This window comes from Phocoena sinus, chromosome 20 (genome assembly GCF_008692025.1).
Source record: "Phocoena sinus isolate mPhoSin1 chromosome 20, mPhoSin1.pri, whole genome shotgun sequence".
Lineage (NCBI taxonomy): Eukaryota > Metazoa > Chordata > Mammalia > Artiodactyla > Phocoenidae > Phocoena > Phocoena sinus.
In genome coordinates, this window is record NC_045782.1 from 35,542,377 (window position 1) to 35,610,784 (window position 68,408).

The window sequence follows — 68,408 nt, forward strand, 5'->3', positions numbered from 1 at the left end:
TATAAAGTTGTGTTAATGGGGTTTATAATATCTAAAGGGAAATTTGTATGATAATAATAGTACAAAGGAGGGGGAGGGAATTAGGCTATACTGGAGTAAAGTTTTTGTATGTTATTGAAATTAGGTCAGTATTAATCTGAACTACATTATTTTAAGCTAAGATGTTAATTGTAATCTCCAGGACAACCATTAAGAAAATAACCTTAAAAAATACTGTAAAAGAGACAAGAGAATTCAGATGACATACTAGAAATATCTATATGATGCAAAAGAAGAAATTCACAAATATGTGGAAATTAGAAAATAAACTCCTAAAAAACCAGTGGGTCAAAGAAGAAACCACAATGGAAATTAGAAACTACTTTGAGATGAATGAAAATGAAAACACAATGTACCAAACTTTATAGGATGCAGCTAAAGCTGTGCTTAGAGGTAAATTTATAGCTGTAAGCACCTATATTAAAAAATAAGGAAGATCTCAAATCAATAACCCAATCTTCCACCTTAAGAAACTAGAAAAAGAAGGGAAAACTAAATCCAGAGCAAGCAGAAGAAAGGAAATAATAAAGATAGTATGGAAATAAAGGAAATAGAGAATAGATAAAAATATCAACAAAACTAAAGATTGATTCTTTGGAAAGATTAACAAACCTTCAGGTAGGCTAACCAAGAAAAACAGAAGATAAATTGCTAAAATCAGGGGTGAAAAAGGAAATGTCAGCACTGACCTTACAGAAATAAAATGGATTATAAGGGAATACTGTGAACAATTATATGCCAACACATTAGATAACTTAGATGACATGGACAAATTCTTAGACACAAACTATTATAACTGACTCAAGAAGAAACAGAAAATCTGAGCAGACTTATAACAAGTAAAGGGACTGAATTAGTAATAAAAAAAAAATCCCCAAAGGAAAGCTGAGTGCCAGATGGCTTCACTAGTGAATTCTACCAAACATTTTTAAAGTTTTTATTTATTTGTTTGTTTGTTTGTTTGTTTAGGCTGCATTGGGTCTTCGTTGCTGAGCGCAGGCTTTCTCTAGTTGCGGCGAGTGGGGGCTACTCTTCACTGTGCTCGCAGGCTTCTCATTGCGGTGGCTTCTCTTATTGCGGAGCATGGGATCTAGGCACGTGGGCTTCAGTAGTTGTGGCACGCAGACTCCGTAGTTGTGGCTCGCGGGCTCTAGAGTGCAGGCTCAGTAGTTGTGGCACATGGGCTTCGTTGCTCCGCGGCATGTGGGATCTTCCTGGAGCAGGGATTGAACCCGTGTCCCCTGCATTGGCAGGCGGATTCTTAACCATGGCGCCACCAGGGAAGTCCCTCTACCAAACATTTAATGAAAAACTAACATCAGTCCTTAACAAACTCTTACAAAAGATAGAAGAGAAGGGAACACTTCTCAGCTCACTCTATGAGACCTGTATTATCCTGATACCCAAACCAGATATTAACATCACAAGAAAAGAAAACTACAGACCAATATCTTTTATGAACATGATTCAAGGGCCCTCAACAAAATACTATCAAACCAAATGCAGCAACATATAAAAAGGATTATATGTCATGACTGAATGGGAATGTAAGGTTGGTTTAACATACAAAACCATTTAATGCAACACAGCATATTAATAGAATAAAGAACTACATGACCATCTCAATAGATATAGAAAAAGCATTTGACAAAATCCAACATCCTTTCATGATGAAAATATTTAGTAATCTAGGAATAGAAGGGAACTTCCTCAACTTGACAAAAGATATCTATTAAAAACCCACAACTAGGACTTCCCTGGTGGTGCAGTGGTTAAGAATCTGCCTGCCAATGCAGGGGACACGGGTTTGATCCCTGGTCTGGAAAGATCCCACATGTCATGGAGCAACTAAGCCTGTGCACCACAACTACTGAGCCTGTGCTCTAGAGCCTGCAAGCCACAACTACTGAGCCTGCGCACCTAGAGCCTATGATCCGTGACAAGAGAAGCCACTGCAGTGAGAAGCCCACGCATCGTAACGAAGAGTAGCCCCCACTTGCCGCAACTAGAGAAAGCCTGTGCAAAGCAATGAAGACCCAATGCAGCCAAATAAATAAATAAAATTTAATAAAAATTTTTTTAAAAAAGAAAGATCTTGGCCTATTTATTTTAATAAAAACCTCACAGCTAACATACTTAATAGTGAAAGACTGGATGCTTTCCCCTAAGATCAGGAACAAGACAAAGATTTCTGCTTTACTGCTTCTATTCAACATTCTATTGGAAGGTCTAGCCAATGTACAGAAATTAGAAATGAAAAAGAAAGAAAAGATATCCATATTAGAAAAGAAGTAAAACTATATTTGCAGATGACATAATCTTGTATATAGAAATTCCTAAGAAATTCCCCCAAATCTATTAGAACTAATAAGTTCAATAGTGTGGCAGAGCCCAAGATCAATACATGAAAATCAATTGTATTTCCATACACTAGCAGTGAACAACCAGAAATTAAATTAAGAAAACAATTTTAATCACCTGAAACTAACACACATTGTAAATCAACTATATTCTAATAAAAATCTTTAAAAGAAAAAAATTTTATTTACAATAGCACCAAAAAGAATAAAATGATCAGGAATAAATTTAGCAAAATAAGTATAAGACTTGTACACTAAAAAGTACAAATATTATTGAAAGAAATTAAAGAAGACATCCCAGGTTCCTGGGCTGGAAGACTTACATTTTTAAAATGACAATATTCCTCAAGTTGATCTACAGATTCAATGCAATCTCTATCAAAATCTCAGCTGGCTTTTTTTTTGCAGAAATTGAAGAGCTGATGCTAAAATTTATGTGAAAATTCAAGGTTCCCAGAACAGCATAAAGAATCTTGAAAAAGAAGAACAAAATTTGAGGACTCATATCTCCCAATTTCAAAACTTTTACAGTAAAAAAAAAAGAGAAAAGCCCAACTGCAGCAACTCAGCCAAAAAACAAAACTGCAATGAACTACAACTTTACACTCACTGTGATGGCTATACTCAAGAAGACAAATAATAAGGAGTGTTGGTGAAGATGTGGAGAAAACAGGGCCCTCATGCACTGTCGGTAGAAACAACATGGTGCAGCCACTTTGGAAAATAGTTTGGCATTTTCTGAAAACACAGAATTGTCATATGACCTAGCAATTCCAGTTTAGGTATACACCCAGAAATGAAAGAGAAATCAAAATGTATGTCCATAGAAAAACTTGTACACAAATGTTCATAGCAACTTTATAACCCCAAACTGGAAACAACCCACATTTCCATCAACTGATGAATGGATAAATGAAATGTGGCATATCCATACAATGGAATATTATTTGGTCATAAAAAGGAATGAAATACTGATAAATTTTACAACATGGATGAACCTTGAAAACATTGTTCTGGGACTTCCCTGTTGGAGTGGTTAAGAATCTGCCTTCCAATGCAGGGGACATAGGTTCGATCCCTGGTTGGGGAACTAGGATCCCACATGCCATGGGGCAGCGAACCCATGCACCACAACTAGAGAGAACCCCACGCACCGCAACTAGAGAAGACTGTGAGCTGCAATGAGGATCCCGCGTGCCGCAGCAAAGATCCCGCATGCCGCAACTAAGACCCAACACAGCCAAATAAATAAATATTAAAAAACAAAACAAAACGTTATGCTTAGTGACAGAAGCCAGGCACAAAAAGCCACATATTATGTGACTCTGTTTATATGGAATTTGTCCAGAGACAGAATCTGTAGTGGTTGCCAGGTGCTGGAGGGAAGAAGGTGTGACTGCTAAAGGGTATGAGGTTTCTTTCAGAGTGATGAAAATGTTCGAAACTTTTTGTGGTGCTGATTGCACAACTCCGTGAATAAACTAAAACCTTTGTACACTTCAAATGGGTGAATTGCATAGTAATTGAATTATGAAAAATTTTAAAGAGATTTAAAAATATATATTTTAGGTTGCACAACAATGTGAATGTACTTAATGGTACTGATTTGTACATTTTTAAATGATTAAAATGGTAAACTTTGTTATGTACATTTTATTTATTTATTTTTTTTGCGGTACGCGGGCCTCTCACGGTTGTGGCCTCTCCCGTTGCGGAGCACAGGCTCCGGACGCGCAGGCTCAGCGGCCATGGCTCACGGGCCCAGCTGCTCCGCGGCATGTGGGATCTTCCCGGACCGGGGCACGAACCCACGTCCCCTGCATCGCAGACGGACTCTCAACCACTGCGCCGCCAGGGAAGCCCTGTTATGTACATTTTACCACAATTTTTAAAATATGTGTAAAAATTAAACAAAAATTGTGTATCAAAACACACACACACTACAATATGGAGGAAAATACATCCAAGTGATATGTAAATACTATTAAAATTTTTTTTAATTGAAATATAGTTGATTTACAATGTTCTGTTAGTTTCAGGTGATGTAAATACGTTTGTTTTCTTTTTTTTTTTTTTTTTGGCTGCGAGGCATGTGGGATCTTAGTTCCCCTGCAGTGGAAGCGCTGAGTCTTAACCACTGGACCGCCAGGGAAGTCCCCAAGGTGACGTAAATACATTTTAATGGCATTTCACAACTCCTAAATAGAGAACCTAATAATCTGAAAAATACATTTGTTAACAATGGTTGCCTCTGGGTTTTTAGTTTATAAGTAACAATGCCTCAATTAATCTTTTTCTTTTTTGAATTTTTAATTGTATATAATGAATATATATTACATTTACTTTGAAAAATCAAATATATAAATTAACAATAAAAACATACCTTTCGGTTAAAGTTGAAAAAAGAATGAGTGTAGATAGAGAAGTCCAATCTTAAGAGGTCAGGGAAATGAGGGGAACTAGCAAAGGAGTCTGAGAAGGAATGGCTCAGGAAGTAGGAGGATAATTAGGCAAAGTGGTGTCTTGAAAGTAAAATGAAGAAAATGTTTCAAGGAGAGAGTGATCAACTGTCTCAACTGCTGCTGACAGGCGGATCAGTGAGAACTAGGCTTTATTTCTGGGTGGAGCAACCTGGAGGTCATTGGTCAACTTAACAAGGAAAGTTTTGTAGATTGGTGGGAGTGAAAGATGATTAGAGTGGGTTTGAGAACAGAGTTATTTGTCATAATTTTAAATGACTGTTTAACTAAAACTTACTTTGAGGGACTTCCTTGGTGGCCCACTGGTGAAGGCTCTGTGCTTCCACTGCAGGGGGTGCAGGTTTGATCCCTGGTTGGGGAACTAAGATCCTGCATGCCGTGAGGCATGGCCTAAAACAAACAAACAAACAAACAGTTACTTTGAAAATTGGTAATTAAAGGAAAATAAACAAGCATTTGTCTTGCCTTTCCAGTAGGAACTGTATTTTGGGATAATCAAACAGATTCAGTTGATAAAGAAAAACTTTCCTGGGCTTCCCTGGTGGCACAGCGGTTGAGAATCTGCCTGCCAATGCAGGGGACACGGGTTCGAGCCCTGTTCCTCTGGGAAGATCCCACATGCCGCGGAGCGCCTAAGCCCGTGCGCCACAACTACTGAGCCCATGCACGACAACTACTGAAGCCCGCGTGCCTAGAGCCTGTGCTCCTTAACAAGAGAAGCCACCGCAGTGAGAAGCCGGGGTAACACTTCTCAACAACAAAGAGTAGCTCCCACTCGCCGCAACCAGAGAAAGCCCACGGGCAGCAACGAAGACCCAACACAGCCAAAAATAAATAAAATAAATAAATAAATAAAATAAAGTGTATACATCTAATAACATGCATATAAAGTGAACATTGACATAATTATAAGGGGAAATTCAGAAATTCAGCATCATTTTGGGAGATAATGCATCTCTGTCGGTAACTGACAGATCTACAGACCAATAATGAACCAGGATATAGAAGATTTGAATGACACAATTAACTCCCTTCATTAAGTGAGCTTATATAGAACTCTGCACTCAGCAGTTAAAGAGTACACATTCTTTTCAAGCACACATGGAACACTTATTGACCACTTACTAAATAACAAAACAAACTTCAGTAAATACCAAAGAATCAATGTCACACAGACCACATTCTCCGACCACAATGTAATTAAATGAGAAATCAAAACATTACAAAACATGCATTTAGACATAAAGAAACCTTTCAAACGTGACTGTTGGAGTCCATATCAAGAAATGAAGGGCAGTAACTAGAGAAGAGGAAGCTAAGACCCCCATTAGCCAGGCAGATACCTTGGAAAGTCTCCACTACATTCTAAACCCTATCCCCCCACCACCTTTCTCCCAGTACAGCCTAAGATGAGCCCTCTAACATGACCTAACCACTTCAAGAATAACCACTACTCACCTTCTTCCCAAAGCTAAAATCATCTGTGTCCAGCTAGTAGCCAGAGGCACCATAATGAGGCAGCTATTCCCCAAGTGTATTACCTCCCACTGATGTCTATCTAATCTTCTAGTTCAGGTTCGATCTTACCTTGGTGTGGCTCCACATCATCCTGTTATTTATGGACTAAACAATAGATAGAGCCCCACCTTCTGCACACTTGGGCTTCCTTCCATGCAGCAGAGGTCTCAGATGGTGCAAGGATCAGGACAGATTCATGGACACTTGGTTCATTTATGCAGGTGCAGTGCCAAGACCTTTTGGAGCACTAGACGGATTGCATTCCATTTTGTCCATAACTTAGACCTTCAGTTTAAAGATCTCAGTCATTATCTTTGCACAAAATTCTTCCACTTTCTAGCCCAATGCCTCCCTCTCTCTTATGATTTAAAAAAGTCAAATGGTACAATTTATTTTTTAAATCAGTTTTGCATCTCCCAGCATTTTGCTGACCAAGACATGTTCATATAAATTTACTGAATTTTTTCTAACACAACGTATTCCTAAACATACACGCTCACATTAGCATCAATTATAAGGTACATTTCCCTACATATTACTGACCATACAAAATCCCAATTTTAATTCTGATTAGTAGTACCTACCAGTAACCACTACTCATATGCAATAGTGGGAAAGGGAAAAAAAAAGGAGAATCACATTAGCTATTCTTAAGAAAAGGGTTTAGTGGAGGCCTCCATGAAAGCACCATACTTGGCCACCGGCCCAGGGGCTGTGCTGTATCTTGTTGGACAAATCTGTATAGGTAAATGATGCAACAGCAAATCACATTGGCGTCATTGTATAACTCACTTCTTGAGCAGTGGAGTGACTTCCTTGGTTCCTATGATCTACCTGTTTGGAGGACTTCCTTTATATTGATATAACCAGCATCCTTCAGGACTGCTTCAAAGAGGACCAGTGGGTAGGGTCTCCTCTAGGGAAACATCTACTTCCTATTATTGCTGGTACCATTTTTATGAGGTTTGGGATCGAGTCTTCCTGTAACTTGGTTTAAGAAAATCTCAGGCCTCTATTTGCCAGCATTACTTTTTTTTTTCTGGTACTACAATTCCCATAAAATTTTGGTGACCTGAGCATTTCCTTTGGGAGTTCTCTGCTACAAAGTCCAAACTAAGAATCTTGTCTTTCTTTGATAATATCCAGGCCTGGTGAAGATTCAGAGCTGGGCCTGCCTAGGGGGTTCTGCTCAGCTATACCAATTCTCCAATTCATGCTTTAGCTTCAGGGTATGGATGGTGAATAATGAGGGTGGAGGTGTCTGACTTGCTCCTCGAATCTGCCCTCGAAGGTCAGTCATCCCTGCAACCTCGCGTTCCACTGCCATGGGGAAGGTCTTTTAAGATGGGAGGCAATTTCACATTTGTCCAGCAGAGGGGGCTCAATGAAAGATGGTTTGGAGAGATCTGAGGTTTGGTGGTGGTTTTTTTTTTTTTCCCAACAAAGCTGTTTTCTCTTACACCCTACCTTTGATCCCAGGAAACTATGCTGGTTCTGCTTTCAAAATTCGTCCAGGATCTGACCACTTAATCACACCTCCAATGGTACCGCTCTAGCTTGAACCGCCTTCATTCTCTCATCTGAGTTACTGCAGAGACCTCCGAACACTTGCCCAGCTTTTACTTGCTTCCTTATCATCTATCCTCATCCGACCCAGCAGCCAGAGAGATCCTTTAAGATATAAGTATACTGTGTCACTCCTCTGCTCAAAATCCTGCAAAGGCTTTCTCATTTCTCTCAGAGTAAAAGCCCAAACTCCATCCCACTTGGTCCCCCACTACCTGTCTGACCTGTCCTACAAGTCCCCCCACCCCATACCCCGCTCCAGCTCCCTTAGCCTTTTGGCTGTTGCTTGAACTCCCAGGCATATTCTTGCTCTTCCCCTTTTATGTCCAGGTAACTCACTCCCTAGTTTCTTCCACGTCTTCACTCAAATCTTGCCTTTTCAGTGAAGCTTGCCCTGACCTCTCTATTTAAAATTGCAACCACCATTTCCCTATTCTCTCTCCAAATTTCTTAGCCTGCTCTATTATTTCCTCCACAGTACTCAGCACCTTCTAACATACTGTTCTGTACTGACTGTTACAGACAAATGTAATTGTTATGTTTACTATTTATCATCTTTCTCCCTCCTACATGAGCTCCTTGAGGGCAGGGATGTTCATTCACTGTGCTTAGAATAGTACCTGGCCCAGAGTAGGTGCTCAACAAACATCTGTTGACTGAATGAATCGATCAATACCTTCATTCCAACAGCTAAGATCTTACAGTTTCTCTAATCAATGCTCTAACTTCATTCCTGGGTGTGGGGAGGTATAGAGAATCAGAAAATCTGACACAGCAATTCAGCAGGATTCAAGGCTAATTTGTTTGTTTTTTAATTTTCTGTATTTATTTTCTTTAATTTATTTTTTTGGCTGTGTTGGGTCTTCTCTTTGCTGCATGCGGGCTTTCTCTAGTTGCGGCGAGTGTGGGGGAGCGCTGCTCTTCGTTGCAGTGCGCGGGCTTGGCATTCTGGTGGCTTCTCTTGTTGCGGAGCACGGGCTCTAGACGTGCGGGCTTCAGTAGTTGTGGCGCACGGGCTCAGTAGCTGTGGCTCACAGGCTGTAGAGCCCAGGCTCAGTAGTTGTGGCGCACGGGCTTAGCTGCTCCGCGGCATGTGGGATCTTCCTGGACCAAGGCTCGAACCCGTGGCGCCTGCATTGGCAGGTGGATTCTTAACCACTGCGCCACCAGGGAAGCCCAAGGCTAATTTCTTAAAAAATTTTTATTGAAGTATAGATGATTTACAAAGTTGTGTTAATTTCTTCTGAACAGCAAAGTGACTCAGTTATACATATATTCTTTTTCATATTCTTTTGCATTATGGTTTGTCACAGAATATTGAATATAGTTCCCTGTGTTATAGAGAATGACCTTGTTGTTTATCCATTCTATATACAATAGTTTGCCTCTGCTAATCCCAAACTCCCATTCCAAGGCTAATTTTTTTTTTTTTTTTTTGGCCGTTCCATGGAGCTTGTGGGATCTTAGTTCCCTGACCAGGGATCAAACCAGGGCCCTCAGCAGTGAAAGTACAGATTCCTAACTACTGTGCCGCCAGGGAATTCCCCCAAGGCTAAGTCGTTTTTTTTTTTTTTTTAACATCTTGATTGGAGTGTAATTGCTTTACAATGTTGTGTTAGTTTCTGCTGTATAACAAAGTGAATCAGCTATATGCATACATATATCCCCATATCCCCTCCCTCTTGCGGCTCCCTCCCCCGCTCCCTATCCCACCCCTCTAGGTGGACACAAAGCACCGAGCTGATCTCTCTGTGCTATGCGGCTGCTTCCCACTAGCTAGCTATTTTATATTCCCCAAGGCTAATTCTTGATCTTGACTGCAACGTCAGGTCGCCTGGGGTTTTACCATCTTTGGTCAGCTGGGCCATTGCTGGATAACAGCTTGTCTCTGGCTGCACCTTACTGAAGTCCACAAACAATGGCCAACACACTGTGTCTTGCTATCAGGTCATCTGAAGCCTTGGTCTTAGTGGACACATGGACTGAGCACCAAAAGACACCAGGGAAGGGGTGGGGGAGATAAATTAGGAGTTTGGGATTAACATATACACACTACTATATATAAAATAGGTAACCAACAAGGACCTACTGTATAGCACAGGGAACTACTCAATATCTTGTAATAACCTATAATGGAAAAGAATCTGAAAAAGAATATATATATATTCATATATATATATATCTGAACCATTTTGCTGTACACTTGAAATTAACACAGCATTGTAAATTAACTATACTTCAATAATAAAAAAAGAGAAACTATCAAAAAAAAAAAAAGACACCAGGGAAGAGCTTAACCAACCACTTCACTACCACGTAGCAAGGACTGCCAGCTCCCCTTTCTGTGGTCACATATTCTTTCTCGCACCCCTCTGCCCAACTCAGCCAAGTGCACGGTATCTCTCAAGTTTTGTGAAATGAACCCTACTCTGGATGCTCCTTTCTATGTCACCTAGGACTCTTTGGTTGCAAATTAGTTTGTTTTTAAAATAAGAGGACTTATTATAAAGATATAGAGGTGTTTCACAGGGAGTAAAAGCTTAAATTTCATAAAACCCAAACTTTGCTCCTTATACAATGTGTAGCCCAAGATGTAAGCGGATTACTTCCATTCTTTCCCAAGAGTTTGACTTGCTAGGGCGCCCCTGTTGGTTTGATTGCCTGACTAATAACCATGTCTTCCTTTTCTTCCTTCTGAAGGGCAGTTTGTACTGGTGTTTTTTCTCCACGGTGTTACATGTGTCAGTGGAAGGGGACCTTATCCCAACTCCAGTGGCAGAACCTGAAGTGAACCATGGCAATTCCATTGCCCTTGTCGTTGACTGGCTTAGCAATGGTTGAGTGTCTTCTGTTGGGTTCACTAGAGCACAGCCTAAGACAGGGATGCTTGACTGTTAGACGGACTGCCCTCGGGACAAGGGAAATGAGGGAATCTGGGAAGCAAGGACATGGTCTCATTTGGAGATTAGCTTCAATCTGAGTCCATGGGGAGTTCTGGAGTGCACCACACAGTTCCTCCCATCTTGGAACCAGGGGCCAACCTTTTGTACCCCTCATCAGTTAATCACTGGCTACAGGCTCCCCTGAGGAGGGGCTGTGGTGGTGATGGTGTAACCTCCACAGCAAGGTGGCTCTGGTTCAGCTGAAGGCAATTCTTTGGAGTTGGAGACAATCTGTGGGTCATTAGTAGTCAACCCTCAGGGGAATCCCCAGCCCAGCAAAGGGAATTTGAGCAGGACACCAAAGACATGTATTATAGCATGGAGCTAGGGTGATCAACTGTCCCAGTTTGCATGGGACTGTCTTGGATTTTTTCTTTTCCTTTTTTTTTAATGTGGTTGACATGCAATATTATGTTAGTTTCCAGGTGTAGCACATTGTGATTTGACATTATGAAACAATCACCATGGTTAGTCTAGTAACCATCTGTCCCCAGACAAAGTTGTTGGAATATTATTGACTATATTCCTCCTACTGCCTATTACATTCCTGCGGCTTATTTATTTCGTAACTGGGGGTTTGTACCTCTTAATCCCCTGCACCTATATCACTCAACCCCTACCCCCTCCCGTCTGGCAACCACCTGCTTGTTCTTTGTATCTATGAGTCTGTTTCCGTTTTGTTTTTTAGATTGCACATATAAGTGAGATCGTACATTATTTATCTTTCTCTCTCTGATTTATTTCACTTAGCATAATAGTCTCTAGATCCATCCATGTTGTCACAAATGGCAAGATTTCATTTTTTATGGCTGAATAATATTCCATTACATGTATGTATATATGTATGTATATGTGTGTATATGGCCCTACATCTTCTTTGTCCATTCATTTATCAATGGACACTTAGGTTGAACATAAGGGTGCATATATCTTTTCAAATTAGAAGTTTTGTTTTCTTCAGGTAAATGCCTGGAAGTGAAATTTCTGGATCATATGGCAATTTTATTTTTAACTTTTTGGAGAACCGCCATATTGTTTTCCATAGTGCTTGCACCAGTTTACATTCTCATCGACAGTGCATGAGGGTTCCCTTTTCTCCATATCCTCACCAACTCTTTTTTTGTTTGTGTTTTTTTTAAAATTTAATTTAATTTATTTTTTTATACAGCAGGTTCTTATTAGTCATCCTTTTTTTTTTTGCGGTACGCGGGCCTCTCACTGTTGTGGCCTCTCCCGTTGCGGAGCACAGGCTCCGGACACGCAGGCTCAGCGACGATGGCTCACGGGCCCAGCCGCTCCGCGGCATGTGGGATCTTCCCGGACCGGGGCACGAGCCCGTGTCCCCTGCATCGGCAGGCAGACTCTCAACCACTGCGCCACCAGGGAAGCCCAGTCATCCATTTTATACACATCAGTGTATACATGTCAATCCCAATCTCCCAATTCATCACAGCACCACCACCACCCCACCGCTTTCCCCCCTCGGTGTCCAGACGTTTGTTCTCTACCTCGCCAACTCTTGTTATTTGATGTCTTTTGAATGATAGCCATTCTGACAGGTGTGAGGTGATATCTCATTGTGGTTTTAATTTGCATTTCCCTGATGATTAGCAATGTTGAACATCTTTTCACGTGTCTGTTGGTCATCTGTATGTCTTTTTTTAAAAAATATCTATTTTTCAATAGGTCCTCTGCCCATTTTTAAATCATTTTTTTGTTTGTTTGCTTTTGTTTTTATGTTGAGGGCACTATCTTGGTTTTAGCATGAAAGACCCACAGCCCAGAAAACCCTCAGTCCTAGGCAAACCAGGATGGTTGGTTCCTCTACATCAAACTCAAGTTTGGCCAATGATATATGAGGGGAAGTCTGCCAGGGGATTTCTAAGAAAGAGATACAAGAAGGATAACTAATCGTTTTTCTTACTCGGGACGTTGTCGTCTGGATTTATGCCTGGAACTGCTGTACTTGCCTGGCGGCTGTGACAGAAGAGTCTTTAGGCAAAGCTGACACCATCAGGGGGTGACTAACAGTTACTCCACCTAGAAATCTGGGCTAGCTCGACAGAAGACCCCTGTAAAGTGATGTCCTGTCTTCCCTTCATGAAACACACACCAGGCAACAATGACTAAAGGAGCTGAAAAGACCAGTAGAATATGGGAAAAAAGAGCATTAACTTTGTTACGTGTTCCCTCGCACCATAAAAGGGAAGGGTCTTCCCATCCTAAGCCTTGGAAACGAGGGTGTTTAATGTGGGCGTCCCTCTCGCTCAGCTTTCTCCGTCCCCTCAGCTCTCCCCCCTTTCCCCTCTTATAGGACGCACGGTACAGTGCATCCCAGCCCCTTCTTGAGAAGCTTCACCCCTGGCCAAAAGAAAAGCAGAAAAAAAAAAAAAAAAAGAAAAGCAGACAACGCCAGTGTCCCTCCCGTATCCCTTCCACATTCCTTCCACGTCCGCTCTCCCCTCATGTACCTTCCCTTCCACACACATGGTTCTCGACATCACGCTCCTGCAGCTTCCCACTTGAGGCTCTGCTGTTAAAGTGAGGAGGAAACGGGGCAGCTGGTGGGAGTTAACAGCTCTGGGGGTGGCCCTCAACCAATGGTGGGTAGGAGTTGGTGGATAAATATCCCAGCTTTCTCACTCGTGGTTGGGACAGCTCTGAGGTGGGTTCTGTAAGGACTGAGCCCCAGCTGCCCACAGCAATCATCTGCTGTGGAACACATCTTGTGTTGTGTTCCTCCCCTCACTCCCCCACACCCATCTCTGCCCATGCTTCCTGGGATTACCACCCAATAACACTATTTGTCCTCAAAAACAGACTCAGGGTCTGCTTCTGGGGGAACCCAAGTTAAGTCCTTTGTTCTGTTTTTAAAACCCAAACATCTCAGGATTGGGTCAGATAATTGCCAGTAATATTCCCCTGTGTGCGGTCTTTGCTGACATCAGAGGGATAGAATGTGGTTTGACCAAGTGAGAACAGAAGTGGGTTCCCCAGTTCCCTTCACGCTCTACTAGCTTTTACTGCTGGTATGGAGTCTCCTGTTCTTAACTTTTCATTTATTTTTTTTAAGTGAAAAACATGTTTTTGAAGTCAACATAATATATTTACACCATTTAAAAGCAAATGAGGACTTCCCTGGTGGCGCAGTGGTTAAGAATCTGCCTGCCACTGCAGGGGACATGGGTTCCATCCCTGGTCTGGGAAGATCCCACATGCCGCGGAGCAATGAAGCCCGTGAGCCACAACTACAGAGCCCACACGCCACAGCTACTGAAGCCTGTGCACCTAGAACCCATGCTCTGCAACAAGAGAAGCCACCGCAATGAGAAGCCTGTGCACTGCAATGAAGAGTAGCCCCTCATTCACCGCAACTAGAGAAAGCCCACGCGCAGCAACAAAGACCCAACGCAGCCAAAAATGAATGAATGAATGAATAAATAAATATAAAAATTTAAAAAAGATATTAAAAAAAAGCAAATGAGACTAAAAGGCTTATAATGGAAAATATCAATTCCCTGCCTGACCCCTCCCTACTTCTCAGACGCCACTATTTTCATCTAACATTTCTAGCTGTTTCCTCTGGTATTACCACCATATTTCTAAGTAATATGCTTATACCGTTAATGCCTAATTTCTCAACATTAGACATTACCCATTTTACTTATTATTATGGTAGATGAGCATAGAGCTCCCTTCAATTCCTGGTTTCTCCTCTTGTACACCTCCACACTTCACATATCATAATTTTTGGTTAATTCAACATTTACATTTTATGACTAAATAACTATGACTCCCAGCTAAGCCATATATTATACTATAATTACATTTCCTTTCTTATGCAGTGTTTTGGTTTGCCTGGAAGTAATTGTCTCATTCTTTCATTTGTTTAGTTTTCTTTGAAGCTAATACTAATTCTTCCCTCCCCCTTCCTTAATCCCATTTGTGACTGGGAATATTTCTTTTATACGAAAGGTAGTCTTCTATACATATACAGGTTTCCCTTGCTATCTGAAAGTAGAGTGTTCCTGTGAAATCTTTCATAAAATAAAATGGCGTGAAGTGAAGAAACAATTACCTTCGGACGCATCTTGCTAATGGGATGCACAAAATAAACTGAGATAAATCACAGATGCTCACAGACTCGTTCAAAGCTACAGTGGCTTGATGCTGAGATGCTGAGTGTAGTTCCCAGGGAAGGAGCCTGGTGGCGCCACTCCCGCTGCCCAGCTAGCTGCAAAGCTGAGCGCTTTTCTTTCTTTCTTTTGTTCTGGCCGCTCCAGGCGGCTTGTGGGATTTTATTTCCCTGACCAGGGATGAATCCATACCCTTGGCAGTGAGAGCACTAACCACTGGATCGCCAGGGAATTCCCTTTCACCCTTTTTTTTTTTTTTTTTAAATATTTATTTATTTGGCTGCTTCGGGTCTTAGTTGCAGCATGTGGCATCTTTGTCGCGGTGGGTGGGCTTCTCTCCAGTTGCAGCTCGCAGGCTTAATTGCCCTGCAGCATGTGGGATCTTAGTTCCAAGACCAGGGATCGAACCCCCGTCCCCTGCATTGGAAGGTGGATTCTTAACCACTGGACCACTAGGGAAGTCCCCCCTTTCACCTTTTTTCTTAAAGCAAAAATCCTCTTCAGATTTCTTTTGGTTAGCAAAAACAGATACTAATGTAGGTCTTCTGTAAAAGCAAAGTGTAAAGTGAACTTTTGAGAAGCAGGGGATATCCGCATACTCTTTTGTATCTTGCTTTTTCCACTTAATGATACATCCTGACCGTGACTCTGTATCAGTTCAAAGCAAACTTTCTTGTTCCTTTTTTATAGCTGCTTTAGTACTCCACTGCAGGGATGTACTAGAATTTCTTTAGCCAATCTCCTATGTTTGGGCATTTGTTTCTCATACTTTGCTATTACAAATAATGCTGAAAAACCTGTGTGTATTTTTTTAAAAAATAGTGTTGGAGAGTTATATTCAGGGTAAATTCTTGACGTGGGATTGCCAGGTCAAAGGGTCAATGCCTATTTTGTTAGATATTGCCAGATCCTCCTCCATAGGGGTTGTACCATTTTGCACTCCCACCAGCTAAAGGAAAACTGTTTCCTCTAAACACCAACAATACTTGTGACACCAAATGTGTGGGTTTTTTTCCTATACCAACCAATTCTCCAATTCTCTGCAGACATCAACTGGGTGTCCTAGAATTCAATTCACACACTAACTACCCAGAGTTAGAGCAGACCCCAAGACCCCACAGGTTAAGAGCTCAGGCCCACAAAGCTACTTCCTCACTTCAGACACCAGTCGTAAGTCCAGGCCTCACATACTTCTGACCGACCAGCTGTAAATCAGGGCTTCCCACATTTATTTGTTTTTATTTTTGGCTGTGTTGTGTCTTTGCTGCTGTGCGCGGGCTTCTCATTGTCGTGGCCTCTCCTGTTGCAGAGCACAGGCTCCAGGCGCGCGGGCTTCAGTAGTTGTGGCTGGTGGGCTCAGTAGTTGTGGCTTGCAGGCTCCAGAGTGCAGGCTCAGCAGCTGTGGTGCACAGGCTTAGTCGCTCTGCGGCATGTGGGATCCTCCCAGGCCAGGGATCGAACCTGGCACACTCCCAACCACTGCGCCACCAGGGAAGCCCTCTCAGGTTCAATAATTTCCTAGAATGGCTCGCAGAACTCAGGGAAACACTTTGCATACTCTTACTGGTGTATTATAAAGGATGTAACTCAGGAACAGCCAGACGGAAGAGGTTCACAGGGCAAGGTATGTGAGGAAGGGGTGCGAAGCTCCCCCACCCTCTCCAGGTGCACCAGCCACGCAGCACCTCTACATGCAGCTCCCTGAACCCATTCATTTAGGATTTTAGTGGAGGTTCCATTACACAGGCATGATTAATTTAATCATTGGCCATTGGTGATTAATTTGATCCTCAGACCTTCTCCCCTCCCCAGAGGTGGGCGTGGGATGGAGCTGAAAGTTCCAACCCTCTGATCTTGTGGTTGATGCCTCTGGCAACTGGCCCCTATCCCCCAAGAGTCACCTCACTAGCATACATTCAGGTAAAGTTGAAAGGGGCTTATCACCCCTGCACTCAGGAAATTCCTAGGGCTCAGTGTCAGGCAACAGTGGCAGAGACCAGATGTATTTGTCTTATGTCACAGCAGCAAAATATGAAAGTGTGTGTTTCCCATACAGCCTCGCCAACAGAGTATGTGGTCAAGCCTTTGAATTTCTGTCCATCTGATAAATGAGAAATGGGGTTATGGTGTACTTTTAATTTGCATTTCTCTTCTTCATGAGTAAAATTGAGCATACTTTCATCTATTTAAAGGCCAGTTTTAGATGCTTTACTCTGATGTATGTGAGTAAACTAACTCTTTGTGCCTCTTGCCCACTATTCTAACGGGGAAGGATTACTTTAGAAAAAGATACTGCATTCATTAAAGGTATACACTAAACTGCTGTAACAGAGGCCCCTATTACAGTGGCTTAGGTCCTAATACAGTGGCTTAGGTAAGACAGAAGATCAATTCCTTCTCATGTAGCAGTAAGAAGGGAGCAGCCTGGGGCTTTTGGAGTGCCTCTGTCACCTTCAGCATGTGCTTCCGTCTCTGTGTCTAAGCCACTTCTCATCAGCAGGAAGGGGAGACGTGAAGGGCAAGCACCTTTTCTCCTTCTAAGGACGGGATCCAGAAGTTGGGCACCTCAGTACTGCTTGCCTCCTATTGGCCAGAACTCGGTCACGTGGCCATGGCCAGGGTGATGAAATCTGGTCTCTGACTGGACTACCACTTATCCTTGAGGGTGGGGTTTCCATTACCAACCAGAAGACAGGGAGACTAGGTAGTGGAGAGTAGTACTTCAGGGGATACTTCGGCCTCTCTGCCCCAAGGCCTGTATGAATCATAATAGAGAATGTTAATTGAGTGGCTCCTATGTGGACATTCTATTTCAAACACAGGACACGTGTGAAACTTGTAATCTGCACAAAAATGTATGAAATGGGCACTAGTATAGAAAGGAGCCCAAGGCAGAGAGCAGTCAATTACTTAATTTCCCCAGAATCTCATAGGTAATAAGCGATGCAGCCAGGCAGCCTGGTGCCGGGACCGATACTCTTAGTCACTATTTTATTCTGCTTCTGGACCATGTTTAGGTATTTTGAGATATTTTTTTTGTTTTGCTCCCTGGGGCCAGAACTTTCTTTCCTCTAACACACGAATCTATTGTTCAGCTTTCGGACATATCACTCTCATACACTTTTGTAGGAATGTGTCATGTTTGCCAGTAAAGGACTGTCTCCCTCACAGCTGTATTGCAGCCTTCGGGATTGCTCAGTTGCCTTCCAGTCACTGCACGGCCTGGTTGTTTGGTGGCTGAGACTCCTGTCCTCCTGCCTTCCTCGTGCAGCCTCGTAATAAACCCCCATTATGTAAAGAAATTTCTCCTTGAAAGAGCCCCAAACTCACCCCCTTGTATGTGAGGCTGGGAGTCTGGCCTTTGCCCTGTGCCTGTTGATGTGCCAATGGAGAGGTTTAAGCAGGCAGAAATCAGGAGCAACCTGACTGTGATTTAGAAGCATCCTTAGGCAGTGATGTGAGGGGCAGGGGAGAAACAAGGAGGCCAATGCAAGACCTTAACCAAACCCATGGGAATGGAGAGACATTCCTCCCTCTTGTTGGGCACAGGGTCCTGGCCAGAGTAGCATGTCCCTGTTTTTCAGACGGCAGCTGCGTCACCATCTGGCGCCACCTGCCTCTCTAGGCGGGTCTTGCACTGTTCCATGCTATGCACACTCCAGCTGCAGGGCACCTCTCACTGCCCCCCAACAAGCTCACAGTTCTACAGTGCGTTGCCTTGGCTCATGCGGTTCCCTCTGCCCAGAATGTCTTCCCTGTCTAGCGCTGCCTGGAAAATGCTTACTTATCCTTCGAAGTCCAAGTAAAATGTCACCTCCCCTGTGGTGACCCTTCCCCTACTGTCCCAGACTTATTCATATCCCCCCTGTGCTCCCATGGAACTTGGTACACACATATATTACAGTAGTCATTGCACTGAATTGTAATTGTGTTTGTGTTTGTAGTCACCGCTACAAAATGGTGACCTCCCAGATGACAGGGATGAACTTTATTCCTATTACCCTTTGTTCCCAACGTGCGTACAGGACACCTGGTATAGGTAGGCGCTCAATAAATATGAGTGAGTGAATGGTGGGGTTGATCTCAGCCTGACGGCTGAGGGGACTCCCCACCTGCACCTTCCTGGAGCAACCTCTAGAGGGCAGTCTCACACCACATGCGGCTTTTCTACCCTCTGTCCAGCTGCCTTTATTACTTTAGGCAGCCTACATAGATGATGATGGATAGATAGGTAGGTAGATAGATGCTACATAGATAATAGATAGTTGGGTGGATAGATATGGTCGGGCGGTCCAGATGGGCCCAGGAATTGACAAGCACTGGGATTTGGGACTCTAACCAGGCACTGCCGGCCCATACCTTAGACATAGGCTTAGGGCCTAGGGACTATGGTTGAAAGATGGAAAAAAGTTTTTGGTTTCAAAATGAACAAAGAAAATTGCAAAATGAAAATTCGTATTTAAATAAATGGCTATAAGACAAAAACATCAACCAGTTAACTGCAGTTCCACTTGTACATAGTTTATGTATAAATGACATTTCATGTGGCATGTGAGTGCATCTTAGTTTTTGTCATTATGTGGGCAGTCCTAAAGCATCGAGTGCCCTTGGTGCCCTTGAAAAGGCCCTGGGAGGGAGTAAGCGGAATGGAATGTTACTTGGAAGCCCAGACTCCCCACCAGAGGGCTCAGGGTCCTTCTCTTTAGCTCAGCTACCCAATGAGTCTGAGGCTGAAGGCCCGCACATCCACATCTGCCTCCCCCCTTCCTGCTGGGGGCTCTGGAGCCATGCCTACCCAGGCCTGGTCAGTAACAAAGGCTGACCTCAGCCAACATCTTTCTTGGTCTCAAGGTAAGATGGCAGAGGGGTGGTTTAAGCTTCTCCACTGGGAAGATATTGAACAGGAAGAGGTTCTGTCCCCTGGGACTTCTGGCTCAGTGGGTAGAATGGGCAGGAGACAAGAACGGGACCACGTGACTCTGAATTCAAGTCAGAACCAGTCAGGGGCTCTAAAGCACTAGGTAGGGGCCCAGGAAGGCTTCTGGGAAGAGGCAGTATTTTGAGTTGGCTTTGACAGGTGAGTGAGTGTCACACAGGCAGTAGTTGGAACATCCTAAAAGAGCAGGAGAGAGTGGAGGGGAAACTAGATGGCATGTCCTTCAGGCTTCACAGAATTCATAGGGCAGTGGTGTCTCCAGGTCATACATGAAGGGGCTGAAGTTCAGAGTTAATAATAATAGTAACCAAGGCCAATCATTGAGTGCTTACTTCCATCCAGACCCTGTGCTAAGCCCCTTACATATATTGTCTCATTTAATCCTCTCAACAATCCTAATGAGAGGTAGATGTTATTAGGTTCATTTTACAAATAGGGAAACTGAGGTTCAGAGAGGTTAAATAAGTTGTTGAAAGTTAGGATTCAAGGGCAAGGTTATCTGACTTCAAACCAAGTGCTCTTAATCACGACATCATGCCCTTTTTCAAAGTGGCCTGCCCAATTTTACAGGGCTATGAATCACACGGAAGGGTGGAACATTTATTGTTCCCAATCAATGTGTCAGACCCTGTTCTAAATGCTTTGAACATTTTAACTCATTTACCACTCATAAATGGGGAAACCAAGGCCAAGAGAGGCTAAGTAACTTGCTGAAGGTTGCTGCCAGGCTGTCGTGGTTCCAGAGTCTGGGCTCTTTACCACAAGCCTGCCTACTCTATGGGGTCATAAGGTATGGGGCTGGGGCAGTGACGAGCCCAGTGGAGTAGAGAATGAGGGAGGGATGTGGTGGTCTATGTGATGTGTGAGGGAGAACCCAGCCACAGGAGCTGATCACAGTGTTTTACTCTGCTGTTTCCTCAGTTGGAATTCAATGCTGAGTTCCTACCAAAACTACTGAGAGCATAATGCCTTCCCAGGTATCTTTTCCTTATGGCATTTTGTTGAAGTAATTTTATTTATTTTATTTTATTATTATTTTTTTTTTGCGGTACGCGGGCCTCTCACTATTGTGGCCTCTCCCGTTGTGGAGCACAGGCTCCGGACGCGCAGTCTCAGCGGCCATGGCTCACGGGCCTTGCTGCTCTGCGGCATGTGGGATCTTCCCGGACCGGGGCACGAACCCGCGTCCCCTGCATCGGCAGGCAGACTCTCAACCACTGCGCCACCAGGGAAGCCCTGTTGAATTAATTTTTAATTAGCAAATACAGCTGCTCTGCAAAGAGGGGTTTATTTTCCGCTTGTGACCAGAGCTCCTGGTCTGTTGGAGCTTTCCTGAATGGCTCACAGTCCTCCAGTTAGGCTGAGGAACCACTTTGTTAAGAAGGATATTAACAAGATGGGGCCATACAGGGGAAAGGCTGGTGTGGATGTGGTCAGAGATTGAATTAGGAGATGGAATGGAAAGCTTCCATGGCCCTGGTCCCTAATCTGACTCTATTCAGGGTCTTTGGGACCAGTTCTAGGTTGCCTGCCTCAAGGGGAAATATTGTGGACAGGTATATATGCAGGTGGAACGATTCCATTTGGGGAAAGGAAAATTGTAGGGAGATACGGAGCATTAATTATTAATTAAGCACATGGGCCCTGAAGTTGGGACTATCTGAATTCAAATCCCTACTCTGTCATTGGATGATGTTGGGTAATTTACTCAACCTAAGTCTTGGTGCCCCATCTGTAAAATGGGTATATTAATGATACCTTTAATCATTAACTGTTTATACAGTAATGATTAATGGCTTTTTGTGGGAATTAAAATGACCAAGTACAAAGTGCTTAATACAATGCTTGTCATACAAACGTTCAATGCCTATTATTTTATTCACATTAAATGGGGGACAACAACAAAAACAATTCTATTGTTCAGAATATCTTAACAGGGACTGAAGTTGGCTATAGAAAGAATTTCCTAACAACAAAGGGTGTGAAGCCTAAGAAAATTGTAAAAGCCCCTCCTCAGTTTCTTTCCAAGAGTGGATTTCAACTCAGGGGTGGTCATTTCTGGAGGCAGGGCCTGGGGATGCCCTGGTGATGGGCAGGTCTGTGTGGCTTCCTGAATCCATGACAACTGATAAACAGACACTCCGTATGGCATTGCCTGGGGTTTACAACCAGGAGATGGAGCGCCTGCATTGCCAAGATGCCCTTTATAGCTGTTTCCTGAACCTGAGTAAATTTCTGTTTAAAAAGTACCTCCCGGGCCCCTACTTAAGTCTCCTTACTGCTTAACATTAGCAGTTGCTTCCCTTTGGCTGAGTGAGAGCTGAGCTGCAAAAACCCCCGGAAGGAAGGAAGGAAGGAAGGGATAGTGGGTTGGGTGGGGTGGCAGGGATGGGTCCTCCATAATGGGGGATGGGCCTGAATCCGAGCCTGGATGTCCCTAGGGCCTCTTTAAGAGAATTTGTCCTGACTTGGAGGTAGCTGGAAAGCCTGACTACTGGCAAAGGAAGAGTCACTAAGCATCAGCTGAAGGGATAGCGAGTGGTGAGTGGGGCCCTGGCCAAGCAGTTTTTATCTTCGGGAAAGTTTCAGAGTCATTGTCACTTGCAGGGGATTTCCTGGACTATGAACTTTATTGCAAAGGGCAGAATGGGTGGGCTAGAGGAAGTTGGCCTCAGGCGCCACACCCACCCCACCCATTCCCCCACAGCAGGATTCTGTGTTACAAACCTAAACCCCGGTCCAGCTTGGCCTCCTGCAGCAGCGCCACCCTCGTCCAGTCCTCATCCTCACTAAGCCCTGGCTCCCTCCTCTATAAAAGGGGATGACAAGAGCGCTTAACTGGTAGTAAACACTCAGTGTATCTTGGATTTAAATAATATGTGATGACTCCTGAGGTCAGAGATTTGCACTGAGGGGAAGGAACAGAGAAGAGAGTCTGTCCCTTTTCTTGGGAGCTAATTAGAGGAACAAGCCAGGCATAAATCAAAAGAAATGCAATTGGAAAATGCCTTTTCCAGCCAGTGGTGGGGAGCAAAACACAAACATTGGAAAGAATTTCTAGTTACCCTCTGCAGTATATTTTGTTACACCTTTGCATTGGTTTTCTCAGCCCTGTCTATCTCGACATGCTGTTCAAATAAAAGTGTGTCCTCTGGGCTCCCACACACTGACAGCAGGAAGCAGCAGTCAGGAAGCACATGGTGGTGAGCCGGACATTTGGTCAGAATGTGTTCTGGGCCCCCTGGCAGATTCTGGGGAATTGACTTGGGGAATCGACCATTTCACTACAAAAGCACAGAGGGGATGGCAGGGACTAGATTGTGCTGGCTGAAGACTAGGCAGTGGTCACCGAATTCAACAGGAGGCAACAAGCATCTACCAGGCACCTGTGTGTTCAGTAATCAGAGAAGGCTTCCAGGTGGAGGGGGCTTCTTCTTGTAACTGGCGGGAGATTATTGGCTCAGGCAAAGGGTATAGGATTCAAAAAGGAGAGGAGGATCAACACCAAGAAGCAGTAAGGTGGAGAAAGCACCTCTGCCTTGGGGGCTTGTAGAGAGACCAGGTGGTATCAGAGGTATCGGAGCAGAGAACAACACCCCAGGGACCAGATGTTGAGAAAGGATTAGCCTCTGACAACGGATGTGAAAACACTGACCCAGAGAAAAGTGCAGCAGCTTCTGCGGGAGGAGGTGCAGGAAGATGGCCCGGGTCGGGAGGCCGAGGCTCCTGCAGCTCGCCCAAGGTCTAGAACTCAGTCTCCCTACCTGGAGACAGATCCTCCAGGAGGGTTTAGAGAAGGATCCTTATGTTTGAAATCAAGGCAGGTGGCTATGCACACACAGGAGCACACACGTATAAATAATTAAATTTTTTTTTTAAGGTCACCTATGCATAGAAAGAACTGGATGGAAATGTTAATAGTGATTGCTTGATGGAACTATATTTCTTTTATTTCTATTTCATGCATTTCAAATGTTCTTTCATGAGCAAATACTGGTTTTTAAAAAGAGAGAAAAGAAGCGCATCTGCCTGTCAACGTTTAGTTCCTGAAATCAAAGGTTTCTTTCTAGCCCTGCTGATATAGCTAAAACTGACTCAATTACTTAGGCCTCCATCACCTTATACTTCACTTGCACGTCTTCTTTCCATATGTTTTTCTTTTCCTTTGTTAATGATTCCTTTGCACCTAATTTACCTGCTAGTATTTGACACTATTGAACTCATTTCCTGAAGCTGTTTCACCCCTTGGCTTTCAGGTGGCAGCTTTCTTCTGCTTCTTAGATGGCTGCCTAGCCCCTAAAGTTGATGTTATTCAGGGCCTGTCCTCAACTGACCCTCCACGTTAGCACACTCATTCCCATGGCTGCAGCTACACCGCCCTGTGTCGGTAACAACTTGCAGCTCCAACCCATCTTCTTATTTGGCTGCATCAGGTCTATAATTGTGGCACACGGGCTTTTCTCCAGTTGTGGCGCACGAGCTTGGTTGTCCCGTGGCATGTGGGATCTTAGTTCCCCCACCAGGGATCGAACCCACGTCCCCTGCATTGGAAGGCGGATTCTTAACCACTGGACCACCATGTAAGTCCCCCAACCCATCTTCTTGCAGAAACATTTCTCCAATCATCTACTGTCTATTCCTGCAAGTTCCTCAGATTCATTTTGCTTAAAACTTAAACTCTCTGCCTGAGAGCAACTCTTCCTTCTGTATCGTCTATCTTGGTGGTCTGGGTCAGAATCGTAGTTATCTATTCTTCCCTACCTCTCTGTAGCAGGTTGAAAAGAGATGTCCATGTCTTATAATTACTACCTTATATGGATAAAGTATACTGCCTTATAAGAAGAAAGATGGGATTAAGGATCCTGAGAGGTGCTCATCTTGGATTATCTAGGTGGGTACTAAATCCAATGAGGAGTGCCCTTAAGAGACACTTGGAGGAGGAGACACACTGAGAAGAGGAGGTATTGTGACCACGGAGGCAGAGACTGACATGACGCTGCAAGCCAAGGGATGCCAACAGCCACTCAAAGGACAGACTGTCCCCTCCAGCCTCGGGAGGGAGTGTGGTCCTGCCAACACCTTGGTTTTGGACTTCTGAGAGCCTCCAGAATCTGCCACTGTGAAAGAATAACTTTCTGTTGCTTTAAGGCACCCAGTTAGTGTTGTTATGGAAATTAATATAACCTCATTCTTTGGCACCTAATTGATCACAAAAGTCCTGTTGACTTCAACTCCTAAATAGCTCTGGTTTTCCCTCCCTTCTGCATCTCCACTGTCTGGTCCAGGCCCTCCTGAGCTCTCTTGAACCACTGTAGTGGTCTCCTAACTGGTCTCCCTTCCTCCCAGCTTCCCCTGATTATTATCCCTACAACCAATCCATTCTCCACAGTGCTTCCACAACCTAGAACCACAGGGATCATTCTAGAATATGTTTGACTACATCACTCCCCTATTAAAAGACCTCAAAAGCTCTCTATTGCCTTTAATAGGACCAAGTCCAGATTATTCCTCAGGATGGTATACAAGGCCTTTCCCAGGCTGGATTTAACCTTCTTTCCAGCCTCCTCCTTTCTCACTCTGCCCCACTAGGAACGCCGTGCTCTCATCACACGGATTGTTGCAATCTCCTTGTCATGACCTGCTTTTTGAAGCTCCTGCTCTTTTTTAGAAAATAAACCTTTACTTTTGTGGTAATTGTAGATTCATGTACAATTGTAAGAAATAATAGAGAGATCACACGCACCTTTTTTTTTGTTTGTTTTTGTTTTTGTTTTGTGGTACACGGGCCTCTCACTGTCGTGGCCTCTCTCGTCGCGGGGCACAGGCTCCAGACGCGCAGGCTCAGCAGCCATGGCTCACAGGCCCAGCCGCTCCGCGGCATGTGGGATCTTCCCGGACCGGGCCACGAACCCATGTCCCCTGCATCGGCAGGCGGACTCTCAACCACTGCGCCACCAGGGAAACCCTCACATGCACCTTTTAATGCAGCTTCCCTCAGTGGCAACATCTTGCAAAACCTTAGTACAATATCACAACCAGGATATCAACATTGATGCAATTCACCTACCTTATTCAATTTCCCATTTTTCTGGTTCTCATTACATAGTTGGTTCAATGCATTTTTATCACATGTAGGTTTGTGGATCCACCCCCAGAGTCAAGATACAGCACAAGGACCCCTTCCTCACATAGCCCTCACACCCCAACCTCCCTTCTACCTAACCCCCAGCATCAGTAGCCTAGTCTCCATTTCTATAATTTTGAAATTTCAAGAGTGTTAAGTGAACAGAATATATAGTATGTAATTTAAAATGCTTTCAAATTTAGCTTAATTCTGTGGAGATTTCAGTCAAGTTATTGCATGTGCCAGGTTTGCTCCTTTTTATTGCTGGGTAGTATTCCATCCTTTGCCTTTAAAAAAGAAATTATTTATTTATTTGGCTGTGCCTGGTTCTTAGCTGTGGCATGTGGGATCTTCGCTGCCGTGTGCGGGACCTTCATTGTGGCATGCGGGGATTTTTTTTTTTTTTTTTTTTTTGCGGTACGCGGGCCTCTCACTGTTGTGGCCTCTCCCATCGCGGAGCACAGGCTCCGGACGCGCAGGCTCAGCGGCCATGGCTCACAGGCCCAGCTGCTCCGCGGCATGTGGGATCCTCCCAGACTGGGGCACGAACCTGTGTCCCCTGCATCGGCAGGCGGACTCTCAACCACTGCGCCACCAGGGAAGCCCGGCATGCGGGGATTTTAGCTGCGGCATGCGGGCTGTTTTAGTTGCAGCATGCAGGATCTAGTTCCCTGACCAGGGATCGAACCTGGGCCCCCTGCATCGGGAGTGCAGAGTCTTAACCACTGGACCACCATGAAGTCCCCATCCTGCGCTCTATTATGGCATCCTCCCCAGTTTTCTCCACCTAAAGGCCACTCATCCTTTAATCAGATTTGAATCCCATCCTCCCACCCGCAGCATTTGTTATAAATTATTGCAATTATCTGTTGCATGCTCAGCTCAGACCATCTTCTCCGGTACTCTCCTCTCCCCATGCACCCCCCTTCCCATCCCTGCAGTGACTCAGAGCTGCCAGGTTGGTGCAGGGTGACCGCACATTCTGGCCACAGTTGACTGAAAAAGGAGTGAGTGCATTGGTTCACCCTAGCAGGGCCAAACAAGTCCCTCCCTGAGGGAATCTAGAGTTGGACTGAGATTCCCATCCTTTCCTTTCACAACTCTTTTTTTTAAAGCAGAGTATAGCCTAAAAACTCAGATAAGCAGCAACCATTTTCCATCATGCAGTCTGGGAGGCAGAGAATCAGACTGGAGTGAAAGAGAAGGTTTGACTCAGAGGCAGAGAAGCAGGGTAACAAATGGCAAGGGATGATGTCTCTGTATCACCTAGCACTCTAGCCCTGAGGGCTGGGAATCTTAAGCCTGGGGCTCTGAGACAGTCCTATATCCTTAAAACTGACACCCTTCGCCACCCTCCCTCCTGTCCCTTCTGAGCTCAAATGAGCTTGTTAGATGTGGTTCAACTAGACTGGAGCGTCTTTCAGGACAGAAACTTGTTTCTTTTTATATGCTAGTACTTTTGCTTAAAAGTTCTTTGCATTCTGGAGCGGCTTCTCTCTCCCCCTTTGTAGAGACCCTCAGGATACCCTCCCCATTTTGGTCTGCCATTTTTGTCCCTCAACCTCTTCCAAAGCACACTCACGTAAGACATCATTAACTTGGGCCTTGCTCACATCTTAATTAACACTCAGGTCCCATAGCCCTCGTGTCTTCAGTTTGCGAGATGATGTCCCTTATCTTTGCGTCCTTAAATTGGGCAGTTAATCTCATTTCCCCAACAGATTAGGAGACCCCTGAAACCTGAGAATCTCTCCCCCAGCAGTTTGAGGGCTCCCAGAGGGCAGACAGAATGTCTTCATTAATCTTGCAGATCCCTCGAGGGAAGAACTTTTCTATTAAAAAAAAAAAATCCTGGCCCTGTGTTAGCTCTGCACACTGGGTGCTCACTAAACGTTGACTGACTGGGTAAACGACAGACTTAGTTCCCCAGTGTCATATTCTTTCTTTCCACAGGGAGAAAGTAATAACACTAGGCAGAGCAGGCTGGATCCCTTAATATGATTACCTGGGATTTGTGAGCTGGTGACTCTTTATCCCAACTTTATTGGGTCCGTTCATCTCCACAAAATAGATATTCCCAGAGACCACCAATGCTGCTGGCCAGATGGTAGGCTACCATTAATTGGCCTGACCCTGCTAATCACAACTGAAGCGCTGCCTCCAGCCCGAGAGAGGGGGAGAACCCAACACTGCTGAGGCAGGGGTTGTACTGACAAGTGTGATTTAACCAAGGTCAACAGTGCTGAACCTGCTCTGTATCTGTATTTAAGACATCCTAGGGACTTCCCTGGCGGTCTGGTGGTGAAGACTGCACGCTCTCCATGCAGGGGGCACTGGTTTGAGCCCTGGTTGGGGAATTAAGATCCCGCATGGCACGGCCAAAAAAAAGACATCCTTTTAACCTTTTAAAAACATACCAACTTGAGATATAACTCACATAGCATGCGATTCACCTGTTAAGGGTATAATTCAGTGGTAGTTAGCATATTCACACAGCTGTGCAATCATCTCTGTAATAAATTTTAGAACATTTTCTTTACCCCAGAAAGAATCTCCATACCCATTAGCAGTCATTCTCCATTTCCCCCAACACCCAGCCCTAGGAAAACACTAGTCTATTTTATTTCCATAGAATATTTTCTTATTCTGGACATTTCATGCAAATGGAATCATACAGTATGTGATCTTCTGTGACTAGCTTCTTTCACAGCATGTTTTCAAGGTTCGTCCACGTTGTGACATCTCAGTACTTCGTTCCTTTTTATTGCCAGATAATATCTCGTTGTATGGCTATACCATATTTACCCACTCATCAATTGACGGGCATTTGGGTTGTTTCCACTTTTAGCAGGTTATTTCTCCATGTTTCATCTTTTTTTTTTTTTTAAATTAATTAATTTATATTTTTAATTTTTGGCTGTGTTGGGTCTTTGTTGCTGCATGCAGGCTTTCTCTAGTTGCGGTGAGCAAGGGCTTCTCTTTTTTATGGTGTGTGGGCTTCTCACTGTAGTGGCTTCTCTTGTTGCGGAGCATGAGCTCTAGGCATGCGGGCTTCAGCTGTTGTGGCTCAAGGGCTCTAGAGCACAGGCTCAGTAGTTATGGCACACAGGCTTAGTTGCTCTGTGATACGTGGGATCTTCCCAGACCAGGGCTCAAACCCGTGTCCCCTGCATTGGCAGGCGGATTCTTAACCACTGCACCACCAGGAAGTCCCATGTTTCATCTTATTCATCTATAAAAATGGGAGTTAACAGCTGTTTCAGGGACTTCCCTGGTGGCGCAGTGGTTAAGAATCTGCCCGCCAATGCAGGGGACACGGGTTTGATTCCTGATCTGGGAAGATCCCCCATGTTGTGGAGCAACGAAGCCTGTGAGCCACAGCTACTGAGCCCACGTGCCACAACTACTGAAGCCCGCACGCCTAGAGCCCATGCTCCACAATGAGAGAAGCCACCGCAATGAGAAGCCTGCGCGCTGCAACGAAGAGCAGCCCCTGCTCACCGCAACTAGAGTAAGCCCGCCCGCGTAGCAAAGAAGACCCGATGCAGCCAAAAATAATTAATAAATTTTAAAAAAGCTCTCTGTTTCAAAGGGTTACTGAAAGTATACATGGACTATATGAAATGCATTCTAAACTATAAAGCACTACATGCTTATAAAGCCATTATTTTAATATTTATATGAGATCAATTAAGGAGATCTCAGTGTAATTTCCCCAAGCTTGTGGCCTACTGTTGGTTAACTCAGGGGAATTAGGTGCTATCTCTTCGGGTTTGAGCTCTGTTATGCCGAGTCCACTTTGCTTTTTTCCCTAGGTAATGGACGGCATCTTTTTGCCACAGCCTACCATCTCATTAGCATTTGTTGCTAGGAGACCAGGTTAGAGAATGCTTAGCTCAGTGCAATCCACAGCCACTGTAGAAAATCACTCGAATCACAGGATCATATTTAAACATCAAGGCAGTTCCATTTCATCCCAATTTTTAGCAAGATGAGGCAAAAGGGCTGAAGCTACAGGTGTTCTTAGGGGTCTAAGTTTACCATATATCTTGCCAACTCTCCCTTCTCTGATTTTAGGTTAGCTTTCCTTCACCACTCACACTCATGTATGCCAGGGTGACTTTTTTCCCCACTGCTTAGTGAGTGAGTGTGCTAAGGTAACGCAAAAACATTTTAATATTAGAAAAGAGAAAATGAACTAGGAAGGAAAACTTGTTGCCATAATAAGTACACAGATTCTCAAATCCAATTTGCTCCCACAAGCTGTTATTTCTTGCAGGAATTTTCCAGCTTTAAAATCTGTGGGTGTAAGAGGTATAGACGAGAAAGGCTGGGGTGATGATTGGATTATGTAAGAATGACTGTTTCCTTTACCACTAGTAGATGCCTGGAGCGTAATTTCCCCTTCAAAGCCTTGGTAAGAGCAGCTGGGGATAATGAACAGTGGTTAAAGATGCTTTGTTTTACATCCAGCAAAAAGGATCATTAACACCTCAACTGCTTTTTTGTACCAAGCCTGTGGAAGGGCTCCTGCTGCTGTTGATAATCACGGTAACCCTCAGGGTAGCAGGGGCAAAGGGGTAGGTAATTCACCAGAAAATGGTATTCGCTGATTTGGGTTATGTGCACCACTGCTCCTCTCCATTCGTGTGCTTAATTAAGAGCTGACTAGTATAAAATAAATGAAACTGCAATTCTTCACTGGAACTGTCTGGGGAGCAACAGAAATTTTGCAGGAAGGGTATCTGCCAGAAAAACTGTGTTACCGTCTCCCCGTTATATTTCTATTCATTCATTTTTTTTTTGGCTGCGTTGGGTCTTCGTTGCTGCGTGTGGGCTTTCTCTAGTTGCGGTGAGCGGGGGCTACTCTTCGTTGCGGTGCACGGGCTTCTCATTGCCGTGGCTTCTCTTGTTGTGGAGCACGGGCTCTAGGCGCGCAGGCTTCAGTAGTTGTGGCATGTGAGCTCAGTAGTTGTGGCACACGGGCTTAGTTGATCCGGGGCATGTGGGAACTCCCTGGACAAGGGATCCAACCCTTGTCCCCCTGCACTGGCAGGCGGATTCTTAACCACTGCGCCACCAGGGAAGTCCTATATTTCTGTTCTAGACTTTGTCTTAATGTCACATCTGATTCTTACAGGGCAAAGGCGTATGAGTCTAAGAGACATCATATCGAAATGGTGACACGGGAGAAGCAGTGGGAGTACAGTCTCATCTTCATTTTATCAAAGGAGAAATAAAGGTGAGGAGCTGTGACTAGGACAATACAGTTAGTCTAAGGCCTAACTTCAGTCACGTCAGGGAAAACCGCAGAAGGAATGCAGAGCTATAACTGGCTCAACCTGGTGCACAGCATCGTGTTTCACATCATTGAGAAGTTTCTGTAAAAGTCTCTACGGTGACCAGCTGGCTGACTGCCTGGGAGTCATTTCCATTTGTTCAGTCCCTGGGGTGGAGAAAATGGAATTGCTTTCTTATAGTTCAATTAGGCAGATCTGGATGGAGGGAATTGAAGTTAGTTCACAAAAGGTGCCCAAATCCACACCCTTTCAAAAATGCACAGAAAGTTAGAACAAGAAAGTCAGGGCTCCAGATTTCTCAAGCTAATGCTTCGTCACCTCCCTCTCCACCTCAAGATAATGACCAGGACACTCTTTTGTTGACTAGTTAAGACAGGTGAAGAGGAATCCTTGGTGGGGGTCTATAATTCCGACAATCCTTTTATTATACTTTCCCCACAAGCTTAAAAATAAAGAAAACATGAACTCAAGGTTTATTTTAAATTACCAAAGTCCCTGAAGTAGAAGACTAGTTTATTTTTAGTATTAAAGCGATTAACAATAGTTCTTATTCTAACTTATCCATATTCAAACTCACCTGCTCAGAAAGTTGCAAACCCATACAGTTTCTAACAAGTCCCACTAACCATTAAGAAAGGACTTACAACAATAATAGTTATGTGCACAGGAAAAAACCAGAGTAGAAAATGCCAGTCAGAGGTATCCAGAGAGAAAGCCTTTCTGTGAGTGAAATATTTCATGTCCATTGTTCAGGAATGCTTCCGTCGGGAGCTGGGAAATCAAGATGAGAAAACCTTGGTATCCAAATTGGATGTCTGGGTTCTCTGCCATGCCTTTTTTGACTATTCTAAATTAGTTGGAGAAGGAGGCCTGAGGAGGAGGTAGAAATTCTCAACCTCTGATCAGTCACCAGCCCCAGGGTTAGGACTGAGGACTGAGTACAAACACACTCAAGGCCTGACCTTGAATGGCAGTGGGACAACCCGGAAAACTACTCACTTAGTACTCGAGTCAGGCCTCCTGTGAACAGCCAGGTCAGCTCCATCCCAGGGCCTTTATGCTGGAGACCCTCGCAAGAATGGGCATTTTAGTTGAGAGGCTGACACAGCTGGAGTTATGTGACTTAAAAGGTACTAAAACCCACAAGGATGGAAGTAACCGCCCTTAACACTATGCTTCAGATAATCGACATGACTCCACCTATAGGGCAGCAGGACTAAGTAAATCCCTAATAATTCAGGTTAGGCAGGATCTTGGGTCATAACTCATAGTAGAAGCTTCTGCTCTATAAAATCCATGTACAGTATAGATCCAAGAGGCTGGGACACTTAGAGAGTGTGGCACAACACATGGTCTTCAAAGATCTGCTTCTCTTTTGCTGGGAAGGCCTTGTCACAAATTGGACAATTCAAACTACAGGGCTGCATGTGCTGCTCCAAGGTGTGGTCAAACAAGTCATCAGGAAAGTCTGACTTGCAGGTGGGGCATTTCTTGATGGAGAGCTGGGAGGAAGAGCAAAGAGGTCAGTCCGAATGTAAGTTATATGCGGCAGAGACTGTGTCTGACTTTCTACTATATCCTCAGCACCTAGCATCATGCTTGGCAGATGGTAGGTGATCAAGAAATAGAGGATGAATGAACAAATTCACATTGGGAGACACTCACTGGGGCATTCTCTAACCCCAGGATTGAAAGGATGTAATACTGCCTGGAAGGGGCACTGGACATACCTCGTTTGGCTACCTGCCTGGTTCATATCTCCGCCCTAGTCCTTCTACCAAACTCAATTCACAGGTGAAAACTCTTCAGCGGAACACTGACGGATGAACTGTGTTTTCTTCTCCCCGCCCTAACAGGCTCTCTCAGCTTTCGGCACTGACCAAATTGACCCTGCTGACTTGGATTATCACGGTGAACCAGTCTCCCTACGGTTCTCCCGTGAACTGGATGGAGCAGGAAGGGAAATCTTCTCAAAGATTTGCTGTGGGCAATCTCAGGAATCAAATACTTACCAGGCTGGGGGCAGGACTTTCTTGGATACCTGAAGGTAATAAAAAAGACTGCACTCAATGAAATGCATCCTTAGGATACATTCTCCAGCTGTGTTCTAGCAGCTGTTTTTTGTAACCCTCATTGTTCCCCTTCTGATTCTTTAGCTCTCATATATACCATCTACTTTGATAGAGGGGATCTAGGTCAAGGATAGTGGGAAAAGAGGAAAAAAATAATGAAGTGGCATTTTCAGTAGCCATTATATAATCAGAAAAAAACAATAAACCTATTTTCAGTGTGGAGAAAATGAGATTTTAATGAAAACAGTAACAATTTAACACGGAAATAGTCTGAGAATAGATTTTAAGACCAAATCCACACAGTCATTTTTTAAATGAAGTGTTTAAAAATACTTGTAAGGAAAAATATACTTGTACCCCTGCCTGTTGCAAAGATCAGACTGTGACTGTTAAGAGAACAGGACTGGGCTTCCCTGGTGGCGCAGTGGTTGAGAGTCCGCCTGCTGATGCAGGGGACACGGGTTCGTGCCCCGGTCTGGGAAGATCCCACATGCCGCGGAGCGGCTGGGCCCGTGAGCCATGGCCGCTGAGCCTGCGCGTCCGGAGCCTGTGCTCCGCAACGGGAGAGGCCACAACAGTGAGAGGTCCGTGTACCGCAAAAAAAAAAAGAGAACAGGACTGCTTTAAACTGTCGCAAAAAAGCAAATGAGGTCTCATATCGCTTTGGAGACACAAAAGGAGGAAAGTTCCCTGTTTGGCAAAGACATCTGACCCCGGGTCCTTCAATTGCAAGACTGGTTGTCACCCCATTTCCTGTCCTCCAAACCACTCAGGAGTCTCTGTTGAGCACATCCCTGCTACCCTTGGTCAGGCCACGGGGGTGGCTGCCTAACAGCCCATCCTGGGTGGCACAGTCCGCCTCTTGTGCTTCCACTTCCAAATCTTAATTAGCTTCCTCAGCTTGAGATGTATATATCTTCTACACAGAGACATTTCTCTGACTCATATATTTGGAATATAGCCACGGGACTCAATTTGTGTCTGCTGCCTCTAGGCGAATGATCTTATTTGTGTCTTCTAGATTCAGATTTATTTCTCAATTAATACTTCTTGCCTGGCAGTCTTTCTGTTGGGTACTCAGCTTCTGCCCAACAAGTCTTAACAATGAGGCTGGTCTTAATTAGCATTTCAGATAAAAAAAAAATTTATTGGAGGACAGGGATGCAAGCAGGGGCCTCCAGCTCGAATGGCAAAGTTGTCTTACCAGAATATGGGTTTCCATAGACAAGTCCTGGGTTTTGTCTCGCACCTCCTTGATTCGAAGCAGGCGCTTGATGCGGCAAAGAGTCATAATTCAGACCCATGTAACTCAGCAGTGTGCTGTTCTCCATCTTCAAAAGCTAAGGATAGAGTATTTACAGAGACATGTTAAAAGACAACAACAAATGGCCACAAGGAACTGGCCAGGGATGCCCATTACAGGTAGTTCTCAATTAACAATGTGGCACTGGAGAAGCCCAAGAAATGATAAACCATAATTCTTCAAAAGGGGAAGCAGCAGCCTCAGTATTCCAAAGATCTGAGTTCTTAATATCTGAATTTAGATATGTATTGAATTTTGTTTAGAATGAATGCAAAAAGGAATTTTAAATCTTTAAATACACACCAGTTGAAGAGGGTACAGAAGTCGTATGGATATGTGAGGGTGGTGGGAGCTATATTAAGACTGAAATTGTTACACATTATTGAGAGCAGAATGCTTTTTAGTCTCCTTCCTAGAACAATTTTCTTACATAGTGTGAATATTCATCTGATGTAATTTTCCCTCTTCATGTTTTATCCCATTAAATGGATATGCCAACAGAGAGTGAGAGGGAGGAAAAAAGAGAGGGAGGGAATGTGAGAGAGAGAAAGAATGTAAGAGATCAAGCCACAAGGGGGACAGGCAGCATTTAAAGTTCTTAGAAAAAAGAAAATCAGTAAATTTCCTCTTAACATCTTAAGAGGGTTTTACTGTAGTTCCCAACAAAGCTCCCAAATATCAGGTCTTTCTCTTCTCGCTGCAAGTTGTGTGCATTCTTCCTCCCCATCCGCTGCACACCCTTCCCCCACCCCATCGACTATTTCCAAGTCAAGGTACCGCTAACTAAATCAAGAGGATGAGAATGACAGGACCAGAAACAGACCCCAAAGTCTTTCTGCAAAATTGAAACACATTGGCATAAATGATATAATCAAAGGTAGAAATGATCACTTGAAGGCACAGCCCAGAAGGGTTATGGAGAGGGTAGAGATGGAGAATGGCTGGAGGTGTAGATCGGAGGAGCAGCCAGAATGCATGGACACCTGCTCTTTGATGCCAGCAAGCACGTAAGAATGACTTCAAGTTCAACCTTCTTATTTGCTGCCATCATCCTCAATCGATCAATAATAATGTGTTTAGCATACAGCAGAAAATAAATACTGGTTGGATGAAAGAATGGACAGATGAATGAATGAATGCACAGTATTTATTTGGGGCCTACCATGGGTCCAGCACTGGTACAGACCACCACTTCTGCTCCTGGCTTGGCAGCAGAGAAAAAGAAAAAAGTTGTGCTGAAGGAAAAGGGTCCCTCAGCTAGCACAAAAATGATGTAGGATATTACTCCCCAAAGACAATACTTAGAATAGCTGTGGAGTTAAAAGCAAAAATAATAAGTTAGATCTTCATCAAGGCTGCTCCTTTCAAGGTCACTACTGCCATGCCAAACAAGCTTCAGTTACAGAACAAAGAATGGGTTTTGCGGTAGATAAGGAAACCAGATGAAATGTACTCTTTGTCTGGGAGCAACTGTCTCATCCAATGTCCCAGAAAGGGCTCTTTTGTTTAACTTTTTATGTTATCACCACATCTCTGGGTCACCCTGCTCCTTCCCTTAAGAAGTCTTTTACACACTTACACCGTTTTCTTCTTCCATTCTCTCTTTCTCTTTCTGCAGAACATTACATAGAATCTTGTTCTCACTCAGTCTTTTTGACAGGTCAAAGTTCTGGTCCTGTCAAAAAAAAAATTAGGATTAGGACCACCTATTGCAGTCTGGATCCAAGGTGGGGTAAAACAAGATCAAAGAGGATCTGGCTGTCCAAAGTGGTGGGACTGAGGTGGTGGAGAAGGAAATGGGGGTAGGGAGGAGTGGTACCATGGAGGTGATGCTGACTTACAGAAAAATGACTTAACACAAAATGCCTGAAGGCTTGGGCTGGCATCAAGATGCCAGTTTCGTTTGGTTTAGCTGGGAGTAAGTGACCAAAGAGAGAAAAAGTTAGCTTGGGGGAAACCTCAAGACTGGCTTAACAGAATTAGGGATAAACTGAGCTTTTTTTAAACCCCACGCAACCACGGAAACAATCATCATCTTTGTCTTGAATAAACATCTCACCCAACACAGCGTGAAGCACTGAGTTAGGCTGGTGTGACTCCCTCCCAGTGTGAAGATAGGCATATGGACTCAAGTTACACTGAGGAAGAAGGAACCCTGGAAGGCATTTATCCAAGGCTAAAAGGAACCCAGACTGCGGTCCTGGGCTTCCCAGTACGATGGGTTCACCTGACTAGTTTCATGGAGCCAAAACTCATAGGCATGCTTCAGCGCTTCCCGACACCTGCCTATATACACACACACGCGAATACCTCATAAAAACACTTTAAGCTAATCCTACCAGTTGTGGGGTTTTTTTTCAAGATTTTTTATTTGAATGCTGGTGCCCAAACTGCTGTGCACTTCTAGCCGACCCTGAGGTAGTAATGCGAAAGGGGGCTACCCGATGACAGTACTGACTGCAGGCCCCTGGTTCCCCACCCCCAATGGCTCCTGCTGGCTCTTCTGGTCCTGGTTCACTTCCTCAAAAGGCAGAAATAAGAAAGCACTATCTGAGTCTGTACAGAAACCTGCTCAATGGTTATAAAAACCTTCCCTGAGGGCTTCCCTGGTGGCGCAGTGGTTGAGAGTCTGCCTGCCGATGCAGGGGACACGGGTTCATGCCTTGGTCCAGGAAGATCCCACATGCCGCGGAGCGGCTGGGCCCGTGAGCCATGGCCACTAAGCCTGCGTGTCCGGAGCCTGTGCTCCGCAATGGGAGAGGCCACAACAGTAAGAGGCCTGCGTACTGCAAAAAACAAAACAAACAAACAAAAAACCTTCCCTGAGACCCATGGCTGAGCTGGGGCCTCTATTTCTGGGGATCTCCAGGCTGGTTTCTGGCCCCATACTCCATACCTCTTTTTAGCAGAGGGTGTATTCTCCTTAACAAGGATGTACAATCCTCTGGGCTTGGTCCAGGAGCCACAAACCTTCACACCCTTTGCTTCCTGGGCCCCTCATCTCTGTCACCTACCCGTGCGGCAGCCCTGAGTTGCCTGATCTGTTTGTGGAGCCACTGACACTCTGTACTTCTCTAAGAAACAGGCTTTCCCCGCCTCTACCTTTGCCTTTAGGCGTTCCACCTCTTGTACTAGCTGTTCCTCCACTGCTGTTTTCTTGTTCTTAGGCTCCTGAAGCCTAAGATACACAGTCCTCAGAGTTAGGGGACTTTTGGATGCATGAGGAATAAAGAATTGCTATCAGACAGCTGGGGAGCCCCTGGATCTTTCAAAGTATTCCATGAAAACCAAGGAGGTTCAAACCTTTGAATGGCTGTAGATTATTTAAAGCAGATTTCTTTGTTACATCAGAGGTCACAAACTCAAAAGTGCCAATAGGGGCCTGGCAAGTAATGGAACTGAATGAAGGAGTGGGATGCAACAAAACAGTGAGGACGGCAGCCACATGGGGAACTCATGACCCATCTAAAGGGTCAGCAGCTCCAGCTCCAGATACTGCTACTGGGCGGGAGTGTCGGCTCATATGTTGCCAGAGCCTCTGATTTTTCAAGAAGCTGGAAATACGAATTTCTTTTAACGGGAAATGTTCCCATTTTTAAGTGCTGTTCACCAAATCAGTTTTTTAAAAAACACCATCTAGAACAAATAAAACATTCCTGTGAGCTATACTTAATCTGTGAGTTGATGATTTTCAAACTTTGTTGCATCTATTCTTTATTATATAAGCTAAAATACACAGTATCTTATATACAGTAGGTACTCAATGATCAATTAGATAATGACTGAATGAATGAATGATGCATAGAGGATATGAGTTACATTCCCAATAACTGGATATTCTCCACACATCAGGAGTTCTCATGTCCTTACAACAGTTCAGAAAATGGAGCTTCTAGGTACCTGTGATCACCATGAGGCCTTGTTTCCAACAATATATTATAGGAAATTATTAGTCAATTAGGCTTTCATTATTACTATATTACATAGCTTAGAACAATTTATAATGATGATAATTGCTAACATTATATTAATTATAATAAAATTTGTTTGACTACTATAATATCTTCTAATTGTAGAGCTCATTTGACAATCATTAATTTGTCTGCCCCGACAGAAACTCTTTAAGAAGGGGATAAGGGTTATTCTGTGTGATTCCTAGCCCAAGGCTCTATTTACTACAACCTCTCGTGAAGTTTAACTTCCAATATTCCTTTTCACTCGTCACATATTAGAAATGCCCACCTCTCCTAAACAGTCTATAAATGGCAGATTCTCTGTCCCTTTGGATGGAGAGAAGAAAGTCCAGAGGTAAATGCTATTCTAATCTGTGTCATTTATCCTGTCCATCCCCTGAAAATAGGCCCTATCCCTTCCTTTCTTTAGGCTGCGTCCCACATAGCCATCCAAAGACAGACATGCCGTTAACTCCTGTTCTTTCTTCGCTGCAGTAGTTTCTTTCTGCTTCATCTCCTCCACTGTCCGTTCGAGCTCCTTCCGGTGTTCCCTCTGCACAAAAACAGATTTCAGTACCACTGCTGGGAAAACACACGCACACGCACACGCACAAGCACATGTGCGCACGCACTGGGGAAAGGCCTGCTAAGCTAATGAGCGAGCAGGGTGCAGAGAGAAAAGCAAGTCTTCTCTTATTAGTTTCTGAGAAAAGCTGTTAGATACCTCATTTCAGATGGCTTCCCCCGAGACCTTTCCCACAGCCAGTGACACCCAGGTATATGATAGAGCAAAGAAAGAACAATGTATATATTTTTTTCACAAATGCCTAAAAATATTTTGTTCCATGACTCTACCTGTTCAGTTAAACTGAGAAAGAGCTGGCCATTTTCCTTTTTCAGGTCCTCCAACTGCTCTGCTTTATCTTGAACTCCCTGAACAAGCTTCTCTATTTCTTTCTCTTGAGTTGACAGCTGGGCCTAAAGCAAAAATAGTGAATATAACCAAAATAAAAAAGAAGGAAAACTAAACAGGAAGAAGGCTTTTAAATGTACAGTAACATAAGGAGATGTGTGTTCCCCAGCAACTCCCAGCTGCCAAATATCCCTAAGAACTTCTTCACTCTTCAGCTCTACCTTACACCTGAGAATCTAAGACTCAACTGAGTAAAATCTGACAAACCACCCTTTAAAGCCCCTCTTCAAGGCACAGCTTCCTAAAAAAGAGAGTTCTGCTGCTACCTGCTTTACATTCCAGGCTTTTTAGTAAGATTTTGCTTGAAAAGATTTTGTAGCTAAAAGAAAAGTTAAAAAGGGTGTGGAGGGCCAAGAACGGAAAACACACACACTGAAACTGTAGCGTGATGCTCTGAGAGATCCACCACTAGGCACTCAGTACAATGAGCTGTATCTTCCTGGGCCACCACAGTGGAGTGGTGGCAAGGCTAAGAAAATATACTTTGGCAAAGGTTTGGCATTACCTACCTGAAGCTGATCCACTCTGACTCCCATCTTTTCATTTTCTGAGCACATCTTCTGGTTTTGTTCTTTCAGTCTGTGGAAGTGGAGATGACTAAGTGAAAAAAAATACTGATTCTAGGTCAGCTCCCCCAGACCTTAAACGATTTAAGGCTGCCTTGGCCCTAAGCCTGCAGAGTTATTTTTAAATCCACTAGTCTCTTCTTCAGTCCTATTTTGGCTTCCTGACCTCAAACTGCAAGTGTTCAATACTCAACGCTAATACTTGAATTCAGGTCATTTGTCCTTACAATTCTGATACTAATTCTCTAACCTAGAGTCAAAGAGCTCATGAATCAACGAGGGAGAATCATACCTATCACTGTCGTAACAGGAAGACTGTTCTAAAGTCTAATCGGACCCTGCCTAAGGGTGCCTATAATACAACAGCTCCTCCCATTCAAGAGGCACACTCACTGAAGAAGCTCTGTCTCCCAACAGTCCTTCTGCTCTTTCATTGTCTGTTCCAATTTCTTATTGATGCTCTTTAGGGTTTCTAGCTCCTCCTGTAGATTGAAACATCAAAGGGACTTAACATTTCTAAGTGTTTAGTATCTCAGGCAGCCAACAAATATTTATTGAGCACTTATTATATGTCAGGCATATAGCATGACAGAGCAGTGAATGAAATATCCAAGTAAAAGGATTTCTATATTAAAATGTTCTTAATATGTTCTTTCCATATTAAAAATACATCTACCTTAGGAGTTTGGGATTAACATTATACACACCACTATATATAAAATAACCAACATGAACCTACTGTATAGCACAGAGAACTATACTCTATTTTGTAATAACCTATACGGGAAAAGTATCTAATATATATATATATATATATATATATATATATATATATATATATATATATATAAAACTGAATCACTTTGCTGTACACCTGAAACTAATACAACATTGTAAATCAACTACAACTCAATTAAAAAAAGGAAGAAAAAATACATCTACCTAATTTCTCTTCTAGTGGAGCTCATATTTGTCCATTAATTCATTAAACAAATATTTAATGAGTGCCTATTACACACCAGACACTGTTCTGGCACTGCAGACACAGCAGTGGGCAAAATAAAGGTGCTTTTCTCCTAGAAACGTGCTGTCCAATTAATTCATGAAAGCCACATACATAATTTAAAAATTTTAGTAGCAACATTAAAAAAAGTAAAAAGAAATAGATGAAATTATTTTACTAATAGTATATGTATTTAATTCATTAAATGAAAATATCATTTCAATATGTAAACAATAAAAAGGAAATCTCCAATATACTAAAATCTGTGCCAGATATTAGTATAAGGGCGTGAGATCACAAGAAAAACAGAAAATGATTCTGATCTCCAACCTCCAAGTTCACCTTTAACCAGCAGCCATACCTGCTTCTTCTGGAGCCTAGCGTGCATGTCTGCGTTCTGCTTCTCGAGGCTGACACAGCTGTCCTTCAGCTGCTTGTTTTCTCTGCAGAGCTCCTCGTTGTGCTGCTCAATCTCTTCCACCTCACCCTACGAAAGAACGTTCCATAAGCTCATGTTTGGCCCTTTATAGCTCAATGGATATTCAAGTCCCTCTAGCAGAAAATTCCCATAGGCTGGGATGGTTAGGGTCTAGCTGATTCCCACTCACTGTAGTGACATCTGTGTACCCCAAGTGGAAGCAGCCCCTCAGTATGTAGGGAAGCGGGGTAAGAGAGGTGTGTCTGTATAATTGCAGCATTGAGGCTGCCATTACCAAGAAAGAAAGATAAACAAAATGAAGGCCACAAAAAGTTAAAAGGCGTAATTACAAAAGAACAGAGTTTTTTCTTGCAAACACTTAGTATTGTTTGTCTCTCCTCTCAGACTTAGCTCCTTGAGACTGGGACAGGATTTTAATTGATTCTTCACTACATCCCTAGTGCCTACCAGAGTGTTGGATGGAAGTAGGTGTCCTGTTAAATAACTGAGTAAGCAAATGAATCTGAGAGATACAAAGAAGAATATCTGCTGTGTCTCTCCTCAAAGGAGCTTATAAAATTTACTATGGTGATAAGATGTGCAGATGACAAAAATTACGTAACTGGGAAAGTTAAATAACTGAATGTCACCTGAGTTACAGAAGTTTTAGAGAAAGGAGAAATCACTTATTGTTATGATTCTTGTTAACATTCCTAAGTCATTCCCTTAGGAATGGTGGGTTTGAATGGGTACTGTATAAAATTTTCCCAACAGTTAACTGTTAGACATTCAATAAAGGCTTACTGACTAAAATTCTACCCTATCCTGGAATTGCTACCCTTAGCGGCAGGAAGGGATTGAGATGAGATGCTTACAGACCTGAGTGGTAACAACCAGGATGTCCTCCTCATTTTCTGGACAGAACTGGAAAGGGATACTTGCCCCCCGGACCACACCATCCTGATCCACATAGCAGAACTGGTAATACTCATCATCCTTGGGCAGGTAATAAGCTGAAAACAGAACATGATTTTTAATCCAAAATAAGGTCTATTCAGAAAACTAAAAATCCCGAAGTCTTTTATCTACCCAGAAAGCTCAAGCTCAAGGGAATTAATTAGTCTTGGCTGCTAGCTGTCTTCTACCTTTGATCCAGTATTTTTCTCACCTTTGAATTGGACCTCCTGCTGTTTGGGAGATTTGCTGTTTAGGTCAACGGGCAAAGTAACCCACATGAAGGTGTAGTACTCACGGGTTGTCTTCCATCCCACCTGCAATGACAAGAGGCTCTTGTTCAGCATCTGAAAGTGCTCAGGTTTGGGCCGTGTCTTCGTAAAATGCACTTTTTGTTATGTTGATTTTACAATAGAGTAAGTTCATTATGATAAGATCTACCCACAATGGATCAAATCTTGTTTTTTGACTTATGATAACTATATATACAATTAAAAACTGGTACGCACACACACAGTCTAAATTACTTGTCTTAGAAGGAAACAAAAACTGGCCATTCAACACCCAGGACAAGAGTTCCAAATATTGTATCTCCAAGTCAGACATAGAACTGAGAGTGATCGGGGAAAAAAGTTGTGGGATTGTGAACCTTGATCCCGCTATTTTCCTACAACAGTGTTCTTGGAACTTCTTAATCAGAAAGCACTTCTGATCTGCCCTCTCCACTGGTTCGTTCTCTCCTGTGTCCAATTCAGTCTTGTCCCCTATACCAACCCGGTTATATCACTGCGTTTAAAAGTGCATTTTATTTTTATTTTATTATTTTTTAAAATTTATTTATTTATTTTTGCGGTACACGGGCCTCTCACCACTGTGGCCCCTCCCATCGCGGAGCACAGGCTCCGGATGCGCAGGCCCAGCAGCCATGGCTCACGGGCCCAGCCGCTCCGTGGCATGTGGGATCTTCCCGGACTGGGACACGAACCCGCGTCCCCTGCATCGGCAGGCGGACTCTCAACCACTGCGCCACCTGGGAAGCCCCTAAAAGTGCATTTTAAAAATAATGTGTGTGTTGGGGTTGGATGCAAGAGTGTTCTTAGACTATGAGGTACCAGATAACTGAGTCCAATCTGTAGAGTTTTCTTTCTTCAGTGTTTTTCTTAATGCATGTTTAATGAAGGCTTTTTGGTGATAAAGATAACAACAACAATCTGGTAGTCATAAAGGCCCCTTCTAGGTATGGAATGCAGTAACTCATAAGATGTAAGGATACTGTAAAATATGCCTCAGAGCAGAAAGCTGGCTAAGTGGAAAATATTCTCACTAAATGTGAAGAGGGGTAAAAGACGGCTCAAATCCTATCTGGAAGATAAGAGTATACCGGAGAATAGAAAAGGAGCCATTGTGTCTTCAAGGGGAGAATACTCAGCAAATAAGCAAAATTACATTTATTGCCATATTGTGACCCTGCCTGAGCCCAGTGGGAAGAAAAAGAACTAAAAATAAATTCCATGTTCATATACTAAGGAATCAGAGCAGGGTTGAAAAGGCTGTAAGTGCATCACACATACTAGGGCATGTTTTAGTGTCTCATTAACACCCACACCATTGCTGTAAGCACCTCTGGGCCACTGAAACCTGTGGAGGTACAGGAAGCAGGAATTTTATGGAGTCTTCATTCACATCCTGGAGTTTCTTAATGCACTGTGACCAAAATATCATCTAGGAAGGCCTAAGAATTACTGCTGCCTTGGAACAAGGAAGCAACTTCTAGCCACTGCGATTTCTGTCCTTGGCTCTTCCATCTGAGCAGTCCTAGTCGCAGCCTGCCTCTTGTGCTATGACATCTCCCCTCCCCGGAACCCTGGAACATCGCATAAATGCCCGGGTAAAGGAGAGTATGGAGCGCAGGGCTCTACGTTGAAGGAAGAAAAGCTAACTCCCATCCACTTTAGGCTTTATCACTGGTGGTAGCTTTCACTCTATGGAGAAGATGTAGCATATTGCACGTGCAGAAACATTTTGTGAGTGTCTACTTGGTGCTGGGAACCAGTGGTGTTAGGGCAGATGAGGAGTTGAGGGGTATGATTAAGACTACACTGCAAGAACACCAGGAGCACTTCAGAAGTGAGCTAGGAAGTACACAACTTTACAGTCAGCCCTTAATTCTCTAACTGACCATCTGTTGTTCCAAGGAATTCAGCAGAAAAGAGGAAGAAAAGCAGAGGTTTGGGAGTCAAACAAACTTGCTTCACCGCTAAGAGACCTTGGGAAGGTCACCATCTTGAGTACATTCACTTATTCATCTGTGCACAAGCAATACTGCTACTTACCTCAGGGGGCTGCTGTGCTGTAAGGATTAAATTAGAAAACACAAACACACACACACACACACACACACACACACACACACCCCTCATCAAAGACCTAGCACATCATATGTTCTCAAAAAGTTTGTGTTCTCTCTTTATTAGTCTTAAACTTTGCTTGCACACTTTAGGGTAGGTGTTCAAATCAACAGCTTTGTGACAATGAACATCAGAGGCCATTCTCTGGGTTAACCACAATTTCCTTATTGTGGTACGCAATACCTCTGAAATGAATGAAGTATAGATGCATTTAAAAACAATGCTTTTAAACATTTGTTTTTAAAAAGAATAACACTTTCGGGACTTCCCTGGTGGTGCAGTGGTTAAGAATACACCTGCTGGGCTTCCCTGGTAGCGCAGTGGTTGAGAGTCCGCCTGCCGATGCAGGGGACGCGGGTTCATGCCCCGGTCCGGGAAGATCCCACATGCCGCGGGGCAACTAAGCCCGTGCACCATAACTACTGAGCCTGCACTCTAGGGCGCGAGAGCCACAACTACTGAGCCTGCGTGCCACAACTACTGAAGCCCGTGCACCACAACTACTGAAGCTCGCACGCCACAACTACTGAAGCTCGCACGCCACAACTACTGAAGCCCGTGCGCCACAACTACTGAAGCCCGCGTGCCTAGAGCCCGTGCTCTGCAACAAGAGAAGCCACTGCAATAAGAAGCCCACGCACTGCAACAAGAAGTAGCACCCGCTCACCGCAACTAGAGAAAGCCCTCGTGTAGCAACGAAGACCTGACACAGCCAAATAAATAAATAAAAATAGGGCTTCCCTGGTGGCGCAGTGGTTGATAATCTGCCTGCCAATGCAGCGGACATGGGTTCGAACCCTGGTCTGGGAAGATCCCATATGCTGCGGAGCAACTAGGCCCGTGAGCCACAACTACTGAGCCTGCGCGTCTGGAGCCTGTGCTCCACAACAAGAGAGGCCGCAATAGTGAGAGGCCTGCGCACTGCGATTAAGAGTGGCCTCCGCTCGCCGCAACTAGAGAAACCCTCGCACAGAAACGAAGACCCAACACAGCCAAAAATAAATAAATAAATAAATAAATAAATAATAAATAAATAAATAAAAAGCATAAGACTCTCATCTGGTTTAGAGTGAAGTCCTCACTGGAAGTTGCTCCGGCTGTCCCTCCGGTTGTCCACTACCCCCACCTCTAAACACCAGCCTTGTTACCTACAGCTTCCATCGTTCTATCACTTAGCTTGGAATTCCAAACAATTAAGGAAAAGGAATTCGATGAGGAAATGTGAATTAGCATCAGCTCCTACACAGTGCACTCGAGAACGATGTCTGATTTTAGGATGGACAGCATTGGTAAACAAGCACATGACATACTGAGGTGTCAAAACAAAGGTCACTTATGTTGGGACTCAGCAGTGTAAGTTACTTACGTTTGACCTTTATCTCTGTCTCTGTAAATAGGACGATTTGTCATTATGGTGTGTGAGTGAGTGAATGAGTAAGAGTGTGCATGTGTGTGTTTGTGTGTGAGGGGATGTCAGAGACAGAGATACAGAGGGGGAAAGAAGAGGAGCTAGACAGTAAGTTGACTATAATAAAAAGTACCATTTCTGTACTTGAACTGACAGGGCGATTAGACACTGGAAGAGGACACCGAGGGAGCTCTTAAACTTTCCGTTCTTGGAAATCTTCACAAAGAAGCAAGACACGCTTATTCAGGAACAAACTTCTTGGATGCAAGATATAGGACAAGGTAAATTTTCAACATCCTTTCCAGATTTGTAATACTTATATTAAAACAAATTAAACATTGTACTAAGTAAGCAAGTGACGTTTAAATTCACAGAAATTATATATGGGGCCACCGACCCCAGTCAAGTCATAGATGAATATTTCAAAATAGGATAATTTAAAAAACATTTACATCTGGTCTTTGAAAGTAGAATAAAACTTGTGGATTGTATGATTTGCTATCTTATTTTAGCTTAAGACTGAAATTAAAATTTGAGTCCTACAGCACACGCTGGTGTGTGTAGGGAGAAGTGCTAGGGAGCTTAGTTTAGGATTTTAACATTGGCCACACATATATGCAAAATGCTTATAATACAGAGACAGACACACACTCAGGTAACTAAGATGAACCTCTAGTTCCCAGTCACTTGGTACTAAATTAACCACTTACTCTAAAGATGCCAATCCAATCCTTTCGACGGGGAATGAAATGCTGGGTGAGGGTGTAATAGCATGTGATGTCCCCTCCAGGGACGTAGAACTTCTCCACACTGTTAAAGATGACCTGAGAGAAATGACAGTGGTCCAGCAAGACAGCTGATGTGGGGGGATCTTCTATTGTCTCTTCCATGGTAGGGGTCCTGTTATGAGATATGGGATAGAATAAGGCTCAAAAAGGGTTGTCTGAAATGCTGGAAATTTCTGGGCTCTCACCCAGGGAACATTCAGTTCGGGGCAAGTCAGTTAAAGCAAAAGCCTGACAAGTATTGGGATCACACAACTTGCTTTCGGTTTCACTATGAGCCACTTTGCATTCATAACTTCCTGTGCTATGAGAATTTTCTGAGTCTCTGTGACCTCTTCACCACAGGCACCACCACCCTCACATACCCTTGTTCTCTGCTCACATCTAGTTTGCTCCCCTTCCTCTAAATACCTTAAGTAAGGCAGCCTAGAGGTTCCTGAGCTGGGAACTGTTAAGACTTAGATTCTAGATTTTTCATTCCAACAAGCCCTGTGACTTTTGGAATGTCAATTTCTCTAGATTTCAGCTTCTCTATTCAATTTCATTTATCCTGTAATTATCGGGTCCTTCTATACATTAAGGCACTCTGCTAGGAGCTGGGGATGGGTGCAGAAAGAAAGATAGGGATGAGAGAAGGGGATTATTTGACATGCAGTGGTGATGAGCATGGGTTCAGAAATCAAAATGTTGGAGTTCAAATTCCAGCTTCATCACCTATTAAACGCATGCCCTTGGGTAATTTACTTAACTGGACTCTGCGCATGGTTCCTCATTTGTAAAATGGGGCTAATAACATCTACCTCATTCTTTTTTTTGTGAGCATTAATTGAAACACAGGCATACCTCGGAGACACTGCAAGTTCAGTTCTAGACCATCTCAATAAAGCACATACCTCAACAAAGCAAGTCACACAGTGTTTTTGGTTTCCCAGTGCATATGAAAGTTATGTTTACACTATACTGTAGTCCATTAAGTGTGCAGTAGCATTATGTATAAAAAAAGTACATACATTAATTTAAAAATATTTTATTGCTAAAAAATGCCAAAAACTTCCAAAAGTAACATCAAAGACCACTGATAACAGAGCACCGTAACAAATATAATAATAATGAAAAAGTCTGAAATATTGTGAGAACTATCAAATGTGACACAGAGACATGAAGTGAGCAAATGCAGTTAGAAAAATGGCGCCAACAGACTTGCTCAAGGTAGGGTTGCCAAAAATTTTCAATTTTGTAAAAAAAAAAATAGTATCTGTGGGCTTCCCTGGTGGCACAGAGGTTGAGAGTCCGCCTGCCAATGCACGGGACATGGGTTCGTGCCCCGGTCCGGGAAGATCCCATATGCCGCGGAGCGGCTGGGCCCGTGAGCCATGGCCGCTGAGCCTGCGCGTCCGGAGCCTGTGCTCTGCAACGGGAGAGGCCACAACAGTGAGAGGCCCGCGTACCGCAAAAAAAAAAAAAAAAAGAAAAAATAGTATCTGTGAAGCAGATAGGTATGCCTACAATGTGCAGTGTCTAGTCCTTAAATCAGTACCTGCCATAGAGTAGGCAATTCACACAAAGTAAAGGCGGAGTGACAGAATAAAGCACGTGCACAAAGTCTGGATAAAGAGAGGGTTTAACAGATGTTAGTGACTATTACGTTTGTGTTTTTTTTCTTTTCTGTCAGTCTTTGCCCTCAAAAGAGTCCCAATCCGATATGGAGGTTAGATGAGAATTTAAGTGACTGCCAAATAAGTGCAAAATGCTCTTGGGTTCGAGAGAGAGATGAAACTGGTTAGGAAAACGAAGAAAAGCTTCGAGGAGTGAGTAGAATCCTAGATAAGCCCTCAAGGAAGATTAGAATTCTGACAAATGTGTTTGGGGGTGAGGAAATTCCAGATGAACGAAGCAGCATGCATAAAAGCAAAGGAATGGAAAAATGCAGCCCATGGAGGACAGCAAGCAAGTTTGGATTCCTATCTATAAAATGGGGATAGTAAGCTGTATTTCACCTTTCTAGGTCATAGTACAGATAAAATGTGATCAAGGATGGGAACTATTGGGGAGATAAAAACAATACACAAAAGAAACAAAGTGTTTCGAATTGTCGGGACCTCAAAAGCCACATGCCCTGTCTTCTAAATGCATTTAGTGAGTCTATGTTTCTCAACCCAGAGTTCTACTGGGAAATGAAAACAATACTGCAGCTCTACACAGCAGATGAAGAAAGGGCTGTACATTTGCAAATACTACTACATGGTATCTTACAAATTCAGCTGTTAGAACGTGTTGGAAGATGTACACACACACACAGAGACACACACACACACACACCCTTAAAAAAACAGTAAGTACAATAACCAGAAAAACACAGTAGCTCTTCTAGCTCTGCCCCACCCCACTTATTTCCTGGTTTTATTTTGAACTCTAAGCAAACAGGCCTCCTCTTCCAGCTCCCCCAGAAGTCAATTTTTTCACAGAGAAGGTAAGAGGACTTTGAGGCACTGAACTGTCTGTTCTGGAGACTGAGCTAAGGAACTAAGAAATGTACTAGCTTTCTGGTTTGTGACAGTTTGGCCACATCCTCAACCTCAAACCTCAGATCAGTTTTTCTAAGGAAGAAAGAGGTCACATTCCAGTCTAGGCCAGTACTTGTTCCTCAAGATAAGCCGTTGACTACTGATCTGTTGGAGGCTGTGGGAGGTTGGGCAGGGAGATTTCTCAGCTCGCAGACCCCTGTCTTTCCTAGTGGTCTTCAGTCACACTGAGGCCAGCATAGCCCCTGTGTCCTAAGCCTGGAGCACCATTTATCTGAGCATGTGACTTAATCTGTCCTTTACTGTGGATCATGAGAACACTCAGGTAAGAGTGAATTCAGGGCCTGTCTCTCAATTAACCTAAATACCACCATACTCCCTGTTCTTTTCCTTCGTAACACTATCACCACTACATACACAACAAAACACCTAGCCCATAGCAATCACTTATTGCTAAGTACTCACTGAATAAATGAACGAATAAGATACATATGCAATTCATCAAAAAGTGAAAGGAAGGGGCTTTGTAGGTAAACAATGCTGTGAATGATGGTGGGGCTAATTATTATCTTTAGCCCTGCTCTTAACTTGTTGGGTACCTTTGGAGAAGCTGTTTCTCAGCTTTCTCTTTTCTAAAATAGGGTGAGGAGGGAGTTCCCTGGTGGCCTAGTGGTTAGGATTCTGGGCTTTCACTGTTGTGGTTCGGGTTCAACCTCTGGTTGGGGAACTGAGATCCTGACAGAATCTCACTGAAGAAAGGACAGCATACACACACAAAATGACACGAAAGAGCTCATATTCTGAGGCCTGAGTGCACAGCCAATGGAACCTTCATCTCTTGTCATTCATCTGAAAACCTAACATCTGTCTGGAAAAGTCAACAGCCTTGGTTTCTTGCTTATCAAAAATATAAGAGACTCCATGAAGTTTTCCATTTCAGAGACCTCATCACATTCCCAGAAGGACTCAGGGGACACCCAATGGCACTCCGGGTGTTTGGAACTCAATCATTCTCGAAATAAAAAACTCTTCTGCCAAGACTGCAGAAGGGTTTGAGGAGGTAGAGTGAAGAAAAATAGTGGCTTTTCTGCTTCTTACCAAAGCCAACGACTTTTAGAAAAGGCCATGGGTAAACCTAGAGCATAACCATGTCAATCTACACTGGGTCAGTGAGGAGGTATCTCATTCAACTTTTCCTGGAAGGAAGCTATCTACTGATTTTTAAGGTCAGTGATCCTTAAAGCTTATCCTCCCTCCCAGCGATAAAATTCCCTGGGAGAAATGGGCTCCAACAACAGCTTGGGAAATTGTCTTTCTGACAAAGCAGTCTAGAAATGACTGTTTGTGGCGGGGGCAGGCAGGAAGGATGCGGAAGGAAAATTAGAATGATTTAAGCATCAGCTCCCCTCTTTTAACCACTCTTCCCACTATAGAACCTGTCCACCATCCACTTCTAATTCTGGCAATATCCACAGAGACAAGGAAGAGAGAAGAAATACAAAAAGAGCAAATGTTAAATTTAGAAACCTAGAGTCATTAAAAAGCAGTGGGATGAATTAGGCTCCCTAGAAGTCATGGAATGGTATTCCACTTAATTCCTTACTCCTACCCTCAAATCAAAGACTGGCCATATAACGGGTGACCAGGGAAAACAAATAGAAAATTTTAAAAACAAACCATCAGGGCTTCCCTGGTGGCGCAGTGGTTGAGAGTCCACCGGCCGATGCGGGGGACGCGGGTTCGTGCCCCAGGCCGGGAAGATCCCACATGCCACGGAGCGGCTGGGCCCGTGAGCCATGGCCGCTTAGCCTGCGCGTCCGGAGCCTGTGCTCCGCAACGGGAGAGGCCACAACAGTGAGAGGCCCGCGTACCGCAAAAAAAAACAAAACCAAAACCAGAAAACAAACCATCAAACGTGGGAAAATAATGCAGAGATTCCACAAACTGTCAGAGGCACTTTACTTGGACTCTGACACAGTTGTTACTTTTTCCTTTTTTTCAGCTCAGTTTCCAAAATGATTAGGGTCCTCAGAGGAGGCAGGCAATAATAGGCAATATATCTTAAAATGAGTCTCCTGAACTGGCTCCTGGCTTCTAAGAAAACCTGACACATTTTCATCTAATGAGCTTCTCAAGTCTAATACAGTACTCCCAGGACTGTTCCATGAGGGCATAGATTCTCTTATATTCTCCTGAAGGAACAGAAAGCCAGTTCTACTCCTGCTCTTTCTTGAATCTGTAAACAACGCTGATATGCTTTTTAGCAGAAAAATGTTAAGCTTTCTGTCGTTTTTTTTTTTTAAGTTTTCTGGTTTAGGTTCTAACAGTGCAAATATTCAACCAAATCAACTCACCAATTTTCCTAAAGATTTTTCCTCATGTGTGCTGAACCACAAAGAATAACCTTATAAAATGACAGCAACAAAAACTAAAATTCTAGCACAAAGAATGCCCAACATTTTTACATTAGCCTTTTATACCAGTGGGCACATGTTTCAAGAGAAGTGAAGACTACAGATTATAAGTTTCTCTGAATCAGTTCAAAGAAGGAAACCAAATGAATCCACAGCCGAGAGAGAAATGCCAATCAGTTCTTCATTTGGGAATAGTAAAAACAAAAATAAGTAAAAACTAAACACACATTCAACCTAATCCCTTCATCCTTCTGCTTACTTAAGTTTCTAAACTACTAGCAATTAGCAAAATGCACGAACTGATTTGAGTTCCACTCCCCCTGGCCCCAGAATAGATGCTTCCACAAAACTACCCTTTAGAGAACACTGACAATAGATATTATGGATGTGTAGATGGCCCTGAGATGGGGAGCAAAAGCACAGACACATAGTCACTGGTCCTCAAATTATGAGAGACACTTGCTCTAATCCAAATGTTCCAAGTTCATTCCAGTTCCTTACCTAAAATCTCTCTAGTGCCTTAAGTAAATTTTGTACCCCCAGGAGACTTTTAATACCTAATTCAGTAACAACGTTTGGATTAGCCGCCCGGCTTATTCTAAGCAGCCTTCATCCCACATACCACAACACCACAGTGCCAACAGTACTAGGGAAGAACAGAAAAACTGTTCTGGGCAACCAGGAGAAACTGCGAAAAGCTCCAAGCTGTGGACTAAATCTCCATTTTATTCCATTTTACTTTACTGAGATTTTATACTTTTTCTGTGAAAAGGGTGATTCTGCTAACCCTTGAAGTGACCTGGGTAGTGACAGTGTTTGAAGTGTAGTAGAAAGGGGACTAAGCTAGGAGCCAAGGGACCTGGGTTCCTGTCTTAGTTCTGCCACTAACTAGCTCTGAGATCTTGGCCAAGTCACATTACCTCTTTTTAGGCCTCAGTTTCCTCATCTGTAAAACACATGGATCAGGCAAGAAAATCTCTAAGGAACTTTCCAGCTATAATGATGATCCCAAGTGAAGGAAAAAGGAAATGAAAGAGTTTATCTTTTCATCTAAGAAAATGAGGAAGCATGGTATTATATTAATAAGCACAGTCAAAAATTTTAAAGAGCCCTATTTGTACTATCTGACTCCAAAGACCACATGACTTGTGTTATGTAACTCTTACTACCTTTCTTAGGGTCCTTTCCACTCCACAGCTGTCATTTCTGCAAAAGAGTAGAGTTTCAAATAGAGGCCCTCTGAAAGTATCTGTGAAAGTGACTCACCTGGATATTCCTTAATCATGTGCTCTACATAATCTACAAAGACCTATTGTATTAAAAGTCTTTTGCTTTTAACAGTTTTTGCAATAGTGGAGATGTTATAATACATAGCTTTTGTATTATTCTACTCAGCTCCAACCATGGCCACTTGTTGGCTTACATCAGAAGCAAAGAATCCAAGTGATAGAAAAAAGTTTAAATGTCCAGGAGGGGTTGAAATCATAATAAATTAGAGTGGGAACATTAGCCCCAAACTAAATTGGAGGGAAGGTGGGGGGATGGTGGAGAGGGAGGGGCTACCGGAGATCAACGGTAAAGAAGCAGGTCACCGCACCCCAAGTGCTCTTTCTTCTCGGTCGTCTAGAACATCTCCTCCAATTACAAACGGCCTCAACTGAAGGAAGGGGGCTTCAGGGATCAAGACTGGGAAATTGAGGCCCAAAGAGAAAGTAACTTGCCTAGGGTGACGGGGCAAGGTCCGCCCTCGGCCACAGCCACCAATTACGTCAAGCACGGGGATTAAGGAACCAGCACGACCTCGGCCGGAGAGGCGGGGGCATGACATCGTGACTTCAAGACCCTCAACCGGGTCAGAGGGTTCCTTCTGCCCCAGGAGCCGCCCACCCGGCCCCGGGCACTGAAGCCCTGCCCTACTCGGGGAAAAAACTGCCCTCAACCCTCCAAGGCCGCGGAGGGGCTCCAGGGGCCCCATGACGCCACTCTCCCTTACGGTCACCCTAGAAAGATGGAAGGAGGTGAAAACCGAAACCAGCCGCACCACTGCCCGCCCATGGCCCTTTCTCAGGACTGGATGTGTGAAGTCGGGGAACCCGAGGGCCCAACTCTCCCTCATTGCCCACCTTCACTCCAGGGACTCACCAGGGGCTGCAGCCAGCGGCGGCGCCACAGCAACAGGGCGGGGAAAGGGACAGGGGCGGGGCTGAAAGCCCAGGGCAGAGCGGTCCCGTCTGACCCCGCCCGCTACGTCGAAACGGTCAGCAAGCCCCGCCCTCACCGCGGTGCTTTTGGGGACTTGTAGTGTTTAGGTGACTGGGCCCCAGGGTTGCTCCGCAGCCCTGTATGGTTTTCCCCAGTCTGGAGCAAAGATCACATTCCAAGGAGCCTACTTCTTTCCCTAGAAAGAGCCATTTACCTTCCTTTAAAAAAAAATTTTTTTTTCTTTTAGACCTGAGTGAAAACTCCATACATTTGAAGGACCATTGAGAGGTCATCTTCATTTTTCTCCTGCTCCACGTAATACTTCACTAAGAATCTTATAGATGAGAATCTCTTTGTCATTTAATCGTGCCTCCCACTTGCCCCTAAAGGAGACCCAGCAGCCTCCCTGGGTAGCCCAGTTTGTGTTTCATCATTACCCCTCCAGAAAGAAATTATTCTTTAGTGTTAACTCTGTTAATGTAGTGCTCTTTCTAATCGGAGTAAGAATAAACTCAGCAAGAATCCTGCTAAGTCAGTTTAGAGAAAATTCCCCACCCTTGATATCTGATCAGACCCTGGCCTGCCTTCAGCAAGAATCCTGTAAGTAGGTTTAGCAACAATTCCCCCACCCTTGATGTCTCCTCTTAGTAATTTTCTATCCACTTGTCCTTATTGTATTTGGAGTTGAGTGCAATCTCTCTCCCCTATTGCAGTAGTCCTGGTTAAAGTCTCTTTTACTGTTTTATCAAGTGTCAGGATAATTATTTCTTTTTAAAAAAACTATTATTTTTATTTTTGGCTGCATTGGGTCTTCGTTGCTGCACACAGGCTTTCTCTAGTTGCAGGGAGTGGCGGCTACTCTTTGTTGCAGTGCGCAGGCTTCTCATTGTGGTGGCTTCCCTTGTCGCGGAGCACGGGCTCTAGGCGCAGGATTCAGTAGTTGTGGCTCGCGGGATCTAGAGCGCAGGCTCAATAGTTGTGGTGCATGGGCGATCTTCCCAGACCAGGTCTCGAAGCCATGTCCTCTGCATTGGCAGGCATATTCTTTTTTTTTTTTTTTTTATAAATTTATTTATTTATTTTTGGCTATGTTGGGTCTTTGTTGCTGCGTGCAGGCTTTCTCTAGTTGCAGTGAGTGGGGGCTATTCTTCATTGCAGTGTGCAGGCTTCTCATTGCGGTGGCTTCTCTTGTTGCAGAGCATGGGCTCTAGAGCACAGGCTCAGTAGTTGTGGCGCACGGGCTTAGTTGCTCCACAGCATGTGGGATCTTCCCAGACCAGGGCTTGAACCCGTGTCCCCTGCATTGCCACGCAGATTCCTAACCACTGCGCCACCAGGGGAGACCTGGCAGGCGTATTCTTAACCACTGCGCCACCAGGGAAGCCCAGGATAATTATTTCTTAACACTGAACATGCTGTCTATGGAAGGTTAAATTCAGAAGTGCCCCTTCTCCAGGGAGTAGCATCTGTCTAAATCTGGAGAGAAAGTTTTCCATGTCATCTAACCAGGGATTTATGCCCCTGAAGCCACTTGAGGTTTCAGGCAGGAGAGTGAGCATTCTTAATCCTGCCTTCTCACAAGACTGGTGGCACTCAACTGAGATGAAAGGATGGTGGGCAATGATGAGTAAACCTGGGAGTGGGGTTTCTACTGAAAGTTCGGATCACCTTCTGAGTTACCAAAATAATACTCTTCCCTTTAAAACTCTATCTACAGGGGTGACCTTAGAATCTTGGATATATTTCCATTAATTTTACTTAGCTTTCTTTTTTTTTTTTTTTATTACTTAGCTTTCTTAAAAGCACTGAGAACTGACACCTCCTACACACACGCAGCTTACTGTCTATGTTAATATGACAACTATTAACACTCTTGCCTGGAAGTTAAAAATGCAAATAAATCCATTGTTCATTTTAAGAACTTCCTAAAAGAACCATCAGCTTTTCAATAGGAAGTATCACTTGACAATTCTGTACACTCCAAGACTCTTAGAACCGCTGGCCTCAAAATCCTTGCTGTGCCCTCCAGTCCTAAACTATTATATCATGACCCTTGCCCAATTCTAATCAAATCCTGCGCCCCCCGCACCTGCACTGAAAGATTCCCGCCCCCACCCCCACCCCGCCTCCAACCAATCTTCAAATTCTCAATAAATACTACTACTTTGTCCTGCCACCTGTCGGCCACTATTACAACTCTGTCAAGATACTAGTCTTCCTTACTGCAGTAAGAATAAACTCACTTTTGTCTTATCAATAGGTTGTTTTGTTGATAGCTTGGAGAGCTAAATTTGACAGCACAGAATAAAAAAAAAGGTTAATTAGTCTGATTTACTTATTTCCAATAGAAGTGTCAAGGGAAGCCTGCAAGTACAACCCTTTATAACTGAATATTGAAGAAATGGGAATTTACATTCAGACCTACAGAGAAAATCTTCCACTTTTATCTTCAACTTCCAGGTATGGAGTCGAACAAAGACTGGGGTTTGGGGTAATTTGTCTGTGCCTGACACAGTGGGTTATCTCATTTAATTCTTATAAGAGAAGCACTTTTATTATCCCCATTTTAGAGATGATAAAATTGAGGCTTAGAGAAATAAAGTTACTTGCCCAAGCTCACACAGCTAGTAAGTGCCATTAGAAGGCTATGAACCCAGCATTCTGACTCAAGTGTACTCTTACTATACTCACTATACTTTTCATGAGAGTTCAGTAATCCATAAGGGACGAAAAACACATAAATGAGTTTAATACCACGATATTGGCTTTAGAAGAGGAATTGACGTGGTGCTAAGATAGAAGAGAATTAATTTTTCCTAGGGGCAAGAAGGAAGGTTTCATAGAAGAGGTGTTAAAGAAAAAATTATTCTGAAGCCTGTTAAATGGTAAGGAAGACTATTCAGAACTGTTACAATAGGAACATTAAAACAGGGGAGAGAGATTGTGCTCAGCTCCAAATACAATAAGGACAAGTAGGAATTTATAGCCATTAAGCAGAGTGAGGGGGTCAGTAGATGAAAAATTACCAAGAGGACACACCAAGGGTAGTGGGGATTCTTGCTAAACTGACTAAATAGGATTTTTGCTGAGGGCAAGCTAGGGATGGATCAGATATCAGGGGTAGGGGATTCCCTCTAAATTGACTTAGGATTTTGCTAAAACTGGACTTGGCAAGGATTAGACACAGAAGCCAATGTTGAGACCAAGTTGAGAAAAGTGCTCAGAGGCACCTAACTGGAGTTTGGTCAAAGAGACAGTCTTTGTCAGATGCTTGATTATTTGAATAACAAACGTGGCAGGCAGAAAAAGTGATAGGAGAGAAATCTGAGATGGAAGGAGGGAGTGGTCATCTTCAGTGGTGCAGTCCTGTAGAATTCTCTGCGATGATGGAAATGTTCACTACTTCACTATCTGATCCAGTAGCCACTTGCCACGTGTGGTATTGAACACTTGAAATGTGGCTATTACAACTGGAAACTGGATTTTTTCTTTTAATGTAAGTTTAACTAGGTCTTACGTGATCATTGTCCTGGCTAGTGCAGATCTGCAGCATCTGGGTGGCAGGGGTGTGGACTTTGGGAAGGAGAAGGTGCCCAAGTAGCTGCTGCTACTTTCACCTTTGCCCTCAGCTCCAGCCCTGCCCAGTCCTGTACAGTAGCAATGGCTCCTCTGGCCTTTGGACTCTCGACTCCATGGAAAAGGAAGGTGAGAGGAATTTTTATCACTAAAGCTTGCTGTCTCTGTAACCATTTAGAGACTCTGCAATTTGACGACTTGCAAAGCAGAGATAGCTTGTATGCCCAGGTTTGAGAAAGAGAAGGAATGAGTAATCAATTGGAAGAAGGAGACTATTAATTAGGTCAAGTATGGTATTTTATAAACTTCAGGAGAACGAGGAACCAGGGACTCCCCTGGTGGTGCAGCCTGGGTTTGATCCCTGGTCAGGGAACTAGATCCCACATGCATGCTGCAACTAAGAGTTTGCCTGTCACAACTAAGGAGCCCACATGCCGCAACTAAGACCCGGCGCAAACAGATAAATAAATAAAATTTTTTAAAAAAAAGAGAGAGACAGAAACAGGAGCCAGGTATGCCTCAAATTAACCATGCGTTTCTAAAATGTTCTCTGGCAAATCAAATCACCTACTAAGCACTTCAGGGGGTGTTAATATTTAAAGTGCTTTGGAATGTCCTGTTAAAAATTTGGCAATAAAGATGTTAAAAAAAAATTGGGGAGAGATATATTTGTTTTTTAAAATTACATTAAATAAACTAAAAAAAATTCTATAATCCCACCCATGTTTTTAAGGACTGCCATCGTAGAGAAAAATGTGTGTGTTGCACACCCTTCCTTTAATTAGCTGATTCAAATTGATTTCACGGGAACTATTGTCACAATTCGGTAAATTTTAAGTAATTTGTGGACAAGTAATTTCTGACTTGTCTGACAGAGGCTTGATGTGTTTTCCCTCCTTTCCTTGTGGAAAAAAAATCAGTTTTACCTCTGCTTGCAATTCCTTTCATATATATTTTTTAAGTATTTATTTATTTATTTATTTGGTTGCATTTGGGTCTTAGTTGCGGCGCACGGGCTCTTCGTTGTGGCGTGTGGGCTTCTCTCTAGTTGTGGCGTGCAGGCTTAGTTGCCCAGCATGTGTGGGATCTTAGTTCCCCGACCAGGGATCGAACCTGCATCCCCTGCAGTGGAAGGCAGATTCTTAACCACTGGACCATCAGGGAAGTCCCTCCTTTCAATACTCTAATGGAAGAAATTTTCACATATTGTGGTATGGGGAAATCATTCTGGCTTGTAGATGATTGAACTTGAATTTTATGCTAACTACAACAGCCTGTTTGTGGCCTATCGAACATATATTATACATCTGTTTTAGTCATCAAAGAAAAGGTTATATTGACCAGAAGTAAAAAATGTCCATGTTAAAAATAAAAAGTACACGCCTCCCTTCCTGGGACACCAATGCTGGTACTCCTTTGATAAGACTCCCTTCCCAGGTGTCAAGGCCATACTGCTTGCTGTGTATGTGCTGATCTGGTGTTTTTTTTTTTTTTTAAACCTTGAAGGAATGTATTCCTGACTTTTTTGATGTTCTTTGTTCTGACAAGATATAAAACTGTGTTGAAAACCATGCTTCTCCCGAGCAGTTCCTCAGAGATATCTGAGGGGCTGTGTCTGTCCTATGCTATAGTCCTCAGTTTGGCTGAACTACAACTCCTTTCTATTCCTATTATAGTTTGGTTATTAATTATTTACATCGACAATGCTTGGAGTTCTTGGCAGGATATCAGAAAAACTGGCCTGAGGTCACGTGGATGCTACTTTGTGCTGGTGCTTGGTACCAAGCCCCCTGAGGAGACTCCCACCCTCCACCCCTGCTTCACAGCACTCTTCAGATGCTTTGGTGAGTTTTTCCTGATGTCTGGATATCCTTTCATTAAGTAATGGTCCGTCACTTTTATTTGAGCTGTTATCTTAAGATTCGTAGTCTTAAGGGGGTAACAGTTCATTTTCTAGGTGAAAGTAACCTAGGGAGAATTCCTAGACAAAAGGACCTAGGGGAAAATTCCTAGGCAGGGACCTAGGGAGAATTTCTAGGCAAAGGACCTAGAAAGAACTTTGGAGTGAACTATGTCAGCTGACCTTTTTAAAAAATGTAGCTTAAAATTGGAAAGATGTGTACTTTATAGTAAAATTAAACTTTAAAAAAAAAGTGGGAGGGCTTCCCTGGTGGCGCAGTGGTTGAGAGTCTGCCTGCCAATGCAGGGGACACGGGTTTGTGCCCAGGTCCGGGAAGATCCCACATGCCGCGGAGCGGCTGGGCCCGTGAGCCGTGGCCGCTGAGGCTGCGCGTCCGGAGCCTGTGCTCCGCAACGGGAGAGGCCACAACAGTGAGAGGCCCGCGTACCGAAAAAAAAAAAGTGGGAAACTATGCTTCTAAAACCTATCAGCTCCCAGACAGACAGCGACCCACTGGAACTGTTGGCTTCATGTACAATTACGGAGCCAATACTTGCAAGTACTTATCTAACCCTAAAATGGCCAGGATGGAGCTCTTTTGACATTCCAGAACTGCTTTTTGCATGTGCAGTTAAAGAAATCTGGCTTGATAAAACATCTTTTCAAAATTCTTACCCTGAGAGAACAAAAGTACTCCTAGGAGAAACTTGAAGTTATAACTCTTATCATGTCCTTGAAATGCAAACACAGCCCACATTGCCTGAGACTACAGCCTTGGCTCAATTACTGGAAACTAAAATTGAAAACAAAAGGCAGGTGGGGAGAAAGGGAGGAGAGAGGCCTTTTAAACTCAAGCAAGAAAACTATGAGATCTCTGTGTGTGTCTATCTGTCTGTACGTGTGTCTTGTGTGTGTGTTATAAATATGATGTTTCTACCTTCAGATGATATTATCAAAATTAATTTGTAAAAGAGCTCTATTTAATTGACTTAAAAGTAAGCACTTACAAATCAAATATTTCTACATGTAATGAAAAACTAACCCCAATTTTTAAAGGATCACATGATCTAAGATTAATCTTTAATGAATGAAAACAAGTTTAAGTTATTGGTTTTATTAATACAGGCATGTCTTTGGAGTCATCAACATTAAGTATAATACTTTTAATGTGCCTGGGTTTACTGAAAGTCAATAAACTTATGTTATCTCTGTTATAAAACTTGTCAACAAGAAAATTAACTTGGTATGATGATATTTTCATAAGTAATAAAATAGAGACAAATAGGATAAGAGTTTTTAGGTGATTAAGAATAATTACATTTTTAAAAATTAATTAATTTTAAATTTTTATTTATTTATTTTTGGCTGTGTTGGGTCTTTGTTGCTGCTCGTGAGGTTTCTCTAGTTGTGGCAAGCGGAGGCTACTCTTTGTTGCAGTGGACGGGCTTCTCATTACAGTGGCTTCTCTTGTTGCAGAGATCAGGCTCTAGACACACAGGCTTCAGTAGTTGTGGCATGCAGGCTCAGTAGTTGTGGCACACAGGCTTAGTTGCTCCATGGCATGTGGGATCTTCCTGGATCGGGCTCAAACACGTGTCCCTTGCATTGGCAGGTGGATTCTTAACCACTGTGCCACCAGGGAAGTCCCGAGAATAATTACATTTTATGGTATGTCTATTTTTTTTTTTTTGGCCACACCACACTGTTTGTAGGATCTCAGTTCCCTGATCAGGTCACAGCAGTGAAAGCCCAGAATCCTAACCACTAGACCACCAGGGATCTCCCTGGTATGTCTACTTAAAAATAGGTTCTCCAGATTTTTGGGTTTTGCTAAATTAATTTAAATAATGGAACTCATTGAATATTCAGATCATTTCCAATTACGATAAAATACTAAAACATTAATTGCTAAGCAAGTCTAAGTTTACCTACTTTGTCTTCTTAGATGTTTGGGTTTATTGGAAGAGAAAATGTATGTTTCTAGAGGTTTGGAAATATATTCATAAGTTCACCAATCAGGAAATGTTGGTATGACAAACAGTTCACAGTTGCTTGCTTCTTGGTTTCTTAATCTAGCAACTAAGGTTTTTTAAGGGCTAAAAATTATAATACACATGTAATTAAAGCTACTAGAAATAATATGGGAAACGTTTCAGTATACAAGGAAAATATGTGTGTGTTTTAAGTAAAAGAAGGTATGAGGAGGGACTTCCCTGGTTGCACAATGGTTAAGAATCCAGCTGCCAATGCAGGGGACATGGGTTCGATCCCTGGTCCGGGAAGATCCCGCATGCCATGGAGCCACCAAGCCCGTGCGCCACAATTACTGAGACCACATGCTCCAACTACTGACGCCCGCGTGCGTACAGCCCATGCTCTGCAACAAGAGAAGCCACCACAATGAGAAGCCCGCGCACCTCAATGAAGAGTAGCCCCTGCTCGCCGCAACTAGAGAAAGCCTGCGTGCAAAAACAAAGACCCAATGCAGCCAGAAAAAAATGGTATGAGGAATGGAAATGAATTTTGTTAAGGGAAAAGAAAGTAATTTTGTCCTAAAGTGTCTCAAAGGGAGATATTAAACTAATTGGGCTTATTTGTTATGTTAAATTACATGGGAAGCATTGTCAAATAAAAGGTAACATTAAGCCTCCTTTATGTTATGCCTATATAAATATATATTATAAACATTCCAGAAATTATGTGAAATTCCTGGAAGTGTTTTTTTTTTTTGGCTGCTTCAGGTCTTAGTTGTGGCATGTGGGGTCTTTGTTGTGGTGCGGGGGCTTCTCTCTAGTTGTGGTGTGTGGGTTTTCTCTCTCTAGTTGTGGCATGTGGGCTCCAGGGAGCGTTGGCTTTGTAGTTTGCAGCACGTGGGCTCTCTTGTTGAGGCGCACAAGCTCAGTAGTTGTGGCTGGCGGGCTTAGTTGCCCTGTGGCATGTGGGATCTTAGTATCCTGACCGGGGATCGAACCTGTGTCCCCTGCATTGGAAGGTGGATTCTTTACCACTGGACCACCAGCGAAGTCCCTCCTGGAAGTCTTATATGTCCTCACATAAAAATGTCATTAGTCATCAAAATTGAGGCTCACACTAAAGGGACTGAACCGAAGTATTTGGGAAATGCTCTAGCTGACTTTCATACAAAGGCAACAACAACAGAATCTGTAAAGGTTATGGCACGTGTAGATAAAGTCCATTCTGCTTTTGCAAAAATGAACCCCTTGCTGTCAGACTTTTGCCATCTTGATGTCTTTGTAACATGACAACAGTCTGCTCCCAAATCAGAGAAATTAAGATGGGTAAACAATAGCTGTAAATTAAACAGTTGGGGCTGCTATGGGAAACCCAATACAGCTGCTTGGCTCTTCCTGGCTCCCTGGCAACCCCCTTTTTGTTTGATGGGTTAAAGCCTTCCCTTGCTGCAAAGCTGACATCCTCCCAAGGACAAAGAAACTGTTAGAAAATGTATTTTCCGTGTGGGGTATGCTTTCCACAGTCTCCGGTGATCGAGGCACCCATTTCACTGAGCAAATCATAGGAGTCTTCTTTTTATCTTTTAAAATAAATTTTTTTTATTTTTAATTTTTTGACCATGCCACATGGCATGCAGGATCTTAGTTCCCCAACTGGGCATCGAACCTGTGCCCCCTGCAGTGGAAGCACAGAGTCCTAACCACTGGACCTCTAGGGAATTCCCAATCATAGGAATCTTTAAAAAAATCTTACAAACTTCTTAAAATGATTACTGTCACCATCATCCTCAATCACCAGGCATGGTCAACAAATCTAAAGGAAAAACTAAACTCAAGCAGAACAAACATCAACTACGTGGGATTTGACTAATTGGTAAATGTGATTATGATTTTTGTGACTTTTTATCTGAAATACTACTGGCTTTTGGGCTTCCCTGGTGGCGCAGTGGTTGAGAGTCCGCCTGCCGATGCAGGGGACACGGATTCGTGCCCCGGTCCGGGAAGATCCCACATGCCGCGGAGCGGCTGGGCCCGTGAGCCATGGCCTCTGAGCCTGCACGTCCGGAGCCTGTGCTCCACAACGGGAGAGGCCACAACAGTGAGAGGCCCGCGTACCTCAAAAAAAAAAAAAAAGATTTACGATCAAAAGCGGGAAATAATGGAAGAAATTTTCACATAGAGGTATGGGGATGTCATTCTGGCTTATAGATGATTTAAGTTGAATTTTATGCTAACTAATACAGACCATTTGTGGCCTATCAAACATACATTATGCATCTGCTTTACTCATCAAAGAAAAGGGGACATTGACCAGAAGTAAAGAATATCCATGTTAAAATAAAGTTCCTGGGACACCAGTGCTGGTACTCTTCTGATGATAAGACTCCCTTCCCAGGTGCTGACTTGCAGCCATACTGACTTGCTGTGTACATGTTGATCTGTTTTGTTTTGTTTTTTCCTGGAAACCTTGAAGGAATGTATCCTTGACTTGTTTGATGTTCTTTGTTCTGACAAGATATAAAACTGTGCTGAAAACCATGCTTCTCCAGAGCAGTTCCTCAGAGTTATTTGAGAGGCTGTCTCCTGGTTGGCTCCAATACAACTCTTTTATATTCCTATTATAGTTTGGTTATTGATTATTTGTGTTGGCAATTCTTTTCATCAGACAAATTGTACTGCTTTTTTTGAACCAGCTGAACGATCTGACTATCTATCTTCAGTGAATAAGTTAAATAACATCTTTAACATGCATTCACTTTTATGCCAGTATGGGTCATGGTTTAACCTTTTTTTTGTTTTTGTTTTGTTTTTTAATTAATTTATTTTATTTTGTTTATTTTGGGCTGCATTGGATCTTTGTTGCTGCTCACGTACTTTCTCTAGCTGTGGTGAGTGGCAGCTGCTCTTCGTTGCAGTGCGCAGGCTTCTCATTGCGGTGGCTTCTCTTGTTGCAGAGCACTGGTTCTAGGCGCCCAGGCTTCAGGAGTTGTGGCTCGCAGGCTCTAGAGCGCAGGCTCAGTAGCTGTGGTCCACGGGCTTAGTTGCTCCGTGGCATGTGGGATCTTCCCGGACCAGGGCTCGAACCCATGTCCCCTGCACTGGCAGGCGGATTCTTAACCACTGTGCCACCAGGGAAGCCCCGGTTTTACCGTTTTTGGTGAACATTCTCTTAGTATTTCAAAATTTTAATGCAAACAAATACATGTTTGACATAATTATAGTCACAGCCTTTATAAAATTATTTTTCACTTACTACTATTAGGTAAAAAATTCTTTTATACTGCTGTAAAACTTCATAATGATTGGTTTTGGGGTTTTTTTGGTTGTTGTTACATAAGTGATTCTACCACAGTCTACTTCCCCATTCTCTAACCATTGAATATTTAGGTTATGCATTAAACAAACTTTATTTATTTATTTATATTCTTTTTTGGCTGTGCTGTGCAGCATGTGGGATCTTAGTTCCCTGACCAGGGGTTGAACCCATGCCCCTGCAAGTGGAAGCACAGAGTCCTAGCCACTGGAATGCCAGGGAATTCCCTAAACAACTTTTAAAAAGCAAAGATTCTACATCTATTTAACTGCTTTGTAATTCTTGAATTTGACTATCATTACTATTTTTACCCTATAAAATGACAGCAATGTGTAAGTGAGAGGAATCCATACTATATACCCATGTCACACACATAAATATTGTTTGGCCCACCAAAAAGGAGTGTTGGTGGGAAATGAGTGTTCCAAGCACTTTGAAGAAAAATAAAAAGGCAACTTTGCAGAGGATCCTTTGCTACATGCAGTGCACTTATAAGTGCATGTGTCTGGGTGTCTCCCATGGCACCCAGCAAACTGCCTTGCTCATAGAAATTGTTCAAGTAATGTGCCTGTTATTTCAGCTGCAGTCAGGGCACTTTCTATGGAACTTGTTTCTAAGAGCATCTATGCCAAGAAAAGGGTGCCCTAAAAACAACCATGAATAGCTCCTTTCAAGGAAAGCTGTTTTCCCCAGAAGGCAGAGGGAAGATGAAGAAGGACGAGATAAAAACAGAAGCCTGGAGAGCTTCCCTGGTGGTGCAGTGGTTAAGAATCTGCCTGCCAATGCAGGGAACATGGTTCAAGCCCTGGTCCAGGAAGATCCCACGTGCCGCGGAGCAAGCCTGATCACAATTAGTGAGCCTGCGCTCTAGAGCCCACGAGCCACAACTACTGAAGCCCACGCAACTAGAGCCCATGCTCTGCAACAGGAGAAGCCACCGCAATGAGAAGCCCGTGCACCACAACGAAGAGCAGCTTCTGCTCGTGGCAACTAGAGAAAGCCCGTGCAGCAACAGAGGCCCAACGCAGCCAAAAATAAATAAAATAAATAAATTTAAAAACAAAACAACAAAACAAAAAAACCAAAGAAAACCCAGAAGCCTGGAAGCTCCATTGCCCTCGTCAAGTAACCCCATTCCCAGGGGCTCTCTCAGCCCCACCAGATACATACCAAAATGGGAGGCATCAAAAGAGGTGCTGGACAGCAACTTCTTTTTCTGTTTCACCAATAACAGTACTAAGAATGTGTGAAGGAAGGAGCAGTTCTCTATGAAACCCTGCAAGGCCTTGGCCAAGCCACCATATTTTTCCGGGCCTCACTTTCCTCATCTGAATACAAGAGAAATACCAGGGTCTTTGAGATCTCTTCTGATTTAACAAGACTTCTGATTCTGTGATTGGACACAGTTCTATAACATTCCCTAATACATGGCAGCATTTCAACTCCCTACTTCCTCCCTGGTACATATACCAAGACTTTCTTTTGACTGGCACAGGAAGAGAGTGATTCGAGGCGGGACCTTGGTTCAGGGGAGCAAAAGCAGGACTCTCTCTTTTTTCATTAATTACTTAAAGGAAGCATCTCAAACTGAGAGTGTGTGTCAACTGTAAACAACCTTCTGAGGGGTTTGTTATTGTTTTACTATTTATTTAGTCAGGTGGGTGCCTTAGGCACAAAAGTGAAAACAAAAGTTTCAGACCTGTATTTTTTTCACACAATCTTTCCTCTGAGTTGGAGCTCAGAGGAGGGTACATAGTTCACATTTTGCAACGACCAGAAGGACCCTCCAACACACTGCTTCAACCTTCATACCCAGGCTCAGAAAACCCCTCACTTATTTGTCACGTGTATTTTTCTGTTTCCGGTTTGTCTGCTACAAATCGCTGATGCTCTCAGATCTCCTGGCTGTCACTCTCTGGCCCTGGAGAGGATGCCCAATGGGGTCGAAGCCTGCTTTATTCTACAGTGGGGGCAGCTCTACTATTCATCCTGTGTTTGTTCTTGTCATCAACCCTGAAAGGACAGCAGTGCCAGGCTCTGGCCTATTAGCTCCCACTGCAGCCAACCCTCTCATAAATAACCCGTTGTCAGGGATTTTAATGGAAGCCCTCTGGAAGCTGTAAATCTTTGCAGCTCCCTCCTGCATCCTCTCCCTCATTTCCATCACAATATCACTCCACAGGAACCAGAGACCAAAGTGTGAGCTTGCCAGAGCAGATTGGTAGGACACTGGGGAAAGAACGAGGCAGGATGGGGGGAGGGGAACCAAGCTGGGACAGTTGGTCTTAGGGAAGCATCTGCTGAGTGACAAGTCAATGATGGTCACCTGGGTCCTCGAGGCCCTGGAGAGGGGGAAGGGCAAGATGGCCTAGGGCCACCTGGAGGGAAGAGGGAAAAGGGAAGAGGGAAGAGGACAGGATGGCAGAGAGTTTTCTGGAAGAGCAGCAGATGGGCTGCTGGTTCCACCTCGGGCCCTACAGTGTGAATTTAAGTACCACGTAGCAGGATTTCAGTGTCTGCTTCGGGTTAAGCTATGCCTTTGCCTCTATCCTCCTGCCTGGGCAGATCAGCAGGTAAAGGGGCAGTGTCCTGTGTTGGCAGGAAATCTTTTCCTCTACCAATTTAGGTCTGAAAGGTAACAGTTTATATGCATACGAGAGCAGTCTAGAGTGAGTAACTCCCCCGATAGCTAGGAATTAAGGTTTATACATCAGTTTAATAAGGGTGTGTGTGGGGGTGTTCAAGACTTCAAAGGATGGAAGGCTCTGATGAGACTTATTTAGACAGTTTGTTTGGAATATCCGTGTATCCCGGGATGGTGCCTCCCTGACTGGAGGTCTCCCTGGAGGGGTGGGGGTGTTGCTGGGTTGTAACCGCTGGCTCTTGTAAACCTCTGCATTATTCAGATAAGGAAAGTTCAGATTTCTTTTTGCATCTGCTGTAGCTCAAATGTTTCCACCTTAAAGTAAAAACCATCCTGAAGGGTTTTTTTCTAGTCCCTTCACCTGCTGTTTCTCCAGTATCCTATCACAGCATAGCATGAAGTCCTGGGCATAGTCACTGACCAGAATGTTCCCAATGAATCTGCTAAAAGCTCACATACTCTAAGAAACACTCCTGGACTAACTCCAACATGCTTCACATCAGAGATGTGGACTTTGCCTCTTCCCTTAGTTGTTTCGACTACAGGTTTTCTGAGATGGCCTTGTTTCTCCTTTTTACATGTCTCCCCTCAACTGCTGGAAAAGAGCTCTACCCTCAGTG

General features: G+C 43.6%; 1 protein-coding gene across 2 annotated transcripts; it reads right to left on the bottom strand.

Moving 5' to 3' along the window:
• Positions 1-31,862: 31,862 nt before the first annotated feature.
• Positions 31,863-54,404, bottom strand: CALCOCO2 (calcium binding and coiled-coil domain 2). 2 transcript variants are annotated; one of them, XM_032616697.1, is made up of 14 exons: positions 54,323-54,386; positions 47,170-47,359; positions 46,593-46,716; positions 42,858-42,960; positions 42,569-42,702; positions 41,633-41,758; positions 40,662-40,750; positions 40,212-40,281; positions 39,585-39,707; positions 39,196-39,282; positions 36,356-36,451; positions 34,678-34,813; positions 33,414-33,442; positions 31,863-32,903 (listed from the first exon to the last, which is right to left on the bottom strand). In XM_032616697.1, exons 3-14 carry the CDS (start codon positions 46,593-46,595, stop codon positions 32,730-32,732), a joined length of 1,170 nt encoding a protein of 389 aa, XP_032472588.1. In that variant the 5' UTR covers positions 46,596-46,716; positions 47,170-47,359; positions 54,323-54,386; the 3' UTR covers positions 31,863-32,729. The 2 variants fall into 2 exon arrangements, with proteins under 2 accessions (XP_032472588.1, XP_032472587.1); XM_032616696.1 differs by lacking the exon at positions 46,593-46,716 and having other exon boundaries at positions 54,323-54,404.
• Positions 54,405-68,408: the final 14,004 nt, after the last annotated feature.

What these genes read in the sequence shown, in the direction of transcription:
- CALCOCO2 (XM_032616696.1), bottom strand. Translation starts at nt 47,349, where the DNA reads ATGGAAGAGACAATAGAAGATCCCCCCACATCAGCTGTCTTGCTGGAC. An exon ending in ATTGGATTGGCATCTTTAGA is followed by an intron (nt 42,961 to 47,169) that starts GTAAGTGGTTAA and finishes TTGTCATTGCAG; the next exon opens with GTGGGATGGAAGACAACCCG. An exon ending in CTAGGCTCCAGAAGAAGCAG is followed by an intron (nt 40,751 to 41,632) that starts GTATGGCTGCTG and finishes TTCAATCTACAG; the next exon opens with GAGGAGCTAGAAACCCTAAA.